This window comes from Lepisosteus platostomus, chromosome 3, assembly GCF_059453375.1.
Source record: "Lepisosteus platostomus isolate fLepPlt1 chromosome 3, fLepPlt1.hap1, whole genome shotgun sequence".
Lineage (NCBI taxonomy): Eukaryota > Metazoa > Chordata > Actinopteri > Semionotiformes > Lepisosteidae > Lepisosteus > Lepisosteus platostomus.
In genome coordinates, this window is record NC_142613.1 from 35,994,111 (window position 1) to 36,066,199 (window position 72,089).

Consider the following 72,089-nt stretch of genomic DNA (forward strand, 5'->3'; position numbering starts at 1 on the left):
TACCCCCTTAACTGAACGCTAGCCTATTGCAGGGCAGACACACACATACTCACACCAGGGAAAAACTTCAGTAGCCAATTAACCTGCCAGTAAGACAGTATTTTTGGATTTGGGGAGGTAATAGCAGCACCTTGAAGAAACCCACATAACCACAAGAAACCCACGTAAGCATTATAATTATGGTAGAAAATTTTACTTCTATTTCAAAGTCTTGTTCCAATGAAGAAAAATTTCATTTTGCTTTTCTGACAGTAATTACAAACCTTTACAGATAGAAATGTTGTCATTTCATTAACATCAGTCTTTAGTTTTAGAGTTTTAAAACTGATTTGACCATGTATATGGAGGGGCAGTGTGTGTGTGTGTGTGTGTGTGTGTGTGTGTGTGTGTGTGTGTGTGTGTGTGTGTGTGTGTGTGTGTGTCTCTGTGTGTGCCCTGTGGTAGAATTGCACCTTGCACCTTTGCTTGCCAGGATTTCCAATCCTATGGCAGTCCAATCAGGCTCTGGCTTTCCTGCGACCCTGTTTTGGATTAAACACTTAGAAAATGGATGGATGTACAGTATATGGAGATGAATCAGTGCAAATTTCTGCACTGAGATGAGAAGCTCTGCAAGATTTCCTGTTTGCATTTCAGATGCAATGTTTAACATCAGAGAGCTTTAAAGACCCCTAATAATTCTGAGAGCATTCCATAAACAATGGCTGGCATTTAAGGCATGTCAGCCCAACCTGTGTAACAAATTGAAACACACATACAGACCTCAAACTATTTCGACAAGACAGATTTTTTTGCAAGGAAAAACAGCAACACACTTGTCAATGGAAAAAAAATTAATTGCTTGCTGCAGGCTTAAGGCATAGCTCTAAAAAACAGTTATTTCATTCATGTTAATGTGCGATTGTGTTAATAAACATTAAATGGCTTGCATTTTCTGACTTTGAGGAGGTCCATGTACCCATTGCTTTTGTAGCTGCTTTTGAAAAAGTCAGTAATAATTAAGTCTGACATTCTAAATGTAATGAATACAAATCAACAAGTTACCTTTCACCACCCATGAAGATGATTGAAATGCTTTCTTTGAAATATGAACGTATCATTTGATTCATACTCTTCCTCTCAAAATCTTTCAGTAAACAAATACTGTGAAAATGTTGCACAAATATGCTGGAGGATACAGGCATGCAGGGCAGCTCTTCAATAATGGATGATAAAATTTGTCCTTTATAAATAGAGATTATAGACTTTCAGTTTCAATTTATACATTAAGGTTTGCTAACCATAGCAAAACGGTTTTAATCTTCAGTTTTGTAAAGAATATAAAAAGTTTTCAAGGTATTTTGCAAAAAGTCTTTATAACCGGAACTTAGCCCCAATCCCAGTCTCAAATAGTCATGCTTCTTTTATAGATTCAAAATGTGCTCTTCTATCATCTTTCTGTAGAAATGTAAACAACAAACATGATTCTCATTAGCCTGCACAGTCACTTGAAAAACATAGCATCTCATATAAACAAAGGAGATGCACAAAGATGTTGCAACATTTGTTTGAAATTTACTGTACAATCCCAGACAACTTTTTCTCATTTTCCAAAACATCTGCTTGTGTTTTTCCATATTTTTTTTAAGTGAATGGAATCAACATTTTACCCCCTGCAAAGACCATTGTGGAGTAATTGTACCAATCCCTCACCCCCCCCCCCCCCCTTCCACATGGATTTTCCTTTTTTTCTATTCCCAAATTAGATCTCCAAATGCACTGACCATCTTCTCACACACTCAATGGATGATGTCCTGTTGAGTCACAAAAGATCTACATAGACTGCAACATCGACTACTGTACATACACAGCTATGGAGGACGCATACAGATAACATTGGGATGAGACACTTCTTTACTCAAACTCTTCCCTGTCTAAAACATTAAGAGCTGGGAAGCCAATTGCCTCCTTCTTGCCAAATCACCTGAAGCACCATGAATCAATAAGGAGATTCACGGAACACATGGTTTAATCTATCACCTGCTGTGGCATGCTAGTTCATCAAGAGTTGTTACTAATGAATGACTTCTGTTCAGGCTGCTGAAGTGTTGAAACAGATTGCACTGAGACACTACCTAAAGGGTCTAAGTTTCCCATCTACAGCACAATTAAAGGTATAATGGTTATGTGTGAAGAGGAGAAGAATTATATCTCTCATATTTTCGCCTCATTTTTAGACCTTCCCAATTTAATTTAACTCAAATGCTTGATAAAGCATGATGTACCTACAGTATGTTGCTTTAAATACTGTAGCACTGCAGTGTGATGTATTGGGGAGCAGCATGGAGTAGAGGTGATGACTGCAAGCTTCCCCACTATGCTCACTGCTGTTATATTCTTTTTCAAGGTACTTTACCTCCATGGCTTCAGTTCAACCAAATGTTGTACAAATGAGTACCAGCATTTGCTGGAAGTCACCCAGTAATCACCTGGTATCCCATCCAATAGTCATGTACTCAAATGTATGCTTTTAAGGTCATTTTGCACCACAGAAACCAGGATAGACTCTGGCCTGCTGGGGCTTTACTCTTGGGTGAGAACTCTGTGAGGGAGCATTAAGAGCTACCTTGGCATTAAAAACAACTGGTTGTTTCAGCCCTTAGATAGCAAACACAGCATGGTTCATTTGAAAGGCTTGATATCAAATGCAATGATTAGAGAGTTCAATTTGTGAACAACGATATACAATTTTAAAAACATATGAAGAGCCTCCCAAATAAATACAATTATAAGCATAATAATTCTGATTCAAACAACATTACAGTAAAAAAATGGTAAATAAGTTAAAAAAGAGAAAATCTATAAATAAATCTCAATATTATGCAGCTCTGCGCTCATTAGAAAAGGATTTTCAAAATTTGATGTACAGTATGCCTGTATAGTAAGTTCCTACAGGATCCTACAGGTTCTGTGCCTTGTTATAAGCCTGGTAAAGAATTTTGAAAAAGCACACATCTTCAGATTAGTACTGTCAATTGCAGGTACAAGATGGATCTTGAGTTCCCTGGAGCAACACTGGAGAGTGAATAATTATTCTTTTTAAAACTTGAAAGGTAAATTATCAAATAGGCATCAAGATGTGTTCAACTTAAGCTTGTGTCTCCTATGGTTTAAAGTCATAATATTATATATTTTTTTTTTCAGCAAACTATTTATAACCCGCCCACTCAAGAATGAGACATTTCATTCATTTGCAGCTGATTCATCTGCATCCGTTCCCTACTGTCAGCATACATCACACAAGCTTAAGGGATTTATACACTGCAGTTACTTTGGGATAAAATGTCCCTCAGTTAAGTGATTGCTGTCAATCACATTAAAATCCCAATTCAATCCCTTGAACAAATGGTATACTGCTGTTCACCACAACATTGTTTGAAACTCAAGAAGAACAATTATGTGTGCTGCCCTCTAGCAATTTCAGATGAGAACGGTGGCAGTGGAAGTAAAGGTATTAGTTTGGAATTCCAGTCTGCAATGTTATAGAAATATACCCTATAAGCATGAAACAATACCAAGGAAGGCACTGTAGTTCTAAAGACATGTGTTTAGCTTATCCTTTAACTGCTGTTTTGGTTGCCATTGAAAAATCCATTATTTTGATGTTTGGGAGAAAACACCATTTTGCATTTGGTCCTCATAAATTAGACTGAGCTATTAACTTATCTAAAGGACAGAGATTAAAGTAATTTTTATAAAGCCTGAAAGTGCTAGACACTCATTGTCCTGGCATCTCAACACCAGATGATGTACATGGGCTAAATTGTTTGCTTTCAAGATATCTAATAGACCTAACAAGTTCTTCATCTTATATTTTGCATATCCTGGAGCCCTGTCATGCTGACACTTTACTTGTAACATCTGAATGAGGTACAAGAAATATTGGAAAACAATCTTAAATTGTTTTTTTTCATTAGAGAAAGTGATACTTTCAAGTATTAAACTTTAACATAAACATAACAAAAAAGCCACACAGAATTCAGAATTTTATCATTGCTTATTTAAATAACATTGATTTATGTACTATTAAGAGCAAAGACACAAAATCTGCAAAAAAAACAGGAGCAATAAGGGAAGACAGTGCTTGCACAGAAAAATGCCAACACATCTTTCCATAATGCAGAAAGGCATAGTGAGGACCCTGGTGTTTTCTGCAAGCACTAAGGCTGTGGAAGAGTGTCTTTAGAGTGAATGGGATAAGGGAGTGTCTGTCCATTTTAGGAAACATTATCATTATCATTGTCATCCTGGTCAGAGCTTCTGTAGATGTCTGTTCATTCTGGTACATCATTAGAGCATGCAAGTACGCGACAATAGAAGCTTTAATTCCTTCACAACTCATAGGGAAATATTTCAATTATAAGTGTAAAATTGAGAGAATGCAGCAGTTTAAAATGTGTCTGGCAATGTTCTTCTAATTTCCATATTAATGATAAGGTTGTATAATACTGTATATGTACTGTATAAGGCTTTGGTTTTGAAGTCTGAGAGCTGTGTTTTGAGTGTGGGAAAACAATAGAATCAGAGCCCACCTATTGCTCATGTTCTCTAGAATGTAATTTGCTGTTTGCACACCTAGCCAAGCAAGTGCAAGTTAAAACATGCTGCAGTATCACTTAAAGCCAAATCCACAGAACTAGCTGGAAGAGAAGCCTTCATACAATACTTAGATGGATGAATGTTGTGTGATATCCCAAAGCATCTGAATATCCCACCCGATCTTAACCTTAACAAAACCCAAATGTGTTTAATGTTAAAAGGAACTGACAAACGTCAGAGTAAAATAGCAATTAAATATCCATTGCATCTGTTGGAGGATGAACTGCAATGAACAAATGAATGGTTGAACAAGGAAAGGATTCTTTATGTTGTATACAAGGTCTTAATGATTAAGAAGTCATTTGTTCGAAGACTTTTACAGACAAAAGTCCTTCTTCGGATATTTATATTGTATCTAGCACGGTTAGATTTCTTTCTAAGCATACAGTACTGTATATCAAGCTTATTGTCCATACTGTAAATCCCTAAAAAAAATATTTTTAATCTGTTGTCACAACTATTTCACCCATTTGTGTACACCATTGTACAGTTCAAATGACACATATATTACATAAACTTTACATTAGTTCATATGTAGATGTTTTTGTTGTTTATAGTTTTATTGTTTGTTGCTGGTAAAGTAGTAGAAAATACTATTGTAGGCTAAGCAGTTCATGCAAAACACAACTACTAAGGAGCAGGGTGTACTCTGGGCATGGTAATATTGCTTCAGAACACAGAGTTTTTTTAAACTAGAGATCACTATCAGCAAAGATAACATCATTTTCCATGTCACATGAAGTGGAAGTGCATGTAAATTAACCAAAGTGGCACAGAAAGGCCATTGTCCTTCTCGGGACAATTTCAAAATTATATTCCTTAGTTCTTTATTGGGGAACACAGTAATTCAGGGGTTAAAAAGAATAACCTGATCTACAGTATGCATATCAAATAAACTATTAATTATGCATTGCCAGTTAACATAACATCTGTACATGAGAACTGTGAGTTGTTATTAAACACGTTATTCATTAATCAGTTGGGATTAGGCTAGGGGTCGATTACCTCTAGATTAATATTCTGCTAATCTATTGCAGGTGATAATTTTTATATGGAATAGGCCACTCCAAATCTAAAGTTTGATTGTTTTTTTTTATTATTTGTTTCCAAACAATATACATTTTGGAATATTTCAACACTAGTATAATAAATGAAATGATATTTCATTATGACCCTTGAAATGAAAAATATTTCTTGGTCACTTTTTTACAATTCCGGTAAAACAGAATTTAAGCAACATTTGTCATTAACAGTACAGTACATCCATTTTGACAGTATTCTGCATTTGCACAAATTTGAGTGGCCTTTTTCGTGCTTTTATTTTTGGTAAGGTACGTAAAGCTTAAAAATGTTGTCACTGCAAAGCAAAATTTAACACTACACTGGTATCAATAAGCTTTTAGGCACTGTTATGAAGGGAGCTGACATAGAATTGGTTTGATTAAATTTTGTAATGCACTGAGCAGTAATATCAGACCATAACCATTCTGATCACACATGCTTATTTAGAAGGTATTAGAGCCTTGCGTTAATGTGCTTGTGTTAGAAGGTCTGTGGAACACACGCAATCTTCTTACATTCTTTATCCTTCATACATCCTTAGTGCAGTATTCCAGCTTTAATGAAAGAGTTAAGATATATTCTGCACTGTACAAGTTGGAGTACACATTTCACAGTGGCTTCTCTTAAATTTGTCAAAGTAGCCTGAGGCCTATCCTACTAAAGAGAAGTAATTTAGCTTATCCTATCGCGTAGACCTAGCAGCTGCTTTTTTTATTTTTTGTTAGGTCCTTTTTCTCATTTAGTCCAACAAAGATTGTCCTCATAGATTGACCTTCTCTTTGCCTGCAGGGCATTGCCCTCATGCCAGTAACTAGATAACACACTCTATCAGAGATTTGAAAAAATCATTGGGAAAGCAGTGGGGCTGATAGTGGCATCAATCCTAACCTGACACAGGCCTGGGTCAACCATTTATCTCCTTACACTGCCTCTGGTTACTTAGGAGGCCATCTTGGTTTACTACATCCTTTTTAATAACCTTGGCAATGTTACTTTCCGAATGCTGATATCATCTTAATCTGTGGTAAATTCTACTGTTTCGAGTCACCATGCACAATGCATTAGATGTTAAAGGATTTACAAGCAGGTCTGTCAAGGCAATACGCTTTGCCCTGCGTTTCAAATTAAACAAAGCAAAAGTCTGCTCTTTAAATTTAAAGTGAAACTTTTCTGCCCTCCAGATTATCTGTGCATTCTCAAAGACCTAGAGTAGAAAGAAATAAACGGAGATGATTTATCAGTTATATCATACAGTCTGTAAGCCTGTGTGCCATTTGTGAACGAGAGGTTTCAGTAATGCTGATGTTTCATGTCCTTGTTATTAAAATGTCCTGATGAAGCTTCATTTGAGCTTCATATATTGGCATTTTTCAGTTGGAAAATGAGTCTGAAACATTTCTACTTACTAAATAAATATATCACTATATACAGAAATGAAAATAATAAAGAAATTGAGTAGTACACAGGAATGTTCATATTAAATGTACTGTATACTGTTTGTATTTTTTTATCTGCTCTTTGCATTTGCTTTTCACTGTTCCTTATACTTTGTTTTTTCCTGTAGGTTTCTTCCAGTAGTTTACACATTTAGACAAATGCTGCATACGGAACAAAAAGGGTTAAATTCACACCCATTCTTAGGTTTGGTTTTTCTTTTGAATGACAAAAAACTTCAGAAAGAAGTTAAAGCTACCTTTGTTTTGAGAAGAAATTAGTCTGAAATTATTTGTATGAGCTGCGTCTATTTGAGCATGAATGCACTTACAAACTATACTGTACTGTACATGCTAACACATTTGTGCGAGACAAATCTTTACACAGTTTCCTAAAAAACAAAATGAAGAGGTCCTGTAACAATCCCTGCTATAGAATGTCATTTTCCACTTGCTACTCTTTTGTATGTTCTACATATGGTGTATTTATTTTTATCCTCAAGTAGGTGAATTCTAAAACAGATGATCAGGCTTTAACATAATCATCTGTTAGTTTGTGACAAGTCTGGCAAAAATGAAACAGAGCAACTTGTGACTATCTTTGTGAGCGTATATATTCAATAAACAATGTGCTGTCCTTTTTTCAGTGATTGGTTTTTGACAGCACCAGTAGACAGAACAAACGGCCACGTCAAAGCATTGCCTTCAGATAGAAACCGATGTATTAAACTATTAAATCATAGGCATAGATTTAACTGTCTGTGTGTTTTATTATGTTTAGGACCTCTCTTACGAAAACAACTGCAGGGAAACTGTTTGTAAATACACACCAGAAACAACTGCAAAGAAATACCTTAATGAGTAGTTATTTCAAATAGCAATTAATATTATTTAAATGTCAACCTTGCAAATAATATGCATACTGTATTGATTTAAAGAACATTTTTAGTCAAGCAAATCAGCCCAAGGCATGAGCTAGAAACCAAAGAACAATACGCTATCGATCAAAGAGAGTAAAAGTTGGGGTGCAGCATTGGGAATCAAATTTATTTTAACCCACTTTTTACCACAAAACCAGAAAGGTTTTGAGCATAATAAAATCAAAGGCACAACAAATTGCAGATTTTAAGAATATTGAGTCACACATCCAAATAAAATGGGAATTTTCATAGCTATATTTTATTATATATTATATTATATATATTTATAATTTTGTATATCACATATATTGATTTTAATAGTAGAAAGGATACTGTAGGTTAAGCTAAAGGTCTGGAACATACAGCAATATCATCCTACAACAGCCAAAGGTGATAAACCTTTTGGCTTGGAAACACTGCTGCTAAAAATACATCCTGTTATCTCTTGCAGTTCTTTCTGTGATATTGTTTAATAGCTACTTTAAAGAGTGTGATCTCAGTACTTCACAGTGCATTTCAGTTGGTCTGCAGAAACCTAAAATTGATTTCTTTCATTTTGCTAGTATCTATTGTGATGTCTATAAAATTGTCTTTGTTAATTATTGTTGCTGTCAGCCCCGTTTCTTATTACAGGCAACAAACAAAACACCACATCAGAATGTAAGAAACAATAAACTCTAAGAACTCAAATTTGAGGAGTTTTACAATGTGGACCAATGAAAATGTAAGAAATACAGTACAATTACATGTTGTTACACAACAACATTCTGACAATACTATCCATTTATTTATCACAAATGATAAATCATTTTCCAAAGTACCTGTAATATCAAGATCCACCTGCATCAGCAAGATTGCCAAGGCAATTTGTTCCACACATTCTCCACTCCCTGTGTAAGGAAGTGTATCTTCTACTATATTCTGCTCTCACCTTGCTTTGCACATGCCCTGTGCTTCTGGTCTTGGGGTTGAGACCGACTGTGATAATTCTGATTAAGCTTGTCCAGTTCCATTCAGTATTTTAAAGATCCCAGTCACATCTCTGTCATGTGTTCTTTGTTCGAGACTAAACAGATTCATTCGTAGAAGATAAACTAAGGTTAAAAAGCTTACTTAATCTGTAACCCTACCAAGACTGAAATCCTTGGCTTCCACTACGATTCTTTCCCAGTTCTTTTTCAATGTTTAGAAATGTCTAGAAAAATGAAGTAGAAACACAAAGAAAGAAGGTTATTGTATTACAGTGCATAAAAGGTCAGCTGTCACTGTCATCTTTAACAACAAGAATGCAAATACATTTATGTGAATCAAAGGTCTTGCAAGGAATTGTTGTTTTCATACAATGTAGAAGATTTTAAATAAAACCCCTTTTCTCTACATGTATCATTTGTCCATTCTTATAAATAAAAATAAAATCCCCTGTAAAAAATTAAAAAGATAAAAGACATTAATATTCTTTTAAATGTTTTTTTAATATGAATGCATTCAGTTTGCAACTTTTAATTGCATCTTTTCAAAAGAAACAGAAAACCGTACTGAAAACAACTACACGTCATCTCTGAGTATTTATTAGGTATTATTAGAATTCTGTATTTAGCATAAAAAGTAGAAAGCATTGTTTTGTGCAGGTAATGTACTGTAGATAATGCTATAATCATGTAGAACTTTCTTCAGCTTTATTTAATAACCAAGCCCTTATGAATAGTTTTTGAGTGGTTGTACAAAGTCCACAGGGATATGCACTATGATTTCAGATTACAAGATTATCATTAGCAAATGTTTGTGAGACGTAGAAAGAAAACAGGATAGTAAAACACATAATTTCTAGTGTTAACAGATGTTTTTTGAATAGAATTTGTCAAAGTTACACATACTATAAAACTGATGCAAGCTGTAGCCTAAAATCAAAACATCATTAAGTGCTTAATGTGCTTTTTTACTGAAGAACAACTGCATGTTTTAGAATCAAGGCCTTCAAAAAATGGTGTTATTTCAATGCTGCCTCTGTTGTTACAGAGGAGAAGTGCATAATCTGCCTTAGCTTCTCAGAGTGGGATCTTTTCACCCCATTAAGTGACAACACTTAGAACAGGTTCCTTGGAACAGGAGCTTAGCCCTTGATCTCTGACCTTGAATCTCAAGGATTCTGGGCCTCTTCTAAAACACTGGAACATACTGTATGGTGGAAAATGCAGTCTGAGCATTTGGTAGGACACATCTTGAATGCCCTTCCCCTGAGTGCAATAATACACTAAGTAATACTTAGTTGAGTAAGAATTAGGGTAAGAGAATAACTTAAGGTTATTGTAATTGCTATCATTTTTCTTTTCGTTGAGTTATAGAATCACCTTTGGAAAAAAGCATGTATACTGTGTATAATTTTTATCTTTATTTATCCAAGGTGACTTAGAATAAGCAAACTGTAAATTATAAAAAAGTGCTTGTGTATTGTATTCTGTGATTGAAGGATATTTCAAGAAACATGTGGAAAGTACTGTATATAACACACATGTTAAAAAAATATCACTTGTCAGCAGCACTAATTGCTGTATTGGCACTAAAAACAGACATGTGCTTGTAGATTGGAACAGTTACATTATGTGTTCAGCTGAATACAAATGTTGGGATAGTTAATAATCATTCTGTTCAATAGATCCACATATCAGTTTTTAAATACGACATTAAACAAGAGTGCACCTAAATTAGGCATGTCAGAACTAAACTTCATTGACCTTAAGTCCACTGAACTGTTAGAAAATTGGCTTCGCAGGTGAATGAAAACAAGGTAAAAATGTGCACCATGGGCAGTGAATATACAATGTGTTTTTAAGAATTCAAGTTTTTACATTTAGTTTATGTTGATTCTTCCTTCCTTCGATGTCTAACTGTTCAGGTGTTCTTATAATACATCTTCACTTGTGAAAAGAGCAGTAGAGTAGCTAGTACACAGCTAATCAAGAAGACAAGAGCACCAACTTTCCAAAAGAAAATGAATGACCTTCTAATGCGTTACGTAATTAATTTGTTTGTATTTATATAGAACTTTTCTTCCCAGGGGATTCCAAAGTTTTTTTACTTAGGAGGGGACCTTCTTCATCCACCTCTGAAGTGCAGCCCCAGTGGGCTGACAGGCAGTCATATGAAATGTATATTCCACAAGAGAAGATTGATAGCCACAGAATTACAAGTTAATGTACTCATACCATAGGCAAAAGATAAGACGCAATGCAATGCAAGCACAATCATACAATCTAAAGTATAATGAATACTAAAACAACTTAAATTTATCTCCTTGATAGTTGCTGACTAATTGAACAGTCTGCTGGTTTTCACTGCAGGGTAAACTTTTATTAATGCTTTGTGTTAGCATATGTTTAAAGAGACCTAATGTGTTTCACTTCTAGGAACTTCTGTTTAAAAGTCTAATTGCTTTATTTAAGAGGTCATAATATATTCCTTTCCATCAGAACCGAGAAAACAAGGATCACGATTCCTTAATTTTCTGGTCGGAGCCTGTCAGTATGTCAGTAATCTTTGTGGTGATTGGCTGCTCAGGCAACCCACACTTCATCACTGCCTTTGTTGCTATAGTGACGTTACAGGAGCCATTATAGATGAGAACTTCATCTCTTTCCACTTTAGGGCTGAAATGAGAGAGGAGGTTAAATGGGGTGTCATCAATCTTAATGAAATGCAATTATTTTTACACTTATTAATCATTGCAAGCCATTAGCTTGTGGCAACTATGGGCCACCATTTGTCAAACTTTGCAAATTTCTGTAATTTTGTTTCCCTTCTCTCTTATTGTTTGTGCCTTCTGCTCTGTCACTTATCTGAGGTCTAGGAAATGAAAGTGTGTCCTGTAAGTATCCTTTCATGTACGTTATAACTAAATGATTGTTAGCAATCTTCTTAAAGGTGGGTGTGGTGTTTGTGATATGACCTTAAATGGGACTCATAGTACTAAGACTGAAAGAAACATAATGTCCTCAACTCCTGTTGCAGGCACATGGAGTTTTATTAAAATTAGCATTTGTGTGTGTCTGTAGTTTGCAGTGTTGCCACCTACTTTTTTATTTTGCCTTTGGTGAATCAAAGGGAAGCTTAGGTTTCATCACAATATAAATGGATGTAAAAGAGTTCTAACATATACTGTAGGCAGACTGTTGGTGTCCAAATCATGAACCCCAATGCTTAAATATTATGGGAAAAAAACACTTTTTACCCCTGCAGCACAGTTTTGAAGTTAACAGTTTTGAAGCTTAATTTGAGAGGACAGTTTAAAAAACAGATTTTGTTTTTACTATTAATGCCATCAATCTTTTCATCATAAATAAGGCAGTCATTGATAAAGTATTTGTATTGTATTACATCTTTGTATTACATAGGGAAGAATCATTTGAATTTCATTGTAACTAAATATGCACCTTCTAAAGAACTGGAGACAAATATTAATCTTTCATCTGTTCAATTTCTTTTGATTTATGTCCACAGCTGAATATTAGAATATCATTCAACTTACTATTTACTGTATATATATATATTTTACAGACAAAAAACAAGGAACTTGATGTCCTGTAACTAAATACATTACAGTCTATAACTCCATCAGAAACATTTCTGACTGCGGTTAAAAATATATGGTGCCACCTTTTGCTTCATGAAAGCCATTCTATTATACAGTACATTATAGGAACAATATCTAGAATCTAGGCTTATGATTCTAATGTATTGAAAGCAAAACCATTGTCAGAGAGTTGGGATGCTTTTGCAATCATATGCAATCACATTGTATCGTTAATGTCCGAGTGTGTCCAGAGTAATGACTCTTTCACTTTTCATTTCTGCTCTGTACTGGTGGTATGAGTTGGAACACTGCCTTGTATAAAATGCCAAAACGCTGCATTATTTTGAAGATCATTATTTTAAACAACAACCAGGCTTTCATGCAGAATTTATACAGTAAATGCTGAGGAGAGTTTTTTGTTCTATCCACAATTGTGACCAAATTTCACCTGCAATACAAAATCACTTTCACATGTAACTTCTGTTTGTGTGCAAAAATAGAGGTTCTCATACTATCAAAATAAATAAATCTATCCCTGAAAGGTCCTTCATTCAAGTAGTGAATTTGAAACCAAGATTCAACAACGAAGACCAAGAAGCTTTGGACAACTTAGGGATAAAGTTGTGGAAAGGAACAGATCAAGAGACATTTATAACAAATCCAAGACACAACATTTCCCTATGAGCGTAGAGAAACTGATAAATAAATATTGGAAGGTATATTGTACCACCCAGACACTGCCAAGATGAGGCTGTCCATCTATACTAAGCTGGCAGGTGAGGAGGTAATTGGTTAAGGGTCTTATTGTGATGCCAACAGCAACTTTGAAAGAGTTCAATGGCTGGATGAAAATCTCAGTGAGTCAACAATATCCAGATCACTTCACAAAGCTGGCCTGTATTTACTGAAAACACATCTCACTGCCTGCACCATTTGCAACATAGCATTTAAGAGGCACTGGAAACATGTGGCAAAAAGGTTTTGAGATAAGACAAGACAAAATAGGACCTTTTTGTCTAAATGTAAAGCGTTAAAGAGTTTGGTTTGTTTGGTGCAAATCCAACACAAGGCATCACCCAGTCAACATCATCCCTACAGCCAAGCATGGTGGTGGCTGTGTTACATACAGTAATATGGCTGCTTCACATCAGCAGGTACTGGGCAGCTTGTCAGAAAAGAAGGGGGATGGATGAACTGTAGTCAATATACAGTAGGCAACTATTAGAATACACAGTATTTTAGTATAATAGCATTTTAAATGTTAACCTTCAGTCTGCTAACTGGGACAAAAAATCACCTTTTAGTGGGAGAATGACCAAAAACACAAGGCAAAAGCTGCACTGGAGTGGCTTAACAAGAAGGAAATGAATATTCTTGAGTGGCTCAGTTAACTTCCTGACTTGAACCTAACAGAAAATCTATGGCAAGACTCTAAAAATGCTGTCCATCACCTATACCGTAACAATTTGACTGTTCTTTTGTCTTTTTTGCTAAACAAATAATGAGTCAACAAAGTTGGTAGAGATTTTGGTAAATCCAAAAATACTGGTGTACTGTAGGTGCCACCATGGGTGTTTCCACCAAGTGAGATACTGTATTTACAGTGGGTGTGCCTTCCAGATGCTTTAAAGAAACCTCTGTGCTTTGATTTGCAGACCAGTGTGTTCCGAATTAAGGAAACCTATAAAAAAAGTGAATGTTTCCCCCTATAAAGTGAAGAGGTTTTTTTATTCTTTCTACCCCTGCAGTGCAGGTAATACCTTTGGATTCTTGTGAATACTAGACAGTGTTCTGTTGCTTTTGTAGCTCAAAGGCTTGATTTCCAAACTCTTCTGTGTGATATAAAGTGCCTGTTCTATTGGCTTCAAGCATTGAGGTTTTTGAACCAGAAAAAGATCCTAGGTTACCGGGTGGCTGATTTAAAGTATGTGAGGTTTTCAACCAGATATTTTTGAAAAATCCAATGGAATCATCTTCAACAAAATGGTTGCACTGTTTGTTTTAGTACAGGAGTTACAGATCCTGTACTTTCTAAATACTTCCCTTTCCTTTCCTCTTGTGTCCCTCATTCACAGCCCTTTAATGCCCTTTACTATTTAATTATAACTTACCATTATTGTTAATAACCAGTATATCAGAAAAACTCTCTGCAAACTGACTTATACCTTTTTAAATAGCAAGAAATGTGCTTATCATGTTACTTTGTATGGCAGGTCACGTGCACGTACAGTACTGTATGTTTAAATACTGTACACATACAAACATTCTGTATACAAAAATGTAGAATTTGGGCTCAGTTAATATGTCATGTTTTTGTGCATTACCAAGTTGGTGGGGTGTGGGTTTCTGAGTATATTTTCTGTACAATATTGCCTTTTCAGCCAGTTACAGATCCTTTCAACTATATGACAATCAGAATTTATTCATTCACCTCATGAAAGAATATCCTGTAATAAAAGTCCGTCTTTAGTTATCCATTGAGAAAGTTTTAGTTTTTCTATCAATCTAACATGTCTCCTGCAGTGCAATACATTCTGTGAAAACTTAATTAACCAGCTAAGAGATGAAAAGACAATGGGTTTATAGACTCCATAAAAAGCAATTTAAGAAGCTACTGTACTTGAGTGTTCCTGGCTTCAGGATGTTCATTCTTTTTGTGGTACCTGTAACAAAGTGTAACCTAAAACGTTCTTTTGTTGGTGAATAAAACAAGTAAGATTGTGTACGATTGCCTTCAGCACTGAAATGGAGTGTAATCATACAACCATGAATGACACTGATAACTGGTGAGAAGACAGGTCCTTTTTTTTACAATAGATTGCTGGTCATAAATGAACACCAGTTCTACTTTTCTACTTGAATAGCTGAATACGGAAAATAAAATAAAAATATAACAAAAAATCTTTGGTTTACTTATTATTGTCTTACCGCTTGAGATGTGAATTAACACTTTTGATAATGCCAATCAGCCTAATGAAAATTTAGCCACATACAGATGATTCTTTTCTGCATGTACAAAAACATGCTGTATATGTATATGTATATGTATATGTATATGTATATGTATATGTATATGTATATGTACAGTATATGTAGCGTAATATTTATACACTACAGGACAAGTGCTCTCACAGATGCAAAATTGCAAGTTTAACCTCACAGGAATTTCCAGTTCCCAGTTTTGTGAGTGACTCTTTCATGTCTTCTCAGTGAGAAATAGAAATTCTCACACAGGTCAAATTTCACAGTCCACACTGACATAGAACATGTCAGCAACTGAAGATATGCATGCTGCCATATCACTTTTTTTAAGTAGTTTTTTCTTATGAAAATTAATGTTGATTAATGTGTTTTTTTCTACTTCAGTTGTATGTTAGGTGTAATCTAAATGACAATAGCTACCCCTGCCGTCATTTGTTACTTAAATCCAGAGGATTACCAAGACCTTAAGTATCATCAGTAGATTGCTTTTTTAATGTAATTTTCTGGTACTAGATTCAAGAAAATTTATCAATATAGTTTTTCTAAGTGAGAGTAACACAGAAATATAACAAATTTTCCAGGATATTCTGTATTGCTTGTGGAAGTCAGAACTTCCTTTCAAGAATTTTAAATAATGAAGGGTTCTTTTATTTCTGCTAAAAATAGAATAGCCTTGAAAGGTGGATTTTATTTCAACACCTACAGCATTTGGCTTCCCTGATACAACCGCAGGAGGTCTTGATTATATCCTGCATTTTTATAAAAGGATATTGAGTGCATTCTGAATAGGAGTATTCATTTAAAAATACTTCTATTACTTCAAGTCATACTCACTCATATTTCAATCTTGTTACTGTGTGTTTTGCTGCTTACGCACGTGAAAGCTTATTTTTCTTATTCTTAGTGAGACCGACACCATTAAAAAGGCAAAACATAAAATAATTTAAAATTAATGGGATACTCTAAGGAATACTCCAATGAATGTTAAATTTTGTGGTAATACGTATAACCACCTTAACAGCAATATGCAACTGAAAGTGTTATTGGCTTCCATAAAACTTCCATTGTTTTAAAATTCATTGTGTGTCAGCAAAAACCTTAACACCATGTTCAAAAACTTCAAAATTAATAAATATCTTTATTTTACTATGCAATGACAGGGAATGGTGGCATGCGATTGCCATTTGACAATCTGAAAAGTTATAACCTGCCCGTGTGCAGGCAGAGCCTTTGTTATTGGGGATCTGCAGGATATACTGTAGCTGCACTCCAGTGCAACCACTAAATTCTTATTAAGGTTTCTGGGACTGAAAAAGACCACGAACCTCTTTGTGACCTCAGAAGACGAACAGCCTTACTCCAAAATAAAGCGACCAAGTATTTTTTTCCACATCTGTCCATTGTTTCTGTCTTTCAAATCAATTGCCAACATCTTCAGTCAAAATGTGTAGAATATTTTCCAATACAATGAACACAGGATCACAAAAAACACATGCAGATAAAGTGTTATTATTATTATTTTTTTAATAGCCTGGAAAATGGTTTTAGAAGCCACAAAGCAAGGAATGAACATGATATACTGTATAAGTCAGTTAGCATTTTGTGTGGTACACACAAGATGAGCCACAGGATGAGTTGGTGCAGCTGGCAGCAGGAGTCAGCAGAATCTGCCAGGTACTGTACATTTTCTGTGCGGTGTTCTCATTCAGAAGGAGTATATCCAGTTTTAATTGTTTAATCAAGATATCATCCATCTTATAATACATAGTCTGCAAAAAGATTATGCCCTGTCATGACTCCAGCACAGTTCCTGGCCAGAAGCCAAAAAAGAGCATTCAGCTTTTTTGCTTGAATACCTGATATAGGCACAGACTGTAGAAAACATGTAGGAATATCTGGATTGGGAGTTATGATTAACACATCCCTTTCCTACCAATGTGAACACCCTGAAGGAAGGTGAAAAGCAAACCAAGTTGTAAATCACTGTTTGTGCACTACAGAGTATATAGAGTGTTCAGAGAGGAGGTACTGTATTTATTCACCCTTTCCTTCTTCAGTCTCTGAAACCAATTTAAATTTTATAAATAGATGAAGGAGTCAATGATCAATAGATTAAAAAAAGATCAACAGAAACGAATCATCTCAGACTACAGTCTTTTGGATGGCAGTGCACCAGTGACTAAAAGAGTAAAACCTTGTACTTCAGTCAAAGTTTAAATTATTCAACTACGATTTTGTGCACAATACTTTTTTTTTCTTTTTCTTTTTCAGGGAGGGAATGGCGTGCTTAGAGAGATACAATAAGGCTCTGTCGAAATTAAAATGAATTGGGCATTATGTGGTGACAGAGTTGTATCATGTTATATGTATGAATACTTGTTGCCTTTAGTTCAATTTACCTTCACATGCTATTGAGTTGAGCCACACTGTTAACTTCAAAAGTCCTTATAGATATACTGTAGATTATTTACAGTAGATATACATGAAGATCTTTTTTGCATTGCCATTTTCAGAATAGAGTCTGTAAAGTAGTGAAAGGTGTAAGATAAAATTTTGCTGTGGGATCATTTTAAATTATCTCCCTAGAAAAAAAATGATGGTGTAGGAAGGTGAGGGAGCAGCTCACTGTAACTCTGAAAAAGTGTCTGCAGGTTTCCTCGGGGTTCCAGGTGTGTCTCCACTAAGGGACCATATTAATAAAGAAAGTGCTATACAGTAAGTACACATGGAATTCAGTGTCTGAGCTGTCTTTTTCTTATTGTGTGTGCACTGCAACATTAACAGTGATGTTGCTAGTAACATTGTAAACAGTGTGACATTGCTGACATCTTGTGGTCCAGTAAAAGAAATGCATACTTAAGAAAAAAATTTAAGTCAGAGCAGCCAACCAATTTACAAGCATTCAAGTCTCTGCAGCAAGGGCTTGGTAAAGCATCTAAAACGATTAAACTAAGAGTTTGGTGACCTCCATATATTGCAGACATCGTTCAGTTATTGCCTCATATAGGGAAAATGTGAAAATGTTTGGTCTCTGAAATCGCTGGATTGAACATAAAGTACGCTTTTTTCTAATATGATCAAAATCTCATATACAAATTGCATGAGCATAAAGAAAAAGTAACAGTTTTTACATTGCTGCCCCAATACATTTGGAGGGACTGTGGTTAAATGTAGTGCATCCTGCAATTTGATTAATGAACCAGAGGCCATGTATTAAACAATGCATGTTGCGCAGAGATACTTACATCTGGGATAGTTTTCTTTTTTAAAACGTATTTAATAAATGATGGAAAATGTTCTTTTGACATCGAAGATAGCTCCTGTTATACTTTTATACACTGCTTTAGAAGTAGGATATATGCATATTCATACAGTATGCCGTGTACTGTACCTGGTGATAATGCAATGCTAAACCAGAATGGCATTACAGTTTTAAACTGACCAAGCAGAGATCAGAGTTCTCTCTTGGTGTTTTAGAAGTTCTGTTTCACGCCAATAAGTGGTTTTGGAGTTATGAGCCCCAGCAATTCAATAAACATCACAAAACTACACATACAGTAAGTGTCTCTGCAATGGACTGGCGTCCCATCCAGCATGTATTCAGCCTTGCGCCTACTGTTTGCCAGAATAGACTCTGGCTCCCACATGACTCTGAATTGGATAAAGTGGATACAAAAAGGATGGATGGATGGTTGGATACAAGTTCTAACATGGAATCTGTTACACCACAAACATATGGTTCTTTTCTTTTACTATGGGAGGATTATTTATTATTTATTGTTCTCAGTTAGAAATAAGGAAACATTCTGAAAGTTTTGTTTTCCAAATACTAAAATGGTGATTCTCAAAAATACGTAACTGTCTTTATGAAGAACTCATATAAAACAACCGTCCCACTGGGCTTTCCCTATTTCTCCACAGAAAACAGGCCTGTTTCATGAGAAACATTTAACATACTGTGATATCATTTAGAAAGAGAATCACGAAAATCTAAAAACAAAAGTATTCTGTTCCTTAAGTTCATACATTAAAATTTAGCCATTAAGGTCCTGTCACGATTATAGTCCCCCCTCCTTAAGGGTGCTCCAGCCCTTTCACGTGAGACTTTATTCTGTGCACCTGTTTCATATTCCCAGCCCACCTTAAAAGCCAGGCGCTGACGCTCATCCGGGCTCTGCATCTGATTTCCGTATCGTGCGAGTCCGGGACCTGGAAGCGCCTGGTCCCGTTAAGGTTTTAATCTCGGTTCCCGTTCCCGTTCCCGTTACCGTTCCTGTTCCCTGTCCGCCGGTTCCGATCCGGCCTTCGTGTTTTAATTCCGCGTTTTGATGGATCTCCTGGTTTTGGACCCTTGTGTTTTGGATTCTCTCTAAGGACTACTCTTTTGGATTGTTCGCCTCGGCCACACCTCCCCCATGCACCAGCGCACCTTGGACACGCCCCCCTGTCTTCAGCCCCGTATTCCTGCATGACGTTTCCCTAGTGTTTCCCCACTTCGTCGGATTGTGTCGTCCGCATAGGGTCCGGAAATAACTGTTCGTTACAGGTCCCTTTGTACCCTGTTTTCCTTGTTTTAGTAGTTGTTGTTTTTTAGCATTGCAGCTCTTCCTCCCTGTCTTTATAATTTCATCAACAAAAAGTAATACAGTATGTAATATGTTAAAATGTAATATCTCCCTCTAGTGTCAGAAATCATTTACTGTATATCCATAAGGCATAGAAAACCCATTTTTTACAGGTACTGTATGTTCTATAGTGGCAAACCTACTATTCCATTTTACACTAGTTGCATTTATTACCCATTCATCCATCCATTCTTTTCTTAACCAATTTATTCAATACATTGGGAGCCAGAACCGAGCCCAGCAAGCAACGGGTGCAAGGCAGGGTACACCCTGGACATGACACCAATCTATCATAGTACATACACAGAGTCACACACACTCCCACACCTTGGACAGGACACCAGTCTATCACAGGGCGCCCACAGACACAAACACACAATTTTCACAGAAGTCAGTTAACCTACCAGTGTCTTTGGACCATGGAAGGAAATCAGAGCAGCCAGAGGAAACCCAAACAAGCCTGGGGAGACCATACAACTGTGTGTAGACCATACAAACTCCACACAGAGGGCATCCAAGCAAGTGAACCTGAGGCTCCAATGTTGCATGGCAGCAATGCTAACCACTGTGCCAACATTCCACCCTTACTATGAGTTTATTGAATTTATAAATATTGAAACTAATATAAAACTGGAAGAGGTATTAGAGGGACCAATAGGAGGTGCTCACCCTGCAGTCTGTATAGGTACTAATGCTCCAGTATAGTGACGGGGACACTATACTGTAAAAAGATGTTGTCCTTCAGTTGCGATGTAAAACTGAGGTCCTGACTCTCTGTGGTCATTAAAAATCCCAGGGTGTTTCTTGAAAAGAGTAGGGGTGTTACCCTGGTGTCCTGGCCAAATTTCCCCTTGGCCTTTACCATGAATCTTTCCAACAATAAAACACTGATTTATAGATAAAACACTTGCCCTCTGTTCTATGTTTATTGGTTTTGGGATGTGTGTTAAGTGTCTTTTGTAATGTAACATTTTACTTTAAAAATGATGCCATTCTGTAATTCTGTTATCCAGCTTTTATTCATTCTTTTGATGTTCTGCTTCATCCCTCCTTTTTAATTTCCTTATCCACATTACTAAAATGAAGTCTTACCTGTAGCAGTGGTTTAGTGGCAGCATCTGGTCATGATCATAATCACCTACAGGATATAAAAAAATATATTATTGCCCCATATCTTTAATGTAGACTGCAGCAGGGTTTAAGATCCGAGATTTGTCCTTCCCTTTTTTTGGAAATAGAGCTGAGGTACTGGGAGACCACACACAGAACAGGCAGGGCCATTCGTGAAAACTGGGATCTACAATACTAGGAGAGAAATAATCAAGGTAGAGGCTCCCTACCAAGAGCTTGCTGGGCTGGGGGAGAAGGCAGGTGAAAGGTTTATGGTGCCAATCTCACTAAGATCTCACTAAGTGGGGGGATAGACAACTTACAGACAGAACACCACTAGCAAACTCAGATAGCCCCCCATCCACAAACAAGAATATAGAACCTGGAATAAGACCTAATGAGTGCAAAAAAAAACCACATACGGTGTTATGTCCCGTTTCATTGGCGCTATATTAATAACGTAACATTTAAGGGCTATTGCAGTGCCCTAAATCGTTTTCTGCACACACTTTGTTGAACAGAAACATTCATAAAATGAAGGTTGGAGTCTTCACCTTGCAAGGATACCTCACCCTGAAAATACCACGCTGCTTTTTGCTTTTCCATGCAATCCTAATGTAATTTCCATTAAGATAACTGGGAATGATTATATATTGGTGTGTATGTGTAGTATAATGTGTTCTCTTTGTTAATTCAAATGTTACTTTGTTTCATAAAGACAATTTAACATGATAAGAACAATTCCTAGGGCCATATGAGTTATTAACCCTCCATCACGTGCTGAAATTACAAGGCGACATTAAGAGACCAAATGAAAAATGCAAGAGAGGATTAAGAAGGATTCAAAAGTAATAAGGGTCAGGAGGGTGCAGATTGCAACCCGACTAATTATGCAAATGCAGGATCAAATTAGTTTTCAACAAAACAGTAAAAATGGAAAGGTAGCAAAGCATTTCAATGTTTAATTCAAATGCCTTCAGCTCTGAATGATTTCATTGAACATCTAATACCTACACTTTTGAAAGTCTTTGTCAAATTGTAAAAATGGCCATTATATTTCCCACACACATTGGTATGGGGTGGATAAAACAGAGGCCAGAAATGTTTGTTGTGATAAAGTAGCTACAGCAAGAAAAAAATGAAATTGGTAGTGCTGATTAATAAATTGTTGAATGAAATGAAAGATTTTTTTTATGTGGACATTAATGTCACTGGCATAAAATGTAACCAATTTGTCTAGTTTTGACTACAATATGTCTAAATTAAATCACTCATCATTAGAATATTCATAATTATTTTGTTTTTAATAAATACAATGATCAAATGAAGGTCTTTTCTAAGACACCCAATAACAGAAATCTAACTAGCAAGCATCAAACTTCTGTGATACTGTGTAATAATGTACAGTATTTATATAGAACCAGTCAGTATACGCTTATGAATATCAAGGATGTATTCTTTGCATCTGAATCCTACAGTAGCTATAGATTGCTATTATGGCTTATGAACTACAGTATGTAAAGGGCTCTAAAATCTATTCAGTCATGATCAATTCAAGTGGCCAATAATCCATAATAAGATTGGATTTAAGGGTTAAATTTGCTTATTTGTGTATCTCAATACTGAAAAGGAGACACATTAGAATCAGAATTCATTTATCCAATTAAATATTCTTAAAAATCCTCTGATTTAATCAAGTACAGTACCTTCTCAGACAAGCATTTTATGTATTTCATGTATTATGCATATGCACATACTTCCTTCACTGAATAATAATATTATATTTTAAATGTTCCATGCTATGTAAAAGAGAACACCAAAAATGTTTTCATACTGTTACTTAAACACAGAAAATAATTTCAGCATGATAGTTTTTATTGTGCTAAGGGAGGCTGAATACACTACAACTGAATAGCTATCCCTAACATAAAGTAGCGCCATCTTTCTTTATCTTTAATGTATTGTTAATGCAAGACGAGTTCATATAAAATATATATTGAATGCTGAAAGTTAAATCAGTTTATTCTGTTTGATATAGCCTCACCAATACTCTTTTCTAATTAGCTCCAGCAGAAGCTATGTACCACCTAAACCTTTTTCTTCTTCCAGGGTCTCCCTACAGAGTTACCATAAACTACTGCTGCTGTGCTAAATGATCCGAATCCTAAAAACCCAATGCATCCTTAGACTTAGATTCTGGATCTCTGTAGCACATAACCTGCCTATCAAGAGGGTCAATAAAGCGCACAAGTGTATTGAGCCTCAGCACCAGCTTAAAATATGCCTTTTTTTTGAAGGTTAATGAATGAGCAGCCAAAACAAAAGGCTCAGCCAGCATCAAAGATCCAGGACAGTTCATCCAGACAGGATAAGCTCACTCTACCTTTGTTGCCTGAGGCCACAGGCTACAGCAGGGTCTGCTCACTCTTGGGATGATGAAAACTGACAGTCATTGGTTTTAAGGGGTACCCTTGAGACAGTAGCCTTCATGAGATAACCTTTGTTTCAGAGCTGGGTAATTCTGCATTATTTTATTCTTAAATCCATGGTTCGCTCCAACTCACACAAGTAATAACTCACCATGCTGTGTAGTACATATGCTAAGACTTGAGTGCTGTGCGCAAGCAGATCTTGGGATTCCCCAAATTACTCCTGGGCGAGTGCTCCCCTCCTCCTCATGCATCAGTCATTCTGTTATAACAGTTCATTACGGCTGAACCTTTTCTGTAGGAAAATATAATGAGGTTCCTTGGCTTTTGCTTGCCCACTTTGAGATTTGTTTTTTTTTAACCAGCTCTGAAGAAGGAACGTCATTTCAGAGCCTTTTTTTCCTTGATGCATCAGCTGGGATAAACCTATTGCAGCAATTTGATACAAGAGCAAAGGCAAGACTTGCAAGTGCGTAACCTGCTGGCTGTTTCACTCGCTTCACTCCGTGTAATTGCTTCTTTGTCACAGGTGGCTAGCGCATGTACAGTGTTTCTTATTCTGGTAAAGGCGGATCGTATTGCTTTCTTAATTACAGCTATACTATACTATCACCAGAGTTATATTAAAAAAATAAATTACAATGTACAGTCTATACAGATTACTATCTCCTCAATTTTGGCATAAATTCTATACAGAAGGGAATGGTGATTCAATACAGAAATAAATGTAGTACTATTTAAAGATGCTGGTCTTATTTAAAATAAATTCCAGGTCTACAGTATGCTTCCAATTATGTCATATATGTCCACAGAACCAACTAAGGAACACTATAAATCAGTTATTGGAAAAGTAGAATTCAAGTTAGTCTGGTTGAAGCAAGAATTTCCCCAGTGTGAGTTTCAGGATAGTACTGAAAATAGCTTTACAGGTAAGAAGTTGGTACAGTGGTTATAGCTTACTCTGAAAGCATACAGCATATTAATATTCTGCGATATATTATTCTAGGTATGCAACATGGCACCTAATTATGCATTAAATGAATACACCAACTTTATTAAAGACATTGTACACAAAATATAATAATTAAGGTTCCACAGATGCCCTAGAAGACAGCATACTGTCAATGTATATAATAGCAATCACCTCGGGCACTGTCACAGAGTTATCATCAGGTCAATGCATAAAGTACATAAAAGTGAGAATATCCTCATCTGTTTGATCAACACAGACTATCTAGTTGTCATAGCAACTAGCAAACTCATTGAATACTTCCTGTGTAAAGCTGTTTGGGGAGGCACTGGAAGATCTCCAGCTTTACAAATAATCTGAGCAAATAAACCATAGTGGTAGTGCCATTGGTTAAATTTAAAATTTAAAATTATATTGTTATTAGTTATGTTCTCTCAAAATACCTGGGTGAGGTCAAATGAAGGTATACCCTGTGTTCTTTTGTGATCCATGTTAAGTGTGACAGAATGTGGATTAAAGATACAGAGGGTGTCTACTGGGAGCCAAAGATGTGGTATAGTCTTTATGCCCTGAAATTTCCCCCATTTAGCTTGTGAACTCTATAGTGTTCAGGAGGGACTAGGACATCATTTCTCAGGAGGCCACAGGGAGGCTGCTTGGGAAAAATTGTTAATTAACACTGGGGTTGTCAGGCTTGTGCTCACTGTGTGTGAGAGCGAAATAAACCACCCTTAAAAATAAATGGAAAATACTTATATAGCACTTTTCTGCACACACCACTCAAAGCACTTTACAAATAATGGGGACTCCCTCCACCAATGTGTTGCCCCAACTGGATGATGCAACATCAGCCATAGTGCAGACAGTATGCTCACCATACATCAGCTATCAGTTGGGAGGAGAACAGAGTGATGAAGCCAGTTCATATATGGAGATTATTAGGAGGCCATGATTAGTAAAGGCCAATGGGAAATTTAGCCAGGACACCAGGGTAAAACCCCTACTTTTTTCAAGAAATGCACTGGGATTTTTAATGACCACAGAGAGTAAGGAACCCGGTTTCACGTCTCATCCAGAAAACAATGCCTTTTTACATTTTAGTGTCCCCATTGCTATACTGGGGCATTAGAACCCACACAGACTGCATGGTCAGCACCTCTAACACCTCTTCCAGCTGCAACCTTAGCTTTCCCAGGAGGTCTCTCATCTAGGTACTGACCAGGCTCACACCTGTGAGCTTCAGTGGGGCTGCCAGTTGTGAGGTGCAAGGTGATATGGCTGCTAGCCATAGAAGAACATTGATTGAAGGGAAATGTATGGTTAGTGAGTGAGCTAATGTGTGTTTATTTCCTTCTGTTGACTGGGACGTTGGGGGCTGACCAGACACTCAACACGTTAGTCGGAGGTCTGGAGAAAAGTGTAGTAAGACCTTTAAAGTAACCGTATGTTTTTTTCCTTTAGTCTTTTGTGTGTATAGGTCATTTCACTTATGTTTCAGTAGCTAATGTAACTGTGCTGGAATTGTTGCTTTTTTTCTTTATTCATCCTTCTGTGCTGTTAAAACCATTTGAAATGTAATTTAAAATACCAGTGGCATGTGGACTCTTCCTTCTTCAGGGGTTCCCGATCCTGGTCCTGTTGACCCACACACCTGCTGGTTTATGTTCCAGCTGAGCTCTCAATTACACAGTTGAACTCTTAATTGACTTAATAACAGGATTAGTTTGAAGTGTTTGGCTGTTTTCAGTTTTTAAACATGTTGGAGCTCTCTCCTGTGGTGTGATTGTTAGGGTAGGAAAGTGGCCCAGTCACATGGACCACACATCCAGGGATCTGAGTGCATTAAAATCCTTAAAGCAACACTGTGCAATGCAAGAGGCTTTGTTTGCACATCTTATACTGGTATATTTCATAAGTGAAATGAAATCCTAAAGAAGAAGTTTGTTAGTTCAATTAGCAATTAAGCTCTTCTGGAATGAAAACCAGATAGTGTGTGGTTCTCCAGGTTTGGGACAACTTTCCACTTGAGCACGGGGTTCCCAATCCTGGTTCTGGAGCCTCACACAGCTGTTGGGTTTCATTCCATCTCACTTTAAGTAGATAATTGAAGCCTTAATTGATATAAGACATTGCTTCATTGGACTAAATGCATATTCTTTCTGGTTACAAGTCTGGAGTTTGCTTACAAAATATAGTTGTTAAACCTAAGAGGACCTTATAAAAGCTTCTCCCTGAAAAAACCCTACTAACACTGTGATGCCCTTTCCCAAAAACACTACTCATCTCACCCATGTGGGAATGTGCATTTTTAACCTATCACCAGTAATTTAACAAAATGCCACCCAATTTAGAGGTGATGCAATGCCCCTTGTACTGTACATCTCAACTAGCGGTTTTCTTGATAATATAGTCTCCTCATAGTCTGGCCTGCTATTATTATGTTTAAGCATCACTTGAGGGAACTTAATATCACTATATTATTAAGTGCTTACTGGCATCATTGGATTTGAATTTTGAACAACTTTGAATTTTTGAGGTCATTTAATATGTATTTTCTAATACAATATCAAAATGCATTGTTTAGGATAAGATGAAAATATTCAGTAGTTTTATTTTTTAACACACTGCTATTTTTGCAATTTTGCTATTTGTTGCTATTTTTAATACACTTTCTTAATTAATGAAATTATACTCTTCACTTTTTCTCTTTTGATTTTGTTTCATTTGAGTGCTTTCTACTTAATAATTAAACCTTAAAAAATGTTCCTTAGTAAAACAAAACCTCTTACTGTTGGCAATTGATGCTTCTTTATCAACCTGCACTTAATGCAAATTTAAGGAGCATTTAAAGCAACAAAATGAATTCTCAACCTACAGATTGCACACTGGAAAATGCAGAAAAACTGGGTCATGAAAGAAACACAATATCATTTTCGTAAGAGGAAGAAGTGAAATTTTACTTCCTTTCCCTTGTTTTGGAATTGGTGAAAAAGGATTTAAGTTGTCAATGATTTGAAATATATCTTTGAACATGTCTTTTCTGCAGTGGTACAGATGTGGCTTAGTCTACTGTAGATTTTTAGGTGCTGTAGCTGCAGGCCATTTTAGAGTACCAAAATTTCATTTCTGCTTCCTATGTACTGTGATAGCACGAAATGCTGTTGCTATGTAACAGTACCAGGAGGAGTGCTTCTGTGAGAAGAAACTGAGCATGGCTTACTAATAAAATAGCCTCAGAGATATACAGCTTTTCAAATATCAACAGCTTTCTATAACACTATAAAGTGTTGCAACTCTAATAAACTCTAAAAACAATATAAATAGCAAAAATGTTCAATCAAAAAAATTTTAAAACTCTCCAAATGAAAACATTAGAAAGTAAGTATTGGGTATGACTGAATACTAACACAGTCCTGTAAGTACTGACTCCTAGACTTGCTCAGGTTCATAAACTGCTATGAGATGTCTAGTATGGTTAGTCTCCGTCACCTGTTGTTGGCATTACTTAGTTGGTTCCAGCAATGTTCACTCTTCCAATATTCTCACATTGGAACACAAATCTAGGCCCACCAAGACCTTCACATTCATGTTGTGAAGTCATACCATTCTACAGGTAGTCCTAGCTGTGGTCTTGCATTATCCAGTCGAAAAACTGGAAACTTCTGGATTGGCTTTTAGGAACGGAAAAAACTGTTGGCTCAAGGACATCATCAATTATCTGCAGCAATGTTGACTTCAGTCTGAACCAACATGACTTCTTGTAATAAAGGAGATTCCTCTCCCATATCATCACATTTTCACTGCGTCACTTGTTGGCTTGGACTACGAAATGCTCAGTATAATAAACACCATGATATCTCCACACATGCCGTCTTCTGTCAGGTCTATCAAAGGCAAAGTGAATATTACATTCTGCTGCTCCCTGCTACAGTACCTCATCAGATGTGATTTGACACGAAGATGATTTTATCTCTCAGTTGTCTTCATGTCACAATGACTACAATGTTGTAGTCATTGCATTATGAATTTTACTGTGTGATTATGGAAATAGTTTCGATGGTTATGATGAGCCAGGGCCAGTGAGATGACCTTCTGCCTTTTGGAGTGCAGTCAGTCCCTCACAGAACTTGTTTCCTCATTTCTATGGACTGGTCTTCAATACTTGAAGAGATCTTTATTACTCAAGTGGGACATGGCCTTTTTTTTACTGTTTTTGTATTAAATAAAATGTGTTTTTGAGTTTTCATATTGATTCTTAACCCCTTTTGGCAAGTACAGTATCTCAAATATGAAACACAGATACAGTTTGCACTGAAATGCCATGAATGAAATGACATGACTTTCAAAGAAAAGAACAGTGGTCATTGAAAGAGTCATTATGCATTTTTTTATAAAACATTTTATTTTTGAAGCATAAATGTCGTAAACAAAGAAGCCCTTAGATTGATTACCATCTGCTTTTCCTCACTAAAATTAGACATTACCTGAAATCAGAGATTAGTTTTCATATTGCTCTGCATCAGATCAGGTAAAAACAACATTTTTAAAGGGCCCAAATTAAACAACATTATTCACCCACGTATGTTAGCATGCAGACAATGAGGAACAAAGTAAAATCAAACTTTTTTTTACAAAATGTCGTACAAGTTTTTTTTTTAATCAAGCCTGAAAAATATTTTTCTTTACAAAAGCAACTGTACTTGTTCAGCATTGGATAAAAAAAAAAATAACAAACACACAAACAAGCAATAATCTTAAATAAAAAAGTAAAATGTCCACAAAGTCATTACTAGAATATTTTCAACAAGTTTTTATAAATACACTGATACTACAAAGAAAAGTGTACAAAATCTCTTAAAGTATCAAAGTTACTGTAAAACAGTATTGAGCACTTATGTTCAAAGATATAACTACATTTCAATAAATACAAAAAAATCTTTTTTTGTTACCAGTTGTGTATGAAATTATATAGATGCAAGAAAGACTGTCTATGACATTTTCACAAGTAATTTAACAAATAAATATAGTAATAATGATTGAAGCATGCTTTTGGTCATATTTAATCACAATAAGTCCCCAAGAAACAGAAGCTGATTGACCCACGTCAGAAATTCTGACTTTCATTAAAACAAAAATATTCATAACTACATTTGATTTAAATACAAATAAATAATTTCACCAAATATTTCTGATGTGCAACATACATATAAGAACCACTAAACAATTTACCCACAGAAAAAAATGCATGTATTCTCTGTTTCCTTTGTTCAAAAGGCAGATTAACTATTGTATAAGCCACTGAAATACTCTGGATATATGGGTATTTTGGCAACAATTTATTACCACTATTATCAGAATGACATCACTTCTCCTTGTGTCTTAATAAACCTCAGGTGTTACTTGTGGTTTTCCAAAACCAACTTTATAAACCACAGTATACACACTCCAAGGAAGAAGTTTTATTTCCACCTAAGGAAACATTGGGTATTAATAGCCAGCCAGAGGACAGACACTGGTCCCAGGAATACTGCCAAGACAACCTCAGCAATTGTTACTGGAGAGCAAGCACAGAATTCTTAATTTGACTCTGTACTACTAAGAGCCAGCAGCATCAATTTAGTACCCCACTGGAGACTCCTAGCCACAGTACATGAGTGATACAGCCTGGAATAAATCTTGGGCCTCTATAAAACCGATTTGTGTTTCTGGTAAGGGTTTGTGAATTTGGGAGCCCGGGATTTTTTTTTACCAAAAACATTTTTTTTATTTCTTCGATTCTTTTACAAAACTAAATGAAAAGGTCTTCAAAACCTAAACTTCAAAATAAGCTGCATCAGTCTTCATTCATAGAATGAGGGACAGAGTTTTGTGTTTTGAAAGTTGCAAAGTTGATCATAAAGCACTCAGTTCCTATCCTTAATTTCCATCTTTCTTGTGCCTGTTTGATATCGGCTCCTTCACTGTGTACTAACATCCTTTCCACATAAAAGGACAGTTTTAAAAATCTCTGACAGCCAGTGCAATGAACTGGTATGAAAAAATATGCGTAACAGAGCAGTTACATTTTTCAGTTACGCCAAGACATACTTTAAGACTAAAATGGTAATTAATGGATTTTGCTATAAAAAACAATCATTGTGACAGTTTTTTTTTTATTTTAATTAAAATATTTAAGATGCCTTGTTTGAGTTTTGAACTAATTGCATTAAAGGAACAGCTACCATATACTGTACCACCCAAAATATACTGCACTGCTTTATTTGCAGTTGGTACAGTATCTATATCTAGCCTGCTTGTCAAGTAAAATGTGTTTCTAACTTTTAGTGAAACAATACAAAACACCTCAAATAGGCATTCTACATCAAATAAGCATTCTACATGGAACATGTACTGAAACCATGTTATCTAATAACATACTTTTACAAACATGTAATATGAACACATACAGTACATGTTTGCTATATGTTACTCTGACCTATTTTTATTAAACACACATAATAAATCAATTTTTATTTGTAACTTTTTTTCTTGTTACTGTATAATTCATTGGTCCACTTGAGATGATTAATAAATGTCACATATTTTTTTTTTTCATGTATGGACTTCCATGTACTGTAAACAGAATGTAAATTAGGTCAACCAGTTGAAAAATAAAGCATCTTTCAAGATGAGCTCTTGAAATTAACCTGAGAATTCTCCAGATTAAGTAATCTCAATATAAAATACCTTGGTTCAGCATTAGCAGAGAATAACAATGTTTAACCAAAATTGTATATAACTGAATTTGAACTTTGTGTTTGTAACACTAATTAAACTTCATACTGTATAATATCTGGCAAATAATGTAGTGATCTTATTTTTTTAGAATTATATTATTTTTCTTGGGCCCTGGGATATTTTGATCAACTTGAATGACTGAAGTAAGAATTATCATCTAAGAAGTTCACACCTTTTTTGTTCCTTTTAACAAGCAATGCACAAGAAATCAAATCGTCAACATGTTATGTCAATTATAAAGTTAATAACACAAAGCATGAACTCTATAAGTAATTTTCTCTAGCTACAGTACACAGTGCCTATAATCAAACATGATAGGGGGCATGACTACATAAAACTGTCTACAAAACCTGTCAATATCACAGTAAAGAACTGACACCATCATTTAAAATGTATCAAATTAAACCTGTAGTTCAGTGACTGCTGAATTTACCCAAAAGACGGCTGTTTTTAAAATTAAGACAAACTCCCCCTCCCTGCCTCAGCCCCCACAACACAGATACACAGAAGCTCGATGGCCCAGATCTGTCAGCTGTGTAGTATTCGAAGTTAGTGTCAAGATACTTGTCACTTTTAGCCCCTAGTGATACGCAACTATACAGTTTACAAGTGTAGTTCTAAAACATTCTGACAACAAATGGAATAAGGAAAGATGTGCTCCCTTTTCTTGATCAATCCTGACAATTACAGTATAAAAAACTGTACTCATGTTCATGAATCAAATGGGTATTGGTTACTACATTAACATATAGTGGTACCACCCACTGCAACCAGGCTTATATAAAAGCATAATGTTTTTAATTAGAAGATTTGATCATGAAAAAAACGCATTCCTAACCATAGAGCATAATAGTTATTTTTCATTTTTGTATCATTAGAATTGTTTTCTCATACATAAAAAGAGCATTTTTATGTTTTTAGGAAATATTATTGAACAAAGGCAGGTTAAGATGGAACTTGTCCCTTGTTTGGTAGAACACTAAAAGCTTGGTGAACTAAACCTATTAGAGTATACAGCGAGAGTGGTCCGATGTTTTATGAATACATCCATGAATACACACGGTATGCTCTGAATATTATTTTGAGCTTTCTTTCTCTTTGAGTTATTGTCTAAGCTGGCTCTTAGTGATAGTGATGGGAACATCATTATTGCTGTTCTGGCATTAGTACTGCAGCACTAGCAAACTTTGTTTGTCTTACATGCTGACTTACTGTAGCAAAATACTGGATCTTTACCCTAAATCTGAAATCCTAGATCTTAAGTTTGAAAAGACTTTCAGCTCCTTTCAGGCAGCAATGTGACCCATGTCCATGAAACATTCACATTTGCAGTATTCGCCATTCTTGCTCTGCGTCTTTGAGACTGACAGTTTTCCAAGTTCACAAAGACTCTAGTGGCTTTTCAAAACACATTCCAGGAAAGGTGTCCTTTTCTATGATGGCGCTGTAGGGTGTTCATTTCTTAAGACACTGGTACATCAATGCACTGGGATCAAGCATGTAACTCTCTGAATTGAGAAACTTTGTTAAGTACTGAGGTGTAATTGGATGTGGAACAGCATATGTGATCCCAGGCATGACAGCCATGACTTCAGCAATCTTCTGTTTCATTTCCCCAATTTCTTGATCCTGCTTCAGTATTTTTCCTGTAGGATAAAAATAAACACATAATGAGTGACAGCTGTTAGTAACCTCAAGCTCTTCATTATGAGGCTCCGGGGACAAAGCTTTACAGATGGAGCAGGAAACTAACAAAGCCCCTGCAGCACTTCGAGCTTCTGTCCTTTGAATGGAGAGAAGCAATAGCAACCTTGAAGACAGAGACCTTTTTCGCTCACTTCAGAGAGATCTGGAGGAGCGCAATCAAAAGAAAACAACATGCCAGAACAACAGAAAAGGTCACATTTCAGTTTATTTTGTTAAATAGGGGTGGAGTAGTATAGGGGGTAAGCCTTTGGCCTCAAAACTGACATGTTGCGGGTTCAAATCCCAGGTGCAGGTACTGCAGGCTGCCATTTCACCCCTGGGAGAGGTACTTTACCCCAGTTGCCCCAGTCCACCCAGCTGTATACAGTAAGTGGGGACCAGCATTGCCGGGGGACAATTCCTGCGATGGATCACTGTCCCATCCAGGAGGGGGGGGCAGTCATGTGTGCTTGTCTGCCAGACTGCTACACAAACCAGGCTGAGATCAGGCCTGATGAGCCGCAGTGGCTCCGGGCTCCAGTATCTGGTACGGACCTGACCTCCTTAACTACCTTTTTAAATTCTTCTTTCTGTAGCTTCAGTTAAAAAAACCCAAAGCATTGAGACAGTCAGTATTGCATTAAGGGATATGTCACACAACAACAAGCACACAGTGGGAATAATGCCAACAACAATAATAATAATAATAATAATAATAATAATAATAATAATCATAAAGAAACCTTGGGCTATTTCTAACTGGCGCCGGGCATCTCCAAGGGCAGAGAAAAGGTCCAGTTTTATCCTGGTTTCGGCACTTAGGTTGTATTCTAGATGCTGGGTCTTATCCTGCATAGCTGAGAGCGCTGTCAGAAGCATGTCAGCGTCCTGCTCAATACCTTTATATTTATGAAGCACCTGCCATGAAAAAGCAAGAAAACAGACAATGAGGGAACTCCCTCTTACAAAAACTGTTAAGTCTATTTGTTATACGCATTGCTTAGTATTATTGCATTTGGGGAAAACGAATGTAAATCCCAAAAGTATGATGGGTTCCACTAAGTGATAACCATGTTGTTTCCAAAATGCACCAATCATATTTTTGTCATGTTGCTTTCAATGTTTTCTACTAAGCTGTATTTTTCTGTAAAGACTTATGTCTGATAAACATTTGCGTGCATTTTCAAACAGTACAAATGAGCATAAAAAATTGGAGTGAACGGTATTTTATCAAACAGGTTTAATGGAAATAATGAACAAAGTATTGTGCAGATATCGAGATTCAATATTTTAAGTGACTGCTGGTAAAGAAAGAATATTAATAACAAAACAAAATAATGTAAAAATGAACTACAGTACGTGTTATCTCAACAAATGACAAAAAAGCAGAAAATAGAGAAAGAAATTCCATTGTGTTAATTTAAAACAGAAGTCAAAAACTGTATATTCAGAAGGAGAGTAAATGAGTCTCATAATTGCCCTGAAGAAATATGGAAAACATGCAAATTCAGTGTCTTGACATACCCTCTTAATCTAGAATGCATAACTACTGTAGTTACATAAAGTAAACAGCTATTACTGTATTTCATTTTCAATTTCCTACTCATTGGAGAAGTGTATCTGATTTTGCTTTCCAATTTAAACACAAGAGGGAGACAAAGTTCAAAGCCAAAACATTTAAATGGTCAAGAAATAAAAAGCAACATCATTTCCAGGGGCTAGAATAGCGCAGGTTTAAAGTTAGTATTTCAGTTTGCAGTTTTGAGGCCTTAAAAATGAAGTATTGGAAAATATTTAGATCAATCAGTTGATTTAGATAAGAGGCAGGATAAAACCCACTGAAACCCAGAACCCGCAACGACATGTACCAGGGTATGTGTTGTAGTGTATGAAAGATTATTCTTTAGGATGAAATATTAAGCTCAAGTCCTGACTACTTGGTCATTAAATATCCAATGGCACGATGATCAAGAGAAAGGGTGATAACCTAGTTGTGTTGGTTAAATATGACTTTGGACTTACTCTTACTTGCCTACTTTAATTTCACCCTTGATACAATTGGTACTGTAAGGTATGTTATCACTTCTCGACCTGGTCTGCTGGGTAGTGGCCCTTCTGGTCCATAATGGCTGCCACTAACTGACCATTAGCCAAGTGGGTGATGCACTTACAGTTTTTGTCACATCATGGGTTCCCTGCTGGATGAAAAGCATTCTGGATCTTTTGAAGTGAAAAAACAAATGCAGTTTTCCTTCGTGTTTGTACTGTACACTCTGACCTGGGTACCTGTCCCAGCTTAAACAATAAAGCCAGGAAGCACCCTGGTGTTCTGTTTTAACATCAGTTACATGTGTTCATCTCTGCCATATTCCTGACGTTTGGATCTTCCACCCCATATGTGGTGAAAATATTACTTTCACATACTAAAGTGCAATAATTTTGATCTTCAAAAGGGTTTGTGAGAAAAAAAAATACAAAACTGTGAATACGGCACGTTTTTTTTTTTTCATTTAAAAGCAGCACAGCAAAGTTCCCTTTTAATTTAGGATGTTTTTAAGGTTTTATGTCATTACTTCTCAAATAATCAGAATAAATGCCTGGAGTAAAAATATTAATGGAAATAACACGATACAGTAAGATAATAAAGAAAAGGACTGACGTACTATAGATATAACACTAAGAACACATGGAATGTTACCAAGAAAGAAGGGTTGGTTGCTATAGCTATTATGTTTGGAAAAACAGTTTTAATCTAAATCTAATCATACAACTCATACCATAAAACTACAATCTATCATACAATTGTCTACATAATTTTCACAAAAACAACAACAAATGTGTGTATAATGGATACAAAATAATGCCACTGAAACAAATGTCGGACACAGACTTAACTCACATCAACATGCTTAAACACTTAAAGTAATTTATTTTTACCTCCACTTCATTTTCTAGAGCTATAATTTGACCCTCTTTCCCCTGGAATTCCAGCTGTAGTTGTTTGTACTCTGTCTCTAGCTCTTTAGCTTTTTTCTTTAGGGTCTCTGTGTGTTCCTGCCTAACACGAGAGATGAAAAAGCTTTTAGGCTTAGCTGACAAGGAAAGACTCTGCTTTTGTTTGTGTTAAGCTTTCAAGCAGTCCACACAAAAACAAAGAAATGGAAAGCATTTTAAAAAAAGACATTATGTGCAATGCCTTAACGTGTATAATACAAAATCAAAGGAAAAAATGATAAAGGAAAATGTATCTTTACGTTTTGTCACAAAAAGCTTTTAATGGAAAATTGCAACTGTAATTATGCTGTACTTTCTTCTCAAGTAACACCATAACAAGGTATGTCAATACCTCTCCCTTTCTAATATTTTTCCATTGTAAAGGGCAGCACTATATTTGTTTGTAACCTACAACCAGGATTTTAACTTAACTTTAGAAAAACAAGAGGGGGACAGGAGAGAAAGCTTTCCTATCTGTTTTCTAAAGACAGAAAAAAAACAAATCTAAAGGAGATTCTTTCTGAGCAGAATAGCACAGATACATTTTTGTCTTTATAAATTACACAATGGCACAAACAAGCCCTAATCTTGAAATGCAAACCTATCAAGACTGGAAGATGCCATAATGTTCTGATTTCATTCACAATCAGTGCTGTTACAGCTTTCTTAAGATTGTGCATTCTTTCAGGTTTGCCAAGGTAACTTTTTAAACATGTATTGAACACTTTCTTTTCAAAATGAATAATGAGTTCTGCCATTCCATCATTCCTCTGTTCTCAATAAGCACTTTATATTTCAAGGTTTGCAGAGAGCTGAGCCCTGATGCAGAAAACACAACAGGATGTCTGTACAGGATGCTAGTCCAGCACGGAGCTTACGTGCAAAGGCTTCATATTAATTAGCTCATGATGTCTAACATAATACTACATTAAAATGTATTTTAGCAACGAATATGAATTTTAATGTTTTGGGAATAAAAATGGTTAAATGTCTTAGGGGGGGGGGAATTGTAATGTTTTCCTTGGCACAGAAACATACAATTCAAAAGGAAATTAATGATTTCCCCTTAAGCCAAAATGAAAACTAAATTTATATACAAGGAGCTGTTATGTATTAGATGGGATAATTTTCCAGGTAATTTTCAAATGAAACGGAGTTTGACTTTACCTATTTGTGGATAGCAGAGCACCCTGAGGTATTACAGAGGACTCGTCGGGTTTCCGGGTTCGCATTTCAGACAGCTGCTTCTCGATAATCGTCCGAGCTTCCATCTCTGCCTTTATCTTTTTCTCGAGCAATGCACACATTTGTTTGTCCCTCTGCTTGGACTTCATTATACAGAGGATTCTACAACAAAAGGCAGCGCTATTAACACAGTCAAAAGACAAGCTAAAGCCTTTTTCCAGGCATACCAGTTACACAAATCCTTGATTTCAATCTTCAAATCTCAGAAACTAAACCTGCTTGAGGCAGGTCAGCATTGGAAAGGGAATCTTAATGAAGTTAAACGTGACCTTACCTACTGTACTTAAATTTGTCGAGAGGAAGACTGGTGTTTAAAGTTGCCACAAAAGTAAGAAACGGGCAGTCGAAAATAAGCCCACAAAACTAATATTTTTCTTAGAGAGCAAGTACTGTTGTTTAAGCATGCCTACTATATACTGTATGTTTTCACTTGCTGATCACAAAGAGACCAATTTTACTAAAGGTATGCTAATAAACCTATGCTCCTTAAAATGAGCACGGTTCTCATGAAAAGTGAATTGTTTTTAATGTATTTGTGGTGTTGGTTTGTTACCACACAGTATATACTATATCAAATAAGGAAAAAATCCTATAAATATCTAGGAATACACACAGTAAATGCAAATCTGTCATGGAAAGTACTGTACATGTTGGCTTTATTTGTATCAAAGTACTGTACAACAGTGAATTTACATTTCTTGCAAGTTATGGGTTTTTAGCGTTAGTAGTCAGATACTGTCTATGTTTTCAGTTGTGTGGTACAAAGTGTCATGCAGTATGGAATAACCGTTTGGTATAACGGTCTTCCTGTGCAGCAAAAAGCCAAGATACGCTTGGGGATATGTTCTAAGATAGTGGGAGCAGGGTTTTGCTTACATTAGGGATATATTAAAACTAGCTGTAAGTATGTCCTCCGATCCCTCACACTTTCTGCATAAAGAATATCAACTGATGGTTTCAAACAGACATGTTAGAGCCCCTCAATGTGGATGCAACAAAATCAGGAATTCCTTTCTACAGTATTCAATAAAACATGTAATAAATTAGTTTGTGGTTATGTGCAAAAATTAATGGGTATGTGCAACTATAGGGGCTTAGGGTGACTGTAAGGGAGTAGACTTACTGTACATGTTCTGGTAACCTGTGCGAATTCCTGTAGGAGTGGAACATAATGATTGTGTATGGGTTGATGTCATGAATTATTTATATTTGTATTGTTTGTATGTTTTTTTTCTCAGTCTCTGTGGAAAACACAGCAGCTTGGAGGCAAACCAAATTCCTGAGAAATCAGACAAATAATTATCATATTGTATTGTATAAAAGTGTTCACTATTGCCAGTTATTATCAATTTCAGCCGTGATTTAGTGGAGATTTCAAACACCACGTCTGTCTCGGACTGGAGCCAAATTGAAAACAAACAGAAAAGGTTAAAACAAGTCATAAAAAGTAGATTTAAAATTAGATATAAATGTACTGTTATCTTGTTTGTTTAAGTAAACATGCAGTAAAAGCATGTTTTGTTTCATTCTTTCACCTGTTAAAAATGGACTAATATGATTAACTCAATCCTTTGCTTAATCATAAGAGTAATTTTGTGAAAACTGTTTTTATTTTTTTTACTTTTAATAGTGTAAGTCAGACTTCACAATACATTTTAGTGATAGCTGTCAAATTGATCTTAAATTCAAAAATTAAAACGCAGGCATACTTATTTTGCAGCAAATCATTTTCCTGACGAAGCAGGCCAATTTCTGGACGAAGGCTTCGTTCGCTGTTGGTGAGGTTGCAGTAGTGGCTGCGAAGTTCCTGCTCGTTCTGCTTACTACTCTGAAGTTCTCCTTTCAACTTCTTGAGCTCCTGCTCTAATCTAAATACACAGAACAGCTGTTATCATAAGAACATTTTTTTTTAAATTGAAAGTGAACCAACATAGTTTTTAAATGTGTATCTGAAAAGAGATTTGCACTAGACCAAACAATGACTTTGAATCATTTTTCTAAACATAAATTCACTATTACATACCCATGGATATTAAAGAGTGACACATCGCTTAATGTATTTTTTTTTCCATGGTACTGTCAAATAAAACAGAATATTATTTTTTTTGTATTTACATACTTTTACAAAGCCATTAACGTATAATATGTGAAAGTAGTTATGTTAAATCAAACTGAAATGTTATAATCTGAGAAATTAATAGTCCAGAGCTCTGAGAACCTGTGGTTACGTTTCTGGTACACTTGACCAATCTAACTGCCAAATCTGAAAACAATCCAAAGAAAGGCTTCAATTAAGATTTTCCAGAGAAAAGGTACATAATCCAGTCTTATGTTGAAAAAATTATTTAAATTAAAAATGACAGGAGCATCTACAGTACCTCACTGCAGAATGTGTCATTACTAACTCAACAATCTGTTAAAACATACTTTATATATACTATATCAAGGTTCTCTTAAGACAATCTTTATACTTTATAAATATATAACACTCTCTCATGTCTTTGGACTGGGAGGAAGCTGGAGCACCTGGAGGAAATCCACACAAACATGGGGGAACATTCAAACTTCACAGAGATAGCAACCCAGGTCTGGAATTGAACCCAGAGCCCAAATGCTATGAGGCAGCAATGATAACCACTGCACCAACATGCCACCCTGCAATGAGTCATCTTCTACTGAAATTCTCAGGTAAATCACCCTAATCTTCTTATTTTAGAACGCATCTTGTTTGGAAATTATTTTGGTCATCTGTCTAGAACTGTCACATTTTATTCAGCAGTTGGTCATGTCGGGTTTTTTTTATGCCTGGTCTGCCTATTTAGGCACTTGGCCATCCATGTAAAAGTTGCTTAGTGCACCTAACCTGGAAGCAAAAGCAATACATAAAAAGAAAACTTAAAGTTAGCATAACAATAGTAATAATAAACATACCTGACGATCTGCTCTAAGTAAATGTTGTGATTATTGGAAATGTTCTGCTTGCCCGTCTCTCTGGTGGGACTGGTATTTTTGGTGGTGCTTCTTTGCTTCTTCTCTCCTTTGATAATAGGCACAGTGCTGTTGCCGGGAGTCCTGCGCACTTTGGGCGAAGAGCTTTTCGAAGTCTTTGGGGCTTTAGCTTCCAAGTCCTCTTGAGGTAGACTTTCCGAACTCCCGCAGGACTCGGATATCGCCGTCCTGTTCGGCGAGCTCTGCTTGTGCTCATTTTCGCCGGCTTTGGGATCGGGAGGCTGGGCGTTCTGATCACTGGGTTTCGCATATTCTGCTTCCCTCTTCTCCTTGCCCTCTATCTGCAGACAGTCTAGCGAGTATTTATCGTCTGTAGCGGCAGCACCATTTCGATACTGGTATTGCGTAAACTCAAATTTTGTCTTCCACTTAGAAGCTAAAGACACAATACAAATACCTTCTAGTGAGCGTTATTTCACCGGCTTCGCTTCACAAGGCGCATTGCAACTTAGAAAAACTGCTACTGAGCCGCTATATCTAGACTTCTGAAAATGTAATCGTGTTTAAAAATTCATTCTTCTGAGAACAAAGAAATGTACAGTAGGTGAAAACCTCAAGGCGTAAGCAAATTACAAATTACACAAATTACAGTACTTAATGTTAAAACAGTAAGTGGAAAATAAAAATACAACATTCAATATTCATAACAATATATAATGTAACATTACAATATATAATATTCATAACAATATTACATAACATAAGCATACACAATGTCCTCCCCATTTTCAAATGTACAGAGAAAACGGATCACGAGTTTCAACCTACTTTCCTTGCCATCTGTTACACATCTTGGATAAAACTGCAAGCCTGGAGGTAGAGACTGTTGCAGGAGTTGCGCATAGAAGTCGTTTTCATTGCGAACCGCCTTTTGTATTCGCAGTTTAACAACACTGGTGAAGTAACAGGAGGCGTCAAATCCAAAATAAACTATCGGGTAACCAATGCTAAAAAACAATGATGGAAATATGTTTAGTGTTGATAGGATCAATAGGTACACCCTGACAACAATACCAGTTTTAGGATATCACACATTTTACAAAATAAATGTCCTCAACTACAGTAGTATGGAGAATAAATACTGTATTCACTCATGTCTAATGCTTGATTCTGTAAGGAACAAAATATTTTAATCGTGCTCCAAGAGGCTTTAGGTCAAATGTCAGGAGAGACAAGTAACGTACAGTATATTTGTTAGTTTTTTATTCTGTTCATTCTTTTGTATTCAGAGAATGCTATTGTACATATCATTCATCTTTTTAATTGCTGGCCACATACAGTACCATTTATTATCAAATCACATACACTGTAATATGGCATTGTATTTCCAAATGCAGTCTATTCTCTGACAACCTAAATGTTATTTTCTTCTTCTACATACTACACACAGCAAGCACTACAGTATGTGGACCACATAGAAAAAAGTATCTTTCTGAAAAATCAGGTTTCTTGTCAACTTACCAATGAGCTGCAAAAAGATGAGACAGATTCACATGAGAATTTTTAAGATCTTTAAACCTGAGAGATCCTTCAATATACACAAGTAGTAGCCACAGAGATACTGTAGAAAAACACAGTCCTTTCTCTGAGGAAACAAAAGGTAGATAAATGTATGGTATCGTTATCAGCAACACTCATTAAAGTTTTTACTGTAGTTCAAAAGACAGGCTTGAAGCCAATTCATTCCATTACTAAAGTTATCTCAGTATAATCTTTTACATCTATTAAAAGAGATTTAAAAAGTTCTCAACACTTAAGTTTCTTCATATTAAGTTAAAAATAACTTTAAATGAGTTTATAATCCACATTGAAAAAAGTCTAAGAGCAAAATAACTCTTGTCTTAATCAAAGACATTTTTTGCTGTGCATTACAGTTCTTACCTAAACACAAAAAGTCTATTATTTCTATATTATATAATGTAATGTTATGACTATACACTGTACAGTAAACTCTATTATTATACAACTCATTTGATTGTTTCTGTTGACGTGCAGATAATATAGATGCATCTAAGGGGAAACTACATGTTTTTAAAGTCAGTTAACACAGCAAAGAAAAACAAGTAGCAAATTTACATTGTTATTATTTCAATGTTTTATTTGTACAAACATTTGAAATATTGATAGGTAAGACTAACAAGTACTTTGTTAAGATCACCATTTAGCCAAAGCAACTTCAAAATTTTAAATATGTAAAATGCTGGAAAGATCCTCACCTGTATGCCATATGTAATTGAACAATACATACGTGCTGGCAGCAAAGAACAGCCAGTGTAGAGGTACAAAAATTAAAAAAAATACATCGAGAGTGAAAGCTGCACATACGAAGACCACACAGATAACCTGGAACAGAAGGCATTACACAAATAAATTCAGGATCAGCTGACACTTGTGTGGATGGCTACTTGAATATCTATGATGCTACAGTATGTGAAAATGGGAGTAAAATGATGGGATTAATTTATCCACAAGTCTTAGCAGTTTAATTTTTTTTTAATCAACATAATAATAAGATCAAATAAGTCAAATATGATAACATAATGTAGTTTTCAATTAATAAGTCTATCTTCAGCTATATATTTGACCAATCTACAAAGAAATCCTTTCTTATTCTATAACTTTTTTCTCGGGTTATTTCACCATTGGAATTAAGCGCACGCTTCTCAAGAGAAATAATCACTGTCAATCAAAAGGACAACTGACTATAGGAACAGAAATATACAAAACAAAATCTCACCAGCCCATGGCAGTGGAAAAAGGTGTAAACACTCCCAAAGAAAAGCCAGCAGGACCACAGGTATTCGAATCTGAACTCTAGAATAAAATCTGCCAGGAGAACCAGAATCCAAATTATCATGAATTTCAGAAAAGTAAAAGCACTGAAAAAAAGAGAAAAAAGTTTGTTGAAATACTTCAGTTTCATGTCAGTGTGCCTTATAACTAATCTAATTATTAATTAGAATGTTCTGATAATATTAGTAATATTTCATTTTCTAAATACTGTACCAGTGTAACAGATTGGGATTTTAAATGGTTTATGGGAAACACTTCTATCTCTTACTTGTAAATAAAATCCTTGTAGAAAATTAGAAACTGTTGTCTGAGTGTAATGCGCAATGTGTATTGTGTAGTGTCAATTGTTTTTCATCCAAAAGCACATCCTGTTCATTCTGGACAAAACTGCAGTCATAACAAGTAGATGCAAAACTGTATTTGCTAGAATAAGACCAAGGGCTTATCCTGCACTCAAGACAGCAGCTGTACTTAAAACACATGAATCATTCAAGATCTCTCATACTGTAAAAGAGTGACACTTCACAAATCAGTATTAGGTAATGAATGCTTCTAAATGTACATTTTTTAATGTCAACAGATAAAGCTACTTACAAACAGCTGTGGACCTCATATGTTTTAATTGCATAGACCTCCAGTTATTTATTAACTACTCCAATTTATACCAACGGTTTGTGTTTATAGGCCTACACAGTATGTTGACCACAATTTAGCTTGTTCCATCCAATTTAAAAGGACAAATATACCCATGCATAATTAGAAATAATTAATATTGAATTGGAAACCAGAGTCAGAAGTAATTGAGGACATTCTGAACTAAAACAAAAACCCATCATGTCACTAAACACCTGTATCATGTCACATAAACATTTCACATATGATCTTGTCACATTCCACATTTGTTCCCCAAATATATATATAACCAAATGTAAAATGCTGGGTATAAATGTGACTTTTAGTTAAAGGGGGTTTTAAAAATATCAATGAACTACATATTTGCAAATGTTATCCAACCCCAAATACTCTTTTCTGTAATATAATTCTCCAAGTTCATCCCCAAGGGGTTTTGTATCATGGTTTTTAGTTCACTTCAATAAACATTTTATGTTTTCTGAAAGAGCGGATATCATTAAAACAATATTCCCCTATGTCCTCTTCTAGACCCAGCCCTTATCATAACTTGTTCCCAATACCCAACCGGTTTCCCCTAAATAATATTTCCACTACTGGCACAACTTGAACATGTGCAGGCATTATTGTCTAGGCTGAGCTTCACAGGTCGGAAACAAAAGTAGAACTGTAGTGCCATCTACTGCCACTAGAGGACCCCATAGTTCTGCACAGCTAATAAGATAATTGTTCTGCAGCTATCTCTACGTTAGGAATTGGGAAAAGAAATACATTTCGTGGAAATTCCAATAACATACAGGAGCCCTTCACAGGACAGGAGTAAAAGAAAAGTGTAGCTTACACGTGTTAAGAGTTAGTCTGTGCTCAGATGCACAGGAGAGGTAGAGGCTTGAAAATTATCCCAGTGCAAACAAAATCCTACTTCTCAGCTAGAGTCACTGTCCAGAGAAATAACTTTCTCTGCAGAAAGAGCTGTAGGATGCCTCAAAATATTTTGAGCACCACTGATTACAGTGGACCACATCCACAGCTGTAATGATCTACTCAACCACATAAGGTACTCTAGTGAATTTACAAGCCATGTTGTCCAAGTCCATCAACTTGTTAGAAGTGAACTTGTCAATTTACAGTGTGTTCTTGAGAGGTTCTAGCCCAAATAACTGTTAACCGTGACTTAACATTTTGATCAAATACATTGCCATATTTTTTATTTCTGGGTGTGTGGAAAGTATACAAATATTTATGCAAGAGTAACTATTTACCCATGTGAATATATTATGTGAGAGGCTGGTGATCACCTGTAGGAACTGAAAGGACTCAAGTGTTTGTTTTACTGTGCCTCTGACCTTCCCGAGTATGAAATGACACAAAGTAATTTCTTGTCACACATGGTAAGATTTGCATGCATAAAAGGTACACTATCTGATTTGCTTTGATCACACTGAGATTATGTTAAAGCTCGGTGAAGATTGACAGCCTCCCCCAAATAAGGCAAAAAGATGCTTTCTTTTCTTCACTAAAAGGCTTGTGTTGTCTCTCATTTGGCAATCATAGAGTACAGGCATACAAGAGAATTTAAAGTCTGTTTATTACTGCTTTAGTGGTTGTCATCTCATAGTATAGGGAGTGATAACCTCAGCTGCAGAATTTAGCTTATTTTGTCTTTGGAAATCTCATTGAATAACTTTATGATGACAGCATTTTCAGCCCTGTACATTCACACATTGTAATGGCATTGTAATGGCAACACCAGTGTAATGCTTGTTAACAATGGCTATAACAGTGGTTCTCAGCCCTGGTTTGAAGTAACTCTGTGTCTGCTTTATTTCCAACAATTTCAGCACCCAGAACTGTAAGCTGTCTCTTCTCTACTTGTCAGTTTTTTTTCTTCTTTATTTCTAACTAAACAGCTCCTAATAGGTGATCAATATTTGAACAGAGACACGGGGTACATGAGTTGATGTTTTTCCTTCTGCTATTAGTTATATTTCTGCTCACATACTTTATATAAGGGCAGTTCTGAAATTTAACAATTAGCACCAGGTTTGTTTATAAGTCCTCTCTAGCTTTTTCAGAGCTGAAAGAAAATTAAAATAAATGAAATAACCTGTAAATAGCATAATTTGTAATTAAGAAGTTAGCTGGAGCAAAACCAAAGGACACAGGGGTTACCCAGGAGCAGGACTGAGAACTGCTCTGGTTGGGTATTTTTGAAACTACTATTTTTGAACCACAACTGTGTGCAGAAAAAAAGGGAAATCAAGCAGATCAATTATTGTCAGCAATTGGCACTGGTGACTAAGGACCCAGCTGAAACAAATAGACACAGGAGTATTCCAGGACTAGAGTTAAGAAATACTAGGTGTTTGCTTAATATTCGCAAACAAATGTGGAACATGTTCAGTAGACACATACAACAAGCTAATACCAAACAGCATCCCTGTTTTGGTTGGTACTTGACAGACTGCATGAAGGAAATCCCTTAACTTCATGTGCTACATCTCTGCCTGTGCATACTAAGATGTCTGCACATTTAAAGTGCCATTTAAAACTGAGAATAGGAGTCAGTTACCCAAAGGGTTGTGGGAGTATGGAACAAGTGCCAAAGTTATGCTGTTGAATATCATAACCTAATTTTTTTGAGAGCTGGATGAGATTCTAAAAAAGGAATAAAGTTCTACCCAATTAATGATTTTGTGCATTTCACAAAGACTCTGAAATACAGGATTGCCTGTGAAAATACCCTCTTAAATGAAACAGTTGATTTCCATCACTTTTAAATATCTGTATATAAATCAATTAATCAGTGGAAGATGAACTGAAAGGCACTGCCTATCTTTCATGTTACTACAGAGTGGCCAGAGATGTTCAAAGAATGAAGGTGAACATCAGACTAACTGGAATACATTTTAGACTGTGGAGCAGGAACCCTAAACATGGAAACTTCTTTTTTTTGTTCATCTTGCAAGGACATCCTGAAAATCTTCAATTTCATGAGCATTTTAGCTTCAGAATTCCCAATCAAATAAATATCAAATGAAAGTCCACTCCTCTCCAAATATCTTCCATTTGTCATAGAAAAAATAAAATAGAGGACATAAAAAGCAGCAATAGATGACTTTGACTTTATCAAAACAAGTAATCCAATATACTACCTGCTTAAAGTTTTCCATGTGCAAACTTTTACTTACTTCTCAATTATTTACCAGAAGTGACTGCTTTGTACATTCAGTCTCTGACACCAAATGTACTAGAACTAGAAAGAAGCTTCTCAATTGTAGTTTGTAAAAATAACATGTCTGGGATAACAAATACAGGAACCATTTTAATTTACCAGTTGGAAAGAAAATGCATAGCAACTTGAGTTGATTCTATGTCAAAAGCTGTATTAAATGGTATCATATGGAACTGTAAATTATGAGCTTCATTTGATTAAATATGCTTAAGTATAAGCTTTTGATGCTTTCAATGTATCTATTTTGAAGCATATTATTTTATCATGCAGCTCTGAATTACTGCGCAACTTATTTTTACTCTGACCAAGTGAATTTTGTTTCTGCAATGTAAGCACACACTTTCATAAAAGTGCATAATCTAAAGACTCATCCCTATGTTGTAACTATGTAACAACATCTTTCCCATCTAATTGGATTCATAATTGAATATGCCAATATGTTCTGTAGTTGCAGACAACCATTTTAAAACCCCTCATTCCAAATAATATTGTTGCAAATGGGGGGTTATGAAGATGGTGAATAACAGGAATTGATTGAGCAGCTTAGTTAATAACTAAATTAAATAACCATAACCTCTACATCAAAGGATTTCTCCAAGCATATACCCAAGCAGTTGGTAAAGTTATTTATTTGTTCTCTGGCACAGTTTTGGTGAAAAGAGCAATAATTCAGACACACAAGCTTAAACAAATATTTATTAATAATGACAATACACTCGCTATACTAAACACCAAATTAACATACAACACATAGGTTTCCCTATGTACACTGTATATTACAAGTTTACAGACAATGTGCTTCAGAGACCTACAGTACATCTAGACCACCCAGAAAACCCAGTATTTGACTCCTAATGCCTACAAAAGCCAAAAGAAGACATAGGCTGCCTTCTAAAATAATAGAGTACAACTTGTGACTAAATCACTCTGTCTGCAAACCTGGATGCTAAATGTACAACATAAAATCAAGCCTATCTCCCTATTCCAAAATGCACTATCTAAGCATGAGATGCAGTTTTAAACCAAGGGATTCTTCACTCAGGAACTCCAAGCTCTCAAAAAGCTACAGAACAACATTCTCTCTTAGCAAGATTCAAATACTGTAGCTCCAACCGGAGCTTTCTGGATGAACTTCACAAGAATAACTTCTACCCAAGGCCTACAATATAATACTGCTCCCCAGAATGCTTCTACTGTGTATGTTGTTCATATACAGAACTGTTTACCTTAAGTTCTTGTGTTCGTGGTTTTAAAGATACGGATCAAGGCAATTTTAAAGATGGCTAAATGACAAATTTGGTTTCTTCCTACCCAAATTAAGCTGCACTAATAACAGTCAAATTATTTGTAATAACAGAAAACACTATTGGATGCTTTGAATAAACTGTTGATCTTTACAACAACCATATACTGTATTGCAACTTTTGAATGTGTGTAACATGTCTAAGATGTTTGCATAGCAATGTATAGCTTACAGTAAACTTAATAATCATGTACTATATCACAAAGAGAACATAACCTGAGGTATTTAACAGCACTTTTGTAAAGTTATAGTCTTGCTGTACCATCTTACCACAGCTGTATCATCTCACAGTAGCACTGGGATTAATGGAACCAGGCTGCAATTTGTCACATGAATTCTCATCTGATTATGACTTTAACGTCAACATGTTTATCATGTGATATTTCCTTCTCAGGAGCCACAGGTACCACACAACAATGGCATTATCAACCTATCTTCCAAGTCCAACAGCAGAATGTTCTGAATGCTCACATGACTGCCAAACAGTGCACTTTATCAGCAGCTGTTAATTAAATTTTCACACATAAGAACAAATGTGTTGTTTGACATTTTCTGTCTCTATAATCAATTCCATTACTGTATATAACTTAAATATATTTTAAAATATGTATCCAAGATATATATATATAATTTGTTCACCATGAAACATTGATTCAGTTTTAAATGCACTCCTTGTTATACAGTTGCATGAAATGTAAAAATAGTATATACTATATTCCACCCCCTCAGTCTAAAAAAACAGAAAATCTTCCACGGGGAAGGTGAAGATGAATAAGGTCTAGTTTTGTCTAGTAGTGCTCTGCTTTTATTCTTGAGAACCCTAAATAAACAGCAGTTTCCATCTGAGTATACAGTTTTACTTGAGAGACAGAAAAAAAAATTACAGCAGTTCTAAAATACTTCTCTTCTAAGTGCATAAAAACACAAAAGATAGAAAGGACCCTCAGTTAAATGAAAAGCTTTATGAAAAAAAAGGCCATTCAGCCTATCAGAGCTCCACGTGGTTGTGCATTAGAACATACAGTATGATTGTATCTCAATGTCAAGCATGAGTAAAAGATCCACACATACAGTATTATCCTTCAAACTGGCAACAGTCTGTTATGTACAGTACCGGGTTTTCCAAAAAGCACGTTTAATAAACACTGGTCTATAGTTACTTGCAATATTGTCCAATGTTTTAATCTGAAATCTAGGTAATTTCATTTAATCGTTGCCTGCAATGTAATATAAAATACTATACAGTATGTTGGTAAATAATGAATTCATTTTGTTCTTAAGTATTAACAGATATTATCAACATTCATTTATTTGTTCTGTGTAAGAGCCCAGTTATTACTTTAGTAACAAAACAAAATGTTTAAAGAACAAATTGAAACAAAGAGCCACACAACAAAAACCCTGCCTATCCAAAATTCAGCCACACTATACATGAATCAGATAATTATGTCTCGACTGTAATGACGCTTTTGTAACCGTTTGTGTCAAGCATGTCTGAAAAACATTCAGTTCTCTTAATAATATGAGGCATTTTCTTCCTAAATCTTCACAATAAAATCTGAAAAAATACAAATAAGTATGAAGTGTATTATATAACAACATCATACACGTCACCCAGGCATAACCTTGGTGAATCACAACATTGCTAAAAATAATACATAAATACGTAATTTACAAATAATTTACAGTATATCAGACGTTCAACAGTGATCACATTATTCCGATCTAAAGTCTTAGGCTATGCTGGATTCAGGTAAACATCCATGTTCTATCTTGATAATATCATTGTTTTTATGTTAAAATGATTGAAAACTGAAGTATTGTACGACAGTAACTCGTTGAATAATCACAGTAAAACCACCGACACGATTTCACGTCTGTAACATACTGTAACTGCCATTAAAAAGTGTATTTTCATGTTCTTTGTCTGATTTACCATGCAATGGAAATGTCTCGCGGTCTAGACATGTTCGTCTCAAGTGTTAGCTGGTGCTCTTGAAGATACAGTGTACACCTTCTAATCTGTCACAATGCGATCTGACTAGCGAAGGCTCTCTCTGGAACACCTTCACGTTAAAGACATCAATTTCCTTTCAAGCATCACTGTAAAGTTATATAACATTTGGACAAGCAAGTTCAGAGTATTCTCAGTAATAATAAAGATACATAATAACAATGCACAGCATATAATTTTAAAAGTTGATTAGGCATTCTGTTAACAATGCATTGTAAACTGCTACAATTCATACACGTTCTATTATTAGAGAAACAGAATAATAGATTATATAATTATCTAGTCCTTCTTGAAATTTCTTTAATTGCAAAAACACGGCATCTACGTACTCAGTCAATGCTAGAATAATATCGCCACCCAGGCACGAATTAAGAAGCGCATCATCACACAAAACAACAAAGCAATGGTATCGCTCGCTGCGTCACTTGATCATACCTTTCCGAAAGCCTCTCCGTTATTTTAGTCCTTTTCATTTTCCTTAGCCTGCTGGCGTCTACAAAGCGCTTCTTCATTGTATGTCCCCTGCACTTTAAAATTGGGTCACGGCGGCTTGGGTCAGAAATAATGAAGAATGCAGGTATTAAAGTCTTAATCAACAAAGACAACCTGAATACCGCAGCTTTTGTCTATGAATGAAACTCAAATATTGCCGTGTGCGCATGCTCTCGCTTTCTCCAATGTTTTGAAAGCTATGTAAATGACAGGAACACAACTCGCACGCACACCGAGTTTTCGGCGAGCTCTGCCGGCGGATGGCGAGGGTGGTTTGTTCGTGGTGAACCTTCTGCAGCTTGCATTAAAAATAAAAATCGGCTTCAGCTGTCATCATTTTTAAAATTTTGAGGAATAGAAAGATTTGTTTTAGGAAATAGCGGTGAACGAAAATTAGTGAGTGAAACTGTCATTTAAGAATTTAAACGTTGGTTTAGTACAGGTGCACACTTCTGGTTTTTCTTTTTGCAATGTAAAAAAAAACACGTGAGAGTGTTATCCTGGTTACTTTAGGAAGTATAGAGACTTTTTCTTTCTCAGAATCTTGTCAGCCAGCGTTCAGAGTAAGTAATTAATAGTGGGTAAAAATCCACCACTTGTTGCTAAACCTGCGATCTGGCCTATAATTCTGGACATTTAGAAATAGGACTGGGTTTTAGAGATGCTCTTTAACTGATAGAAATTAACCTGTCAATTTCTTGATCAGCTGTTCTATAATTCTGTCTGCTGTTATACCAAGTGAACAGATAGTCAGCAGTTCTAATTTGGGAAATATACTGTACAGTAAGTGCAATTAGGTCAATTATTAAATAAAATAAATTGGCACTTTAAAATATCAATATTCACAAATAGTCATGATAATATTATTATATTATGATGAACAGTAATCTCAAGTTTAAAAAATAAGTGACTTTTTTCTATCAAAATAAACATTATTTTACAAAACACATTGCCCAATAGGTACGCATTCTAACAAATTATTAAACTAACATCAAATAAAAACTTTCTAAAAGAGGCGATTGTCTATGATCAACCAGAGCAAGTGTATGCTGGGGCTGGATTTGCACAATGAATGAGTCACTCCAAGCCCTACCACTTACTGTCCATGCCTTTTCCCTGTCCCGGCTCTGAAACTGTGGTTTTCCAAGCTCAGGGAACAGGGATTTCTGCTTAAGTCACTGTACAGGGCCCAAAGTCCCTTCCAGCACTATAATAGGGTGCAGTTAACCTGGTTTCCAGATTACGTCTCACTAATTCTGAAGGAATTCTGCCTATGTACAGTATATAACCTAAAGAGCCCTACACTAGCAGCTTTCTCTACATACTGGGGGAGGCAGTGAATGGTGACATGAAAGATGCTATTGACAGCAGCCAGAAGCTCTTCCCCTTATACAAATACTTGTACTGTAAATACTAATACCAAGCTATCTTGAACATATCCGCACCCATACAACTCACGCAATCCATGCATCTGTGTGTCCCATATGCCCAGGCTGTGGACACGTGACAGCTACAGTGTTCAAGATTTACTGTTTGCTACAGTAGGTTTGTTTTCTTAGGAGTCTAATGCATAGAAGGCATTGATTTGAACATATTGGAACGGTTTTATTTTTGGAATTTGACATTAGTAGGAGTTTAAACACAACCAATACCCTAAGCTCTTTCCTCTGTTTTCCTTTTATAAATGATCAATTTATTACTTGTCTTTGTTAGAAGAAAGACAAACCACTACTCTAAGCAGGTGTGAGCCTGGTCAGTACCTGGATGGGAGACCTCCTGGGAAAAACTAAGGTTGCTGCTGGAAGAGGTGTTAGTGGGGCCAGCGGGGGGCGCTCACCCTGCGGTCCATGTGGGTCCTAATGCCCCAGTATAGTGACGGGGACACTATACTGTAAACAGGCGCCGTCCTTCGGATGAGACGTAAAACCGAGGTCCTGACTCTCTGTGGTCATTAAAAATCCCAGGGCGCTTCTCGAAAAGAGTAGGGGTGTAACCCCGGTGTCCTGGCCAAATTTCCAATTGGCCCTTACTAATCATGGCCTCCTAATAATCCCCCTCTATGAATTGGCTACATTACTCTGCTCTCCTCCCCACTGATAGCTGATGTGTGGTGAGCGTTCTGGCGCACTATGGCTGCCGTCGCATCATCCAGGTGGATGCTACACATTGGTGGTGGTGGAGGGGAGTCCCCATTACCTGTAAAGCGCTTTGAGTGGAGTGTCCAGAAAAAGCGCTATATAAGTGTAAGCAATTATTATTATTATTAATTATAATTATTAATTACTGTACTCTTTTGGTGTGAGGGAAAAAAAAGGCTCAAATGTCAAATCGTGATATTTTAATTAACCATTAGAGGGGGTAGTTGTATTGTGTAGCTTTGTTAATTTTACAGACTGCAATGTAATCTTTTTGACTGGTAACCAAGACACTACACATAACCTCTGCCAACTGTTGAAGCACATTACTAAGAGCACAATGAAGTTCATTAAAAAAAATATTATGACAGAATACAATTCATTTTAATGATAATGTGAAGAAAATGAATAATTAATAATATGAAAAGTATGGCATTTTTAAAGAACATTTTTTCATTCATATTTCAGTGTAAATAATATAAATGAGTTCTTTTTTGCAGAAAGATCTGTTCTACAGGTTTTTTTCAACAAACTTTGATCTCAGGCAGTCTAACTGTTTCAGCAGTTTCTACAAATAGCAATGAAGGTGATGTTAGTGATGGTAGCTCAGATGAGGAAAGAATAATTGATCCCTGTGTTCTGACTAAAGAGCGAAATAACAGCAATGATGGCCGAAAGTGAGCGTAGCAAGAAATGATGATTAAGAGTCTTGCTTTCTAATTTAGTTTCTCCATATACTAGAAAGCACACTCTGTGCTCATGAGAACATAAGAATGGTTACAAGCCAGAGAAGTCAATTCTACCCTTCTAGCATATTTGATAGTTAGTAGCAAGTTTCTTTCATTCATCTGTTTATTGAAGGAAGCCAAATTATCAGCTTCAGCCACAAGCCTGGGTGATTTGCTCCATACTCCTACCCTTTGAGTACAGTGAGTCTTGTTTATAGTTTTAACACATACTGTAATTTCATCTTTCTGTATGTCCTCCAATTCGTGTTATCTACTGTATTCATTCAGAAGAAATCCATTGGGTTGACTTTGTCAATGACTTTGAGGATTCTGAATTCTTGAATCAGCTCTCCTGGTAGTCTTCTCTGTTAGAGGCTCAAAAGGTTAATTTCATCCCCTTAAACCCTGATTGTTCAGATTGGCTTTGGGTTGAGAGCCTTTCACTGCTCTACTCCTAGGCCTGGAACACCCATACAGATTAAAAGTTATTTATACACAGCATTCTTAACAGTGGTGCTTGTCTCCTGTCCTGGAGATCCATTGTGTCTAATGTATTTTATTGTGCATCTGTTCTTAATGATCACCTATAAATGAAATAATCATAACTTAACTGGTCCAATTTCATACTTTTTAAAGGTCTTCCAAGGTTGATGATGTAAAGAGACTCTTAAAACCTGTGTGATTCTGTCCCTGCAGTTGTGCAATTACAACATAAGAGAAGTGTGTTTAATGAAAAACACAATATAAATTTGACACTGATTAATAAAATCATAAGTGACAAATGATGAGCTTCTTAGGGGACATATTGTCCACACTCGAAACCACATTTGAAAATCTTAAATTTCTTCAAATAGATAAAGTGCATTTTTATTAAAGACCTTGCTAATGACAAGGTGCTAACAAAATATGTCCGGTCTTACTTAAACATAAGATTGATTTCCATTTTTGGATACCAAACTCTTCCATGTTGCAGATGTCAGAATGTAGACTTTTAGGGTGAACACTAAAATGAGATGAATCCTCATTCCTTTAACCTGCATCCCTGAATATATTCTTAAGGCCAGTATTATATTACATGTAATTTAATATTGTACAGTATTAGACCAAAGCAAAAATTTGCTATACTGTACAATAAATCGAACCTTGCATTTTATCAGGCCAACTGTATTGAAGTTCACATACCCACACCATGTGAGAATTCCTCTGCTGATACTAAATCCTAGAAACCTAGAAGCTTGTGATGATCAATGGGCAGCTGCATTTATAAGGAATTTGAGACTCTTGGGATTTCCTTCGATTTTGAATGGAATCATGATTCACTGAGTCTAAAATCTGAGTAAAAGCATTCAGTACCCCCCGTTTTCTGGCAATAATTCCCATATTAATACCTACAGTATTACAGTATGTGAAAACAAATGTTAATGTTAATGTTATAGCACAGAAACCTTGCAAACAGTTATATTGGCTGGTAAGAGATTAAATACAGCTTATATCTTTGTGGGTGACAGTACATTTATGGATGTGTTACTACTCAGTCCATGATTATGTCAAATCACAAATTCAATAACTAGTGTAAGCTGTAATCACGCGTAGCCTTTATTCATAGTTGTTACAATCTGATGTTAGTGGATGACAGAGTGTATCAATGATTTTCCATGAACAGACCACATGATTTTTCCATTTCAAAGAAAATATTAATCCAGATTAATTACACAATTTGACAACAAGTCTGTTCCTCACATCCTTTTAATAAGAACCTAGATCATATTAATTGTGGCCATTTTTCTATCCTTTGTGTCTTGTTGATACTTCCACCTAGGTCAGATTGCAGTGAACACTGTTTTTGAATATTGTTCTATCAATTGCCTTTTGGTTTATTTACTTTGGGTAAATCATTAAAAACAGGCTGTGCAAATATACACAGTATGTATATAATTTACATTTTATAAACAATTATTGTAAATAACATTTTAACTTAAAAAACATTGTGTTGCATGATTACATTAACAAAATATGTTAAAGTACTGACATGAATCTTTCTTCTGGGGATCTGAGAAGCAAAATTCGTTACAGTTTTAGTATTTAGGAGATGGGGGAGAGGTTAAGGTTAGTTGGTGTCGATAAAAACTACAGTAAACATTGGGAATCAAGAACAACAGATTTTATACAAAATGGTGTAGTTAATGATAATGATTAAACAAATTGTTATTCCTTATTATATTAAAATAAACTCATAAAGGCATATGGTATACAGTAATGTTGTACATGAGTTACCATGACAGCTGCATAACTCCTATGGAAGCCTAAGTAGAGAAGGATGTTCCTGATAAAGGCACCTACTGTACCACAATGTAAAACTACTTATCTCAGCCTGGTTACTCACTGTAGTGTCTACTATAAACATCTCTTTCAATCTAACAATTAGAATTGTTTGAAATCTTGTTTGGTTGAGTTCTGCAGTGTGTGCCCCGGTGCCAACATGGTAAAGAACAACACAACACAAATGAACAAAACACTGACATACTGTACAGTGTATGATACATTATGAATTTTTTATTGTTCCAGAAATATTGAAAAAGGTTCTCAGCTTAAAGAGTTAATTTGCAAATTTATCTAGAAGTGTGTTCTATTTTTTATACTAAGAAAGCATAAGGCAGTTGTTGTTATGGAGCTGGAACTAATATGGTAATTCATTTATTTAAATTGTCTTATGACTATTCCCATTTACTTTTCTTTATCAACTATGCACCAGTAGAGCATTGAGGTGTACTATTTGTACCTTTTATGTTTTTTCAAGCGACATTTATCTGTACTGAATGTACAAAAGAGTTGACACTCCACAGTTTAACGGAAGATCCTCCCTACTGGTTTCCCGCTCCAAGAGAGATTATTCAGCATTCCCTGAGTTGCCTCAGCAACAGAAACAATATTCTAACCTGGTCTGTTGTATTACTTATAGGGCAATGTGTAAACATACACCCTTTAAGAAAATAGTTTATTTTTTCACTTCAGTATAGCTTCAGAACAGTATAGGATAAAAAATAATAATCCTTCCTCATTCCCATCCTTCTGAAAACGATGGTCTACTGCTATTTAATAAATAAAAAAACTTGACCAGCCTTACTCTAGCAAGAGAGGATCCTCAAGTGAGTGAAGCGGTAACATGTCCTGGCTTCATTTCTTAAAATAAGATAAAATTGTGTTTGTAAATGGGCATCCACAAACAATTACCCAATGTATAATGCATTTTAAATTGCTGCAGTCCAGATTTACTTAATGTTTGTATTGCACTAAATTACATGGAAACAAGAGAAAAAGTATTTTACATACTGTATTTGAGCTATCCAGCAAAGTCTGTAATACAGCAGAATACTAAATATGATCTGAAGGTTTTAAATGTAGGCAGTTTGTAAAGAGGAAATTATTGGAATCCCTCATTAAGAAAGGTAGGATTATGTACTGCCCTAGTCATTTGTGTTTTTTGTTGACATAGCAGGTTTCCATCTTATTGTCAATTCTCTCTAGCAGCTACTGCAGAGAAGGCTATGCTCAGGAGACTGTTGGTAATAGATTCCTTTTGACTCTTCATTAACAGTAGAAAGCAAAAAGGGTAGGTGCAATAACATTATATTTTATCGTATTACTAAATCTTCTGTATTAAAATGTGTATATCTGAATGTATTATTTCACAGTTTTAGTGATGCTTCATTCATTACCTTTTTCTCAGTGATTTTTTTCCCTCAAAGTTGGTAATGTGTAATCAGATAGTACAGCCTTTGCCAGCGACTCAATTGATTTTTGTTTTGATTTTTTGGCTACATTAGTGATTTGTTGTACTGTCTGCAGTCCTGTGTAATGCAAAGGGACCTTTCTAGTGACTTCTCTAAGTCCTTCCTCTGGGCCATTTTCTCCACTGGAGAAATGACCTTCAGGTCTGACTATAAAATGGCCAGTTTACTTGTGTCTTCTTTTTCTTTGTCATCATTTTTGCCCATGAGAAAGTTTGGCCACAAAAGCAGGTTAGAGTTTATGTCTTACTTTTGTGTTTTATTTTTTAATAAATAATATCTTCACTCTACAGTATCTAATATACAATCTACACATGATGTGTCCATGTGTAGATTGAATAAGTTAATCGGCACTGTCTTTATTTTTCCATCATCTGCATTCTGCTGTCATGTTACGTTTAGGGTTTTACTTTTGCCAGGTTTTAAAACTGTTTTATCTCCATTTAGAAGCACAAAGGTTTTACAATTACTCCATTGTAGTAATAATTTCACCTGACAAAAACATTAAATATCTGCCTCTAGCGGTAAAAAATATTTTGTGTTTATATTAAATACAGTACGTGTTACACAATCATATTAACATTTTTGTGTAGATTAGATTTACAATGTGCACAGAGTACAGTACTGTATGTATTTATTGTTCCAGAAATGTTGTGAAGTATTCTCAATCGTAAGAGTTAATTTGTTAATCTATTTTAAGTATTTTAAATTATTTTGTACTGAGAAAGCATAAGGGAGCTCAAATTAATACAGTTCTAGACTAATTTTAATTGCCTTGTGACCACTGACATTCACCATGCTGTGTTAAGATAATCTCTGACTTTTGAACATCTTACCACAGACTTAAAAGTCATCATTGTTTTTATGCATTCTAACTCATTGTAGTGTTAACAAATCTTGCATCTTATCTACTCCTTAAAAGTAACACGGTTTATCTAAAAGATATACATCAAAGTCAACTTGTGGAGTGGATTATAACCAGGCAATGAAAAATGTTTTCTGTGGTTTGACTTCAAATACTGTACATACAGTATTATAGAACATTTTCACTAAAAGCTATTATTTTGTTTATTGTTTTTCAATTTGTTAACCAAAAACATAGTTCAGAAAAAAAAACTTTTTATAGAACATTTGTTTTGTAGAAAACATTTCTTTGTGTCTTAAAAGACACAACCTAAGAAAATGTAATGAAAAACCCAGAAATAGAGGTGCACCATATTGTGGCGTGGTGAATAGTGCTGCTTCAGTAGCTCTCAGTTCTTGCAATTGGGCTCTGTTCAAGCTTAAGGTGCCTTCTGTGTGGAGTTTGCATGCTCTCCCACACTCCAGTTTCTATGGACATGCATGTCTAATTCATTTCTCTGACGTGTGCCTTTCTGTGTGTTATAATGTGGATAGGCATCCTATCCATAGGTCCTGCCCTATGCTTTTGGGTTGAGCACATGCCTGCTTTCTGATATTGCATGGGTGAAGATAGAGAGGTTTTGTTCTTTTGAAAAAATGCAGAAAATGTGAAATAATAATAAAAATTAGAAACCTCAAAAGCTCTTTTCAGACTGCCTTGTTTGACCTCTAGCCATTGATAAGAAATCAGCATAGATTCAGCTTTCTTTTTTATTAATCCTTTATTTTCACCTTCCTGATTGAGATTATGTATTCTGGAACTAGATACCAGGTGAGACACTTACAGTACTACACAGAAGCAGAAGCAGAATCTACTTTATTGTCCACATACAGTACACTGGCCTTACTTAGAAAACAATAAGAAAACAGTGTACAGTGTATACAGAGTACACAAAGCACTAATGCTTAACAGGTGGAGATTTATTTTGTTATTTTGTTAATGTAATAAATTGATAAACATTCTCATAACATTGCAAGCCGATAAAAACAACATTTTGTGGACAAGGTATATTTTAATGAAGGTGTGCTTACTGTAGCTACTATGTGTTGATTCTGCAAGCTCCACCACCCAACCCTTGTTTTCCTTTCCTTTGAAAATAAGCTTCAGTTTAGGGCAGTCTACAAACCTACGGTTACCATGAACATTGCAGAGAATCAGTGCTCATTTACAATGGATCTGGGCTCCCCTCATTAAAAACCAAGGGTTACCAGGAAACAACTTTACTCGACTAACTCGATTCTCCGATGCATATCTCCCTGTGCTGAATGACCTTGTGAGTTACCCAGGGAACTCTCCAAAACTGAGTCTTTTCACTGATGCTGAAGTTGGCTGGGGCATTTTGGGAATTAGCCGGTCTTCAACTATCAGCATCTGGAGGAAAGGATCATAACTACACTGTCCTATCCCAAGAAAGCAACCAAGAGGGTGGATATTTTTAAGCAACTTAAGCTCTTAATGAGACATTTTAAACTGGGATCAGAGAAGGTGATACACCTGCTTAAGAGCCATCTGGCTGATCAAGAGCTAAAAACCATCAAAATAACTTGTGTCTTACTGACCTGTCAGTACCTTAAAAGTGGTCATAAAATAAAATTTGCCAACTCAAAGTGACATTAAAAAAAGCTCTTGCATGACATTGTATGATACTTTTCCAGGCAGCTATGAAAAGCTGGTATCTATGGACACGGCTTTTGTAATGTATCATAATGTATGTATATTAGCTGTATACTTTATGTAAGAAAACACATTAAATTCCTAGGAATGAACTTTTTCATAGCCACACAGCTGTTTCTTACCAAACTATGGTTGAGGAAAATAAAAATATAGACTCTGAAAGTGTACACAAAACAACAATATCACAAATGCAAATCAAACAGAAGAAAAAAGTACATCAATGTGTTCTGCCGGAGCTCTGGGAGTTTACAAGTGAAAGTTCCACAAGGAAAAGTAGAAAGAAAGAAGACAAAATGTCTCAGCTTTGGAGGTTTCTTCAGGTGTGAGCAGGCTCGACAGCTGAAACATTGTTTTCTCTTCCTCCCACGATTTTAATCTACTTTTTGGACCGATTTCAGCTAATCACTGATGTGTGGTAATTTTGTAATTTATGCTGAGCACACAGGCCTATGTGTGGAACAAGTACACCCCATTACTTTTCTTTGAGGTGGTTCCATAAAACAATCAGGAGAAAGATTCTAGAAAGGTCTGAATGAAAGAGGTTTATTGTGAAATTTTCCATCATGACATTTTCCTGACATTAACATGAATGACAAATGTTTTTTAATTTTTGCTTTTAGGCAAGTCAGAAATGTATTCTGACCTTGCTCGTGTAAAAAAGTCTGGGATACTGTACAATGTATCTGACTAGTTACTAATTGACAGTGTCTTGTTGGGCAAACATGATATGATTGCGTTAATACCGAAAAAGTTATCTGGATTTGACATATCTCTGTTTAAAATGTTTGATAAGTAGAATCATAACAATTCTTTCCACTACATGCTCTTTTCCTGCGATTGCGTATTGTATCTGACCCATGAGTGACTGATAACCATTCATTGATGAAAGTTACACTTGTGAATTAGTCCTTGCTTTTTTCTGTTGTATGGAAAACCTGATCCGTCTCTATATAAAACATCTAAAAACCATATGAACTGTACGTAAATGTATGCACATCTAGATGTATATACACATTTAGTTTATATACAGTATAAATGAAGGGCAGCATAGTGGTGCAGTAGTTAGCATTGCCACCTCACAGCACTGGGGACCTGGGTTTAATTTCCAATCTGGGGTGCTACTGTATCTGTGTGGAGTTTGTATGATCTCCCCACGTTTGCGTCGTTTTCCTCTTGGTGCTCCAGTTTCCTCCAACAGTCCAAAGAAGTACTGATAGGTTGATTGGCTTCTGGGAAAATTATTATTATTTTCTGGACACTCCACTCAAAGTGCTTTAAAGCACTCCACCACCACCAATGTGCAGCATCTACCTGAATGATGCAACAGCAGGTCTCCCATCCAGGTACTGACCAGACTCATACCAGCTGAGTTTCAGTGGTCTGTCAGTTGTGAGTTGCAGAGTGACATGGCTGCTGGCTGGTGAAAATTGGTGTACATGTCTGATATCCACCTTAACATCTTAAGTAGCACAGCTAGTAAGTTTGATGCACAGCTTGAAACCTTGTTCATGTGTGGTCAGATTTGCAGTGTGACAAAAGGGGCCAGAATATCACGTAAGTACAGTACTTTTGTACAGTACAAAAATATTTTTTCTGGCACTAGAACTCTGGTTGCTATTCGATTGAAAGACATTCCTGGAACAATACTTAAATACTTTTAAAAAGTCACTTGAACTCATAATTACAAACCCCATGCTTAGACGTGCTTCTAACACGTCAAGCAAACATACAAACCAGTGTTAAAACAGTGATACAATACAACATATGCAATCTACCACTCTTATCTATATACAGTATTTGTATTTCTTCAATGCAAGACCTGTACAATATGTGCCAATATGTTATCCGTTTTAACCTGGTAAAAAGCTATATAAGCCGCAGATTTCAGAATATTTTTAAAGAAGTCCGAGGTAGGTGGAGTCCATTAAAAAAATTATTATGAAGTATGCAACAATAGTTTTATCTTAATCAGATAAAAGCGGAATATTTTTCTTATTCTTAATTTTTTGTGACTTTCAGAAATTCAAAACACTATGGCAATTGTATTACCTAACTGTCTTTTTGAATATTGTGACTACTGTACTTAAGAGCTGTGAATTATTTGTTTTTCTTTTTGCAGCAATGCCCACACTCAGCTGTGCACTGTGCTTTATAGCACTACTGCAGAATGTTTTCACACAGGATGATCTGGTAAGTAAAACTCCCAATGAAGAAACAACACTTGTATAGCAATTTTGTTTTTAATTTTTAATACTATCCAGTACATCAGTGTTTTGTATTAAATACTATGAACAATGTAGTATACTAGGTCTTTAAGTATAGGGTATTCATTTAAATACTTCTAAGAAATCTATATTTACATTTTCAATGATTTTTATATATTAACATAAAATATTAATTTAACATTAAAATACAAAATAATAATTAAAATTAAATTAAATTTTAAATTAAAACTTAATTTGTTTCGTGATTAATCACAAGATTGATCTCACACAAATATTACCACATTAACTGTTGACAGAAAAAAGGGGTTGATGCCTTTACAACAATTTTTAGACAAAAAAACCTTCACTGCAAACTAGATTAACAGAATCAAAATCGGTTGAGTTAGGAAAGGCACACACCTGTGATTAGGAATGGATGACTGCTCTTAATTCATGATTTAATTTATGATTTTAGAATCATCACCTACAGTATTTTTTCTACATCATTTGTATCACTGTAGGATGTGGTGCAAGTTTTTTCTTCTCTACTTAATATGCATGAATGAAGGGTAACTGGAGGTGTTTTTCTTGTTTTTTTTCTCTGTGTTTAAAGAGCTAAAGCCTTTGAATAAACAAACTATTTTGAGTAAATAGGTTTTCATGTAGCATATCAAGACTACTTGCCGATAAAAAAATAATTTGTAACCCGTGCTTAAGAAATCAAATCAGTACAATCAATGTAATCACTTACAAACCCCATTTTGTAAATATACTGTAATTGCTTTAATAAATATAATTGTGGTCAATTTGATGTGCACAGATACTGTAGGTTCAGCTAGATTATTAAAAAAAACTGTATAATATAAAAATGTATACAAAGATGTATATTGAATACAGAAATAAGGATACTTGTGATATTTTATTTCCTTACAGTGACATGTACAACTGTCTGAGATATTTTTTGCAATAGTTCAGGAGGAGGTCAAGCCCTAATCTCAGCCACTTTTGCCAATCTACATACAGTATAAATATAAATCCAATTTAGTAACTAGCACATTTAATTTTGAATTGGCTTCAGTACTCTACTCTCCTCCCCACTGATAGCCGATGTGTGGTGAGCACCAGAACGGTGCACTATGGCTGCCGTCGCATCATCCTGGTGGATGCTGCACATGGGTGGTGGTGGAGGGGAGTCCCCATTACTTGTAAAGAGCTTTGAGTGGAGTATCCAGAAAAGCAATATATAACTGTAAGCAATTATTATTATTATTATTATTATTATTATTATTATTATTATTATTATTATTTTCAATCATACCTTTCAGCACTTAGTTTTGTAAGAGACAGACCTTACAGTACAACTTTCTTTGGCTCCCTTCCTTCATCTAATTGATAGAAACGAAACCCTAGCTGCCTCACTGATTTCCACTACTCTCGTTCATGGAATTCCATCTCCTTTCTGGAACCTAAATGTTTAAACTGGAATTCAGCTCTTCACTGAACACCAACTCCAATCCACTGTCACACTATTTCTCAGCTACACTCTTCATACACTCTGCACAGCACCTGTTGTTACCTCCCAGCCCCCTGCCCTTCCATTATTCAGACTCATCACTACATCCTCTGTCTTATCCACCATAGTCCAAGCTCAGTCAAAGCGTTTTCAGTCCTAGGTCTTTTTTCCAAGAGTTTTTTGCTCTAAGCTATCCAAACTAGTCTTACTAATAATATGCTCTGCTCACTAGAGTCATCATGAGATCATGAGGTGCTTCTATCTCTGGAAACATGAAACATTATATTTCCATGGAGCTCCAGCCCATCCGACCTCCTCCCCAGCCTCTTGGCCCATCCTTTCTTTACTTGTGTCACTCTTCCTCACATCTTTTGCATTCTGTGCCTTGTACATTCTTTCCTTTCAGCTATTGTCTGTCCTCTATCTTTGAGCCCGGCAATATCTTTGTCTCTTTCCCTTCCATTGTCTACCTTTCCGACCATTCCTGCAGCAGTCCCAACATTTGCAGTTTCAGCTCATTCACTGTGATCCCCAATACCCCATCCCACCTGCCCAGTGCCTCTGATACTTGATGACATGGTCTAGAGCAGCTTAGGTTTGTGAATCTCAAATTCCACCTTCAGATTCCTCGCCTTCATTTTGTGGTCTGTCTCAATCATAATTTTTTGGGGGTTTATGTAGAACCAAATCCAGAACCTTAGTTCCGGAAGTGATGTAGTCCAAAGCCTTCTCCACTCAGAAGTTATATTGCAGTAACTCCGTCACCATCATCACTCAAAACATTATTTTCTAGAGCACTGTGCTCACTCTACTCTACTCTACTCGACCATTCCCTACCTTTTTTCTTCAGTATGCTAACCATATCCTTACTCATATCTATCTGTATCTTAGTAACTGAAGATGACTATTTTACCTTTATTTTGGGGGTCTCAACACCCTTAAGACTTACAGTATGGTAAACTTGTTGTTTCCTTATCTACATATTTGTTGGTTAAGGCAATAATTCAACCAATTTTTAAATTACAACTATAGTCTGTCTTAATAAGGTATATCTTATCTTAAGGCATAATAAGGTATAATTACCTTATAATTATATAATATCAAGATTCTAGTTTAACAGCTCTTTCGCTCATCTCTCCTCAAAATGCAGGGGTTTCCAACAGCGTCAGCTTTACAATCAGGATATTGTTCTCATCAACTTAATTCAAACTACATCTCTACTCCTTTAATTAGGGTTGAACTGGACCTGAAAGAACAAAATTTGTGTTTTGTCTATATATATTTTTTTATGTACAGTAGCTTATACTGTACATTAACAGTATTAACAAAAGGTAAGTGGACAGAATGGATGATAGAATTGGTAGAGAGTAAATAGCAATGACTTTCATAGTAATCAGTCTTTGTTCTTTTGAGAGTGTGGAATAAAAATGAAAATTATTGACAAACTATTAATCTGAGCAAGGCTGATAGTAAAATAGAATTTACAATGTATTGCTTTTGTATGAGGTCTTATCTGTTTGAAGTTTCTCAAACATACAGTATGGGGAGGGGCTATTTCATTGAGAGTACTCTGTTATAGCATCAATGTGGAGTAGTTGTTAGACTTCATATTCTTTTTGAGTGAAATGTTGTATTTGATCCCTTTATTCTGCACTGTCCATTATAATGGTGTAAAGAGATATAATACTGTACATAATAATGTTGTGTACAGATGAAAAACATTTTTTAATTACTGTTCATATTTTTCTTTTCTCTCTCCCTCTGCTTATCTCTACATTGGAATCAAAGTCACGTAAGTTCCTAGTATTCTTTGAAAAGTAATTCCCCTGTAAATTAATATAATTTGATCATTTTATCTGCCCAAAACAAACAAGAACTGTATTGTTTTTACAGAAATTTCAACGAGCAATGGAATAGTTCAGCAAGAGATTGTTAACAAGCACAATGACCTGAGGAGAAATGTGTCTCCAACTGCTAGCAACATGCTGAAGATGGTACAGTGTTTTTTAACCTTTGGTTTATCAATCAAAAGTCTTCTTTTTATAAAAATGTTCATCGTGTACAAGGATTTTTTTAAACATCTTTATATTTTAACTTGACACATTTGTTTCCTCTGTCTTTTTCTAATTGTAAGCAGTGTGCTATGTTCTGTATTCTTACAGTATATTGCTTGGTGATTTAGAAAGAAACTTTCTGTTTATCTAAGTATTGACCTTTTGAATGAATGTGAGTAATTACTGTAAGTAAAACTGCTAATTTGGACCACAGGATTATTATATGGTTTTTAGGTTATAGCAATTACATACACTGTTTGGGAGTGGGCTGGCCAAGGTTACTGCACAACAGCATTCCCTGTAGCTGGGCAAGTTTCTTGTGATTTTGACATTGTCCACAGAAGCTGTTAACAAACGTTGTCCAGGCAATGTTAACCATGCTGAACATACTATAGGCCTCACAGCATGAATAGAGAGGTTCCAATGGCCAGCAGTTGGGAAAGTCAGAATGATCCTCATCCGGCCGTGAGGCCTGTAAACATAAAGCTGAGATTATTAAGAAATGGCACCTCTGTATGATATTCTACAGTATATTTCCTATGTATTATATTCTATGCTGAGCATGCACCAAATCTGGAAGAGCAAAGACATCAGCCTCACAACCAAATGCAAAACGGTCCTTGCTATTGTGTTCCCCATATCAATGTCTGAATGTGAAAGCTGGACCCTGAAAAAAGCTGACCGAAAGAGGATGGATGCTTTCGAGCTATGGTGCTATGGTATCCGTAACAGAAGACTGTTACGGATACCATAGACAGCAAGGGTCACCAATAAAGAGGTTCTGGAGCGCATCAAGCCAGAAATTTCGCTTGAGGGAAAGATCACCAGACTCTGGCTCACTTATTTTGGTCATGTGATGCGATCAGATTCATTGGAGAAAGCAATGATGCTTGGAATGGTCAGTGGAACAAGAAGACGAGGCCGCCAAAGAACACGGTGGCTCGACGCCATCAAAACGGATACTGGGTTAGGCATAGAACAGCTGAAAGAGAAAGTCCAAGACCGGAAAGCGTGGCGAGAGATGGCCTATAGAATCGCTGAGAGTCGGATCCGACTGACCGGATAACATCATCATCATTATATTCTATATTTAAAATATTTATCAGGTTATTCAAGTGGTTACACTTGTGGAATCGTGGAGGGCTCTGCTGTGTTTTGAAAGAAACATGGAAAAAAGGTAGAGTGTTCCAAGAAAATAAAAACAAGTGCTGTGGGTCCTTTTGAAGCCTTAGAAATATTGGGCAATACTGCCCTAAATAGAAAATGTACAGACATTTCCTATCTCTATGTTCAGGTGTTCTTTTGAACAGTTTCCTTTGCATTCAGGGAATTTTACAGAAGCAGCCTCTTACTTCTTAGAGAGCAACACTGTTGTATTTTCTAGTTTATTTGGGTGAATGCTAGAAGAACAACGGATTGAAATATTTCCTGAAGGCGTGGCATGGCTTGCCACTTTACCGGGTCCTGAATGCCAAAAGGAATGAACTTTTCCAAGAGGTGGAAAACATGCTGGAGCTTGATGTCACTGAAGAAAGTAACAGAACCTGGTCGAACTCCTTTGTCCTTAATCCAGAGCTCTGTAGATCAGTTCAGTAATGACTTCAATGTCAATGAAACTTCAGCACGGTGAAGTTTCCAGTTTTCACACCTGGGCACCAGGTGTTATGCCCAGGACAGTCAACCTCCTCAAAAGATTTAACTTTTCAGGTTATTTAGGATTGGCCATCCTGAAAACAAGGACCAAGGTATATGCACCCCTGGAACTCATTGGCTGTTACTGTCCCATTTATCCCCATTTCTCAGAGAGAGACAGATCCCTGTGAAGCATCTACAGATATAGTGATACTGTACATCTATAGCTTTTGTAGAATTCAAACAAGCCCTGTATAAAGACTGGTCTTTCCCAAACCCCACTTTAAGGACTGGTTCCTTCTCAGACGGATGCTTCCGGATAGGACTGTGGACACTGACATTCCTGACCTCAGCCCCCCAAAGACCTCCTTCTTTTCTACAGTCTAGGCTCAGCCATGACTGGTACTTCTTTCCCTGGCTTTTAGAATACTAGAACCAAAGTAATGTGTGGAAATTGTTAAGCAGAATTGAAAGGAAGATGGATTTTTTAAACATTGTTTGTAAAGGTGAATGAGAAATAACCCACAGAGGATAATAGGGAGAGAGTATTATAATCTTTAAGAAACTCAATGAACTCAGGTAATAACTTCATTTCTTACTTGAAGGGATGGAACACAGAGGCTGCTGCAAATGCCCAGAGATGGGCCCAGACTTGCTCCATGAACCACAGTCCTGACAGCAGCAGACGGATTAAAAGTAAGATCAGTATTTTCCTGATTTTAGAGTTGGTTTTCAGTTTCTTCAGGGAACTTTTTATTATTCTCTCATGTCCTTTGCCTCACACGCAGTTACTTTTTTTTAAAAGTTGTCCTTCCTAAAGTTCAGTGTATGGTCAAATTCTAATAACAGCAGAACTAACAAATATAAAGAGGTGTTGTACCTAATGCTTTGGTGTTAACTGGCCTGGCTGAGGAAATGTTTGATGGCACTGGTCAAAGATCAGTGTTCTCACATTCCCCTCATTTACTGTATGAGGAATGAGCTTGTGAGCTGCTGCAAGGGTGAGGCTGAGGAGGAGGGAGGTGTTAAGTGTGCTCGAAATGAGGCTCACAGTTTCGGGCAGCTAGTTTGATTGGAATTTGATCTCCTCCCAGATTTCAGTTAAATAACACCATGTGGCACACTGAAAAAAAATAAAGTAATGGGTAGAAAAGGCAGGTGCTGCATTATACAGTATTTTAGATGCTGACTGAAAATTTCAGTAGAAATCAACAATAATCCCTGGCTCACAAACATTATTCCTCAAATAGCATTTAGTAGTAATTAGAACAGAATTTCTTAAAAAAACAGTAAACATTGATCTTATTTCACATTATTTGAAATAACAGTTACAGTATATTAATTCATATACAAATTACCACACTGTAGGCAAAATGTTGAGGAATTCCAATGGAGGAATTCCAGTGAGTAAGTGTGTATTTATGCTCTGTGTCCCTGATATTTACTGCTAGTCCTGGTGTAGCTATGTTTATATCTATGTTTTTCATTTCACCCTGGACAGTTAATGACCTGATTTGAATTGGTTTTGTTAATTGCTTTATATAATTGCTTACACTTATATAGCGCTAATATATTGTATATACAGTATAGGTAATGGTGACTTTAGATAGGGATTATCGGGAGGCCATGATTGGTCAGGGTCAATGGGAAGTTTGGCCAGGACACCGGGGATTTGGGGATTTTTGATGACCACAGAGAGTCAGGACCTTGGTTTTATGTCTCATCCAAAGGACGGCACCTTTTTTCTTTAAATTATAGTGTCCCCGTCACTATATCAGGACATTAGGACCCACATAGACTGCAGATTGAGTGCCCCCTGCTGGCCCCACTAACACTTCTTCCAGCAGCAACCTTAGTTTTTTCCCCAGGAGGTCTCCCATCCAAGTACTGGCTAGGCTCACACCTGCTTAGCTTCAGTGGGTTACCAGTTGGGAGTTGCAGGGTGATACTGTATGGCTGCTGGCTCTAATATACAGTATATACTGTATATGTTCTGGTGGGTAGCTGCGTCAGCCTTCTGACACCTGACACCTGACACCTGACACCTGACACCTGAAGAAGGCTCCACGGCCTAAATGTTGTGTTCTCTTTCTTCTTTTTTTCAGCATGTAATAAACCTATTATTTGTTCCTTTGCATAAACTGTATATATTATATATTGACTGTTTCAAGGTGTCTACTCATAAATGATTATTATGAATGTCGATATGAAATGCAGCTCTGCAGGATCAGGTGTGGATGTCACAGATCTGTGTATCTAGAATTTAAAAACGACTTTATAGTTTTTTTTATGAACATGTTATGTTACATGTGAACAGCTAGTGAATGTGGGGAGAATCTGTACATGTCTACCGACCCCAGTACCTGGAACGAAGTAATTCAGTCGTGGTACAATGAAGTCAGCAACTATAAATATGGAGTGGGATCAGTGAACGGTGGTGTTATTGACCATTATACTCAGGTGAGTTCAATAACCACATTTTTAAAATGAGCATAATATCACTGTATAGTATATCACGGATCAAATGCGTCATATATAGCGTAGAAACTCTACAGCATATGCATATACTGTATGCAAGGAGAATAAAAACATCAGAACACAGAAATCTTGTTTGCTTTTCATATAATGTTTTTTTTAAAACATAATCAACCAATATATACTGTAACTCTAAATGAGATTTATCATAAAAGGTAAATTGGTATGAAAATAATAAATACTATGCTTTATTTAGATATGATCTGTGTTATTGGAGAAAATACTGGTATAATTTTACTAATTATAATAATGTGCATGGAAACTAATATTTTTATACTGAATTTCAATTTCAAAATAAATATTCCTATATATTCTGTGGTATCTTTCCATGTGATGATTTTGCTTTATTCAATGTTTTAATAACTTTAATATCTCTTCTGTAATTGAGGTTAATGCCTAGCTGGTTGGCACTGAATCCTAATAAATGTTGTCAGAAATTTTATTTTATTTTTTTTCCCAGATACAGAATTTAGGCATTAAAATAACTGATCAAAATTGACTGATGCTAAAATACTGTACTGTACTATCAATAGCATCTCACCCACACTGTAGTTCAGACATTGGTTTGATCTTTCTAACCTGCTGTGTAAACACTGTGGTTCAATACACATTATGGAAGCTGAGAAACATTTGTTCCTGTAATTGGGACTGACTACAAAAATGTCACTTTAATTGAGCATTGAGTGCCGAGGTCCCTCAATACCAGTTGCAAAAACCTGTGAGAGTATAAATTGTAACTTTTTTCTTGTTTTACTTTTGTTTCAGGTTGTGTGGTACAGGTCAAATAACATTGGCTGTGCAGTTGCCTTCTGTCCCAATTCCTCCTACAAATATTTCTACATCTGTCACTACTGTCCTCCGTAAGTCACTTCTTGTTCAGTTTCCACTGATTTTTATTTTAAGGAGATTATTACTTTTTGTTTGGTGGCATGGTGGTGCAGCTGTGCCTTGGGGCCCTGGGTCGAAATCTTGATACAGATGAGATTTTCGTGGCTTTTGGATATTTTCCCATGTTCGTGGGAAGAACATACTGTACAAACTCCCATGTACCAGTTTCCTTGCACAATTAACATGCTGCTAGTTTAATTGGTTTCTGGTAAAATATGCCCTAAGTGTGAGTGTATGCATGTCTATGTTTGTTTCTGTGTGTCTGCCTTGTGATGGACTGGCGGCCTGTTCAATGTTTTCCCTTTCTTGCTGTAATAGGCTCCGGCTCGCCCTGCAACTGCAAATTGGAAACAAGTTAGAATTCTTTCAATAAGAAAATGGGTGGATAGATGTTACAGTTTGTTCGTCTCCAGAAACAAATGGACTTATGATGTCAAATATGTTTAGCTGAACTTTTGATTTCATTACATTTTTTTGCAATTCTTTTTTTCCCCTCTTTTTTATTTGAACTCTGAACTCACTTTTAAACTACTTTGTGACTAGCAGCTAGTTCAATCTTTGGTTACTTTGCTTACCCGTGATGTAAGAGCTATACATATACAGATAAATATGAAAATAAAATATTTTTAGAATCACAGCCCCATCTTGGCCCCAGTGATTGTTCAAGTGTTTGTAAGAATCTTTGTGTTTGGAGTAGCGTTTCATTTTTTTATGTCAATATATTATTACAGGTACCTTTTAATTAAACATGCTGTCTGCCTCACTCACTAACAGTGTTGTCCCTGCCGATCAACAGACAGAACACAATACTTATGAGGAACAGAATAAAGACATTTTGCATGTAGTAAACCTAATGCACAAAGGAGATGAGAATTAAAATGGATTTAGTCCTCTCAGCATGTTCCTTTCAGAATACTGAATTATAGATCTCAAATAAATATTGCTGTAATGTACCTGATATGGAGAGTGTAAAAAGTTATGGATGAGTGATATTTAGACATTGGTCCAGATCAAATTTGTGTCATATCACTGCTGTCATTAAAAAGTATGGCTATAAATGACACAATAATGCTTAATTGACAAAAAAGATGTAATATAGTCACACAATTTTTAAGTAATT

General features: G+C 35.9%; 2 protein-coding genes across 2 annotated transcripts in view; one reads left to right on the top strand and one right to left on the bottom strand.

Moving 5' to 3' along the window:
* Positions 1 to 31,333: 31,333 nt before the first annotated feature.
* Positions 31,334 to 51,090, bottom strand: LOC148674803 (macoilin). Its single transcript, XM_088625470.1, has 11 exons — positions 50,858 to 51,090; positions 43,185 to 43,326; positions 42,664 to 42,790; positions 41,909 to 42,032; positions 41,216 to 41,394; positions 40,370 to 40,823; positions 39,148 to 39,306; positions 37,361 to 37,540; positions 36,137 to 36,257; positions 33,943 to 34,117; positions 31,334 to 33,159 (listed from the first exon to the last, which is right to left on the bottom strand). Exons 1-11 carry the CDS (start codon positions 50,932 to 50,934, stop codon positions 32,969 to 32,971), a joined length of 1,929 nt encoding a protein of 642 aa, XP_088481596.1. The 5' UTR covers positions 50,935 to 51,090; the 3' UTR covers positions 31,334 to 32,968.
* Positions 51,091 to 62,240: 11,150 nt separating this feature from the next.
* Positions 62,241 to 72,089, top strand: part of LOC148674804 (cysteine-rich venom protein TEL1-like) — a 10,960-nt gene continuing 1,111 nt past the window's right edge. The window contains exons 1-5 of the mRNA XM_088625471.1: positions 62,241 to 62,337; positions 65,754 to 65,854; positions 68,152 to 68,242; positions 69,864 to 70,006; positions 70,847 to 70,941. Coding sequence (XP_088481597.1) covers positions 62,265 to 62,337; positions 65,754 to 65,854; positions 68,152 to 68,242; positions 69,864 to 70,006; positions 70,847 to 70,941 — 503 coding nt within the window. The 5' untranslated portion in view covers positions 62,241 to 62,264. The remainder of the gene's footprint in view (positions 62,338 to 65,753; positions 65,855 to 68,151; positions 68,243 to 69,863; positions 70,007 to 70,846; positions 70,942 to 72,089) is intronic.

Excerpts from the sequence above, each read along its gene's own strand:
- LOC148674803 (XM_088625470.1), bottom strand. The coding sequence starts at position 50,934 with ATGAAGAAGCGCTTTGTAGACGCCAGCAGGCTAAGGAAAATGAAAAGG. Across the intron at positions 37,541-39,147 it reads AATGATTTGCTGCAAAATAA|AATCCTCTGTATAATGAAGT; the intron begins GTATGCCTGCGT and ends CTTTTGTTGTAG. Across the intron at positions 33,160-33,942 it reads CCAGTTAGAAATAGCCCAAG|GAAAAATACTGAAGCAGGAT; the intron begins GTTTCTTTATGA and ends TTTATCCTACAG.